General features: G+C 32.4%; 6 protein-coding genes and 1 long non-coding RNA gene across 11 annotated transcripts; 3 read left to right on the top strand and 4 right to left on the bottom strand.

The window, feature by feature from the left end:
• The first annotated feature begins 4,447 nt into the window (after window positions 1-4,447).
• LOC133693257 (zinc finger protein GAI-ASSOCIATED FACTOR 1-like) lies at window positions 4,448-7,620 on the top strand. Of its 2 annotated transcripts, none has more exons than XM_062114439.1 (4): window positions 4,448-5,151; window positions 5,235-5,634; window positions 5,726-5,988; window positions 6,464-7,620. In XM_062114439.1, exons 1-4 carry the CDS (start codon window positions 5,010-5,012, stop codon window positions 7,252-7,254), a joined length of 1,596 nt encoding a protein of 531 aa, XP_061970423.1. In that variant the 5' UTR covers window positions 4,448-5,009; the 3' UTR covers window positions 7,255-7,620. The 2 variants fall into 2 exon arrangements, with proteins under 2 accessions (XP_061970423.1, XP_061970424.1); XM_062114440.1 differs by having other exon boundaries at window positions 4,449-5,151; window positions 5,238-5,634.
• Window positions 7,621-11,615: 3,995 nt separating this feature from the next.
• LOC133694431 (uncharacterized) lies at window positions 11,616-12,606 on the bottom strand. The gene is made up of 2 exons (XM_062115931.1): window positions 12,286-12,606; window positions 11,616-12,182 (listed from the first exon to the last, which is right to left on the bottom strand). Exons 1-2 carry the CDS (start codon window positions 12,604-12,606, stop codon window positions 11,616-11,618), a joined length of 888 nt encoding a protein of 295 aa, XP_061971915.1.
• A 14,351-nt stretch (window positions 12,607-26,957) lies between these two features.
• On the top strand, window positions 26,958-30,349 carry LOC133693492 (probable protein phosphatase 2C 80). 2 transcript variants are annotated; one of them, XM_062114713.1, is made up of 6 exons: window positions 26,958-27,143; window positions 27,236-27,848; window positions 28,112-28,418; window positions 29,195-29,344; window positions 29,878-30,191; window positions 30,240-30,349. In XM_062114713.1, exons 2-5 carry the CDS (start codon window positions 27,349-27,351, stop codon window positions 30,172-30,174), a joined length of 1,254 nt encoding a protein of 417 aa, XP_061970697.1. In that variant the 5' UTR covers window positions 26,958-27,143; window positions 27,236-27,348; the 3' UTR covers window positions 30,175-30,191; window positions 30,240-30,349. The 2 variants fall into 2 exon arrangements, with proteins under 2 accessions (XP_061970697.1, XP_061970696.1); XM_062114712.1 differs by having other exon boundaries at window positions 28,094-28,418.
• Window positions 30,350-42,517: 12,168 nt separating this feature from the next.
• On the top strand, window positions 42,518-44,780 carry LOC133693483 (scarecrow-like protein 15). Its single transcript, XM_062114704.1, has one exon. It carries the CDS (start codon window positions 42,882-42,884, stop codon window positions 44,526-44,528), a length of 1,647 nt encoding a protein of 548 aa, XP_061970688.1. The 5' UTR covers window positions 42,518-42,881; the 3' UTR covers window positions 44,529-44,780.
• A 4,434-nt stretch (window positions 44,781-49,214) lies between these two features.
• Window positions 49,215-50,490, bottom strand: LOC133694289 (uncharacterized). The gene is made up of 2 exons (XR_009842263.1): window positions 50,026-50,490; window positions 49,215-49,705 (listed from the first exon to the last, which is right to left on the bottom strand). It is a non-coding gene; the product is annotated as an uncharacterized LOC133694289 (long non-coding RNA).
• A 1,761-nt stretch (window positions 50,491-52,251) lies between these two features.
• Window positions 52,252-58,020, bottom strand: LOC133695486 (G-box-binding factor 1-like). 3 transcript variants are annotated; one of them, XM_062117502.1, is made up of 13 exons: window positions 57,726-58,020; window positions 56,210-56,264; window positions 55,294-55,434; window positions 55,145-55,192; window positions 54,973-55,062; window positions 54,794-54,883; window positions 54,490-54,647; window positions 54,340-54,397; window positions 54,053-54,101; window positions 53,763-53,971; window positions 53,434-53,511; window positions 52,737-52,862; window positions 52,252-52,600 (listed from the first exon to the last, which is right to left on the bottom strand). In XM_062117502.1, exons 3-13 carry the CDS (start codon window positions 55,351-55,353, stop codon window positions 52,499-52,501), a joined length of 1,068 nt encoding a protein of 355 aa, XP_061973486.1. In that variant the 5' UTR covers window positions 55,354-55,434; window positions 56,210-56,264; window positions 57,726-58,020; the 3' UTR covers window positions 52,252-52,498. The 3 variants fall into 3 exon arrangements, with proteins under 3 accessions (XP_061973486.1, XP_061973485.1, XP_061973487.1); XM_062117501.1 differs by lacking the exon at window positions 56,210-56,264; XM_062117503.1 differs by lacking the exons at window positions 56,210-56,264; window positions 57,726-58,020 and adding an exon at window positions 55,667-56,188.
• Window positions 58,021-67,161: 9,141 nt separating this feature from the next.
• Window positions 67,162-69,277, bottom strand: LOC133693594 (homeobox-leucine zipper protein ATHB-40-like). The gene is made up of 3 exons (XM_062114838.1): window positions 69,085-69,277; window positions 68,667-68,971; window positions 67,162-67,389 (listed from the first exon to the last, which is right to left on the bottom strand). The coding sequence occupies exons 1-3, from the start codon at window positions 69,164-69,166 to the stop codon at window positions 67,162-67,164; spliced, it is 615 nt and encodes a 204-aa protein (XP_061970822.1). The 5' UTR covers window positions 69,167-69,277.
• Window positions 69,278-71,691: the final 2,414 nt, after the last annotated feature.

The following is a 71,691-nucleotide window of genomic DNA, read 5'->3' as shown; positions in this document are numbered from 1 at the left end:
TGTTAAAGATTCGATTTTTTCTATTATTTTTTTTTGGTTTTCTCTGTTTAATCGGTTTTTCAGTTTTTTTGGTCACCTCTATTGTCTGGTTTGTGATTTGTATTTAATGAGTTTCGGTTTGAATGTTCATCGTGTTCTTGGTGTTTGATATGTTTTCGTCAAAAAAATATATTTTTGTGTTTTTTTTAGTTTTGATATGTTTTTAGTTTAATTGTTTGTTTTGCTTTAGTTTTTCAGGTCAAACTATGTTTTGGTTCGGTTCAGGGTTGAACCAATGTTTTTTAGTCAACTCGATTGGTTTTGTTTGGGGTTAGGTACTAAAACTTTGTTTTGGCTAATTACTTTTTTTTTTTATTGAAGAATTTTTGGCCTAAGGTGTTGTTGTTTGGAAAACACACCCTTTTGACAGTTTTGTTTTGAATCAAAATGATTTTTTTGTCAAATAGGCCCCAAGTAAATTCCTAAAAATTCTAAAAAAAATTCAATGACCAATTTAAAATTATTTGTGGGCCCCTCACATATTTTTACCTTAATTATATTTAATATATTGAAGTTGTAGATTTACACTGTAAAATATTGATTTGATATTCAAAATATATTTGAATATAAAAACAATGTATTTGAGCCACATTTTGACCATACAATGTAGCTTACCTTGCACTAGGGGTGTTAATCATTTTCTAGCCATAATCAATTTTTTACCCTAGAATTTCATATAAAACTAGTGATTCTAAACCAAATAATTAGATGATGACTTCTTAATCCTGAAGTCCACCTACGTCACACGCTTACTTGCTATAAAAACAAAGCCAAATAAAATATTAATTGACTTAATTTGATCTAATTAGTTAATTTTTAATTTTTTTTTATTGGAACCAATGATTAATAACACTAGTTATAGCTTAGACTACAATTTATGTTTTGATTGCCTATGAGATCCAATCAAGCATGAAGGACAAGAATGCCGAATCTACAAAAGGCCCTAGTGTTGTCACATTCCAGCTCAAATAGAATGCTGAATCTTATCTCACTCTAATGGTTGCTTCATGAAGCAAGAAACCCTTTCGCGTGTGTACTCGTATTATATCCTCATTGGTTTCTTCTCGCGACCAGGATAAGCTTTAGCTTTCCTTAAAAAAAATTTATACTGTTTATTTTTGTATTTTTAAATTGTTTTTTAAATTTTTTAAAAGTATTTTTTTAAAAAATTAAATATTTTAATATATTTTTAAATAAAAAATAAAAAAGTCGACTTATACTTTCGAGGTTAAATTTTATCCTCAAGGCCAAACAATTAAATAAAATAAAAGAAGGCAACGTGTCTTCTTAAAACAAGAGTAAGAAAGGGAGTTGGAAATCAAGCACGTGTCAAAAGCGTGTTGGCCAAAATACAAAAAATAAATCAAAACAAAGAAAAAAAGTCCTTTGACTTTTAATAAATTTTTAAAGTACCACGACATTGACACTTCACAAGTTCTCTCTACCCCACACACCATCATGTCCAACATTCACAAAACGAACTCGAACACTTCATAAAACGACAAATCACCTGCGTGTCTGAGAACGACATGTCTGCGGTAATTCTCCTCCTGTAATTATAAACTTGGACAATGCAGCTTCAATAGAAGCATCCTGACTAATTGTTTGATTATATTATATTATTTTATTAATGTTCCTTTTTATTTTTTATATTCATTCCTTTGAATTTATTAATTGCATTTTATTTATATTAACCTATAACATTAATGTTTCACTGTTCACATTAAAAAAAGCTAAATTTATAACAAATTTGTGTCATATCATAACTGATTGAAGCATGTGGGGCACATGTTTTTTTTATTTTTATTTTGACGGACATCTTGTTGCCAATCATATTTTTTTCAGAAAAATAAAGCAGGACAAGCACTGGCACATTTTTTTTTTCTTGATTTTTTCTAGGTTTTTTTTTATACCCTATAAAAAAATTATCATTCACTTACTATTTAATTTTGACATGATTTTTAAATATTATAATAAATTTTTATTTGAATTTTAATAATTTTTTTTCAAATATTATATATTTGATATGAAAATATTAATAGTAATAACAAATTATTCAAGAAATTCGTTTCAAATTAGTATTTTATTATTAAATTTATTTTAAACATAATTTTATCATATTTATAATATTTTTAGCTGTAAATCACAAAATATAAAAATACTATTTTGATGTTTTTTTTTGTTAACTTACTTTAATAATTATAAAATATATTTTTTCAATAAATACAATTATTCCAATTAAAAATATTGTATTTTTTAAGATAAACAAAAAATATGTGAATAAAAAAAATTTATCTTAAAGAAGCAAAAATTTCAACCGATAGTATCTTCGGAATTAATAATCATGCCAAAGAATTTCACGAGTCCTAGGTATTTGTTTATGTTAAAAAAGGTTTTGGTCCCTGCAATGGAGCACAAACATACAAACTAGTTAACACTGAGAAACATACAAACTAGTTAATACTAATAAATTTAATAAATGTGTGTTTTATATTGTGATATATGATATTTTTTAAAAATATTTTTTAATTAAAAATAAATTAAATTAATGTTTTTTTAATATCAACCCGATTAAAATCATCTCAACACACTTAAAAAATATTAATTTAATATATTTTTAAGTAAAAAATATTTTTAAAAAACATATTATAAAGCAAAAACAAAAACCCAATAAGCCAAGAATATGCGATTTCCAATCTCAGATAATTTTTTTACCGTTAGCTATTTTCAAATTATTTTAAAATTTTTGTTTCAACATAATTTTTTTCATAATTTTTTTTAAATGATAAATTTAAAGTGAATGGTTGAATCAAATCTTACAGAGATATATCTAAAATTTAGATTGGAATACCATTGCAATAACCTCCCTTAATGAGGTTTTGAGACGAGTTTAAAGGGTATTTAATATTAAGTTTTAATTTGTTTTTTTTTGTTAAAATTTGATTTATTTTTTAAATATTTTTAAATTGTTTTAAAATACTAATATTAAAAATAGTGTTTTTTAGAACAATATTAAAAATAAACAATTTGAAAACGTTGACATGAGAATTGAGATACCTTGTAGTAGAAAACGATTAAGCCTAGAAAAAGTTGTTAAAAATATTTTTTTAACAAGACATAAGAAATATAATATAAACTTGAATTGTAAAATCTTTATATATTAATAATTTTAATCAAGAAATTAAATTATATGAAAATATAATAAAATAAGTTAACAATATTATAATAAGTGAGTGGTCTAAATAAAATGAGAGAAATAGATAATATGAATTAGTAAATTAATAACATAAAAAAATAAAAAGTCTCAGAATAAAAATTTTTCAATGCAGAGAAATCACTAAAGGGTAGAAAGCATACAAAAACTTAGTGTTAGACCTCTTTTAGGTTACAAGCTAATGAGTTTAAATTAGTAATTAATTAATATAAATTCACTAATGAAATAAACACCTAAACAATATCTAATGCGTTAGGAAAAAATTAAATTAAAAATAATTATTTAAAATCAAATAAATAGAATATAATATAATAATAATAAAAAGTCTTCACGTTAAATTTCTTCATGTAACCTGAATCTTTAATTTTTGCATATTCTTGGTAAATTTGAGTCATGTGTCATTCTTTTTTGTTTGGATGAATTTTTTGGGCCTACGATATATGGTTGGAAAATTTCAGATGTTTAGTTTCTATCACAATTTTAATCGAAGCAAAATTGCATCGGTAACTCCAGATAGATCCCAAACAGTACACGAAGATCTTATTTGACATATTTGATAATTTTAGTTTATTGACTTTGACCTTCTAAAATATTATGTTCCCTAACTTCATTTGACATGAAAATTTAGCACAATATATTTTCATGTATCTAATATTTTCTTGTAAAATTTCAGCTTTATCCAATATATGATTTGAAAGATATACTCAATCTCGCAAAACTAGTCGGCAAACATTTTAAGATCAAATTTGGACCTGACTTGGTTCATATTATCAATTTAGTAAACTCGTAAATCAGACTGAGTTTACCGATTTGACCGATTTTGCACGAGTAAAGTATAATTTTACTAGTTTTGAGTTTTTAGTCTGATTTAACACGTTAGATGCATGTTGACTCGTAAAATCACAAGATCTTAAGAGTTAATTCGCGATTTTAACAACAATATCTTGAGGAGTGTAGCTCAATTGATTAGACTCTAGGTTTGTTCCCTAGAGGTTATTAATTCGAGTCCCACAAATCTCAGGGCTACTGAAAATTTATATAGTTGTTATCTTTAGGGTTCGTCAGATTAGTTGAGATGAGCACAACTGAACTAAATATTCACATTAATTAAAAATAACAAAAAATAGTTAATTAAATAAGATTAGTGAACACTAGCCAAATTCACTTAACCCATGTTTTTTTTAGGCGTCTCTTTCTGTCAAAATCTTTTTTTCTCATCTCTGAAAAGTGAAGGAGCTAAAGTAAAGACCAAATACTTTATCATCTCCAAAATCTCTCTCTCTCTAAAGCTTTCACACGAAATCTCCTTCTCTGTTGTTTTCTATAGCAGCCTTAAAACACCTTTCATTTCTGATCTTCGTTTAGTTTTCAGTGTTCGAGATTCAACTTTGACCATTAGATCATAGATCATCAGTCGGCCGGTTGCTTTGGTTTCTGTGGTGTTTTTTTATTTAAATGTTGTAAACTAACTTGTTTTACAGTGGTGCTCTGGGTTTAATCATTGAGTTCTTCGGTTATTGTGAGATTTTAGTCAGATAAGGGACTCTCGGTAGAGATGTTAGGTAAGTTAAAAAACACCCAACAAGAAAAAAGAGTTCCATTGACTGGTAGCTGAGAGAGAGAGAGAGAAAAAAAAGAAAAACCAAACCCTAGAAAGTAGAAAAAGAGAAACTTGTCTCTCTTTCAAATTCTTAACGAGTTATAAATGCTATAGATTTTTGCCTTCGTGTTTTTTCAGGGGTTTCAAGTAGGAATCATGCCTATTGATTTAGATAATTCCCCAGCTGCTTCTGGTGAAGCTAGTGTCTCTTCCTCTGGTTACCAACCACCACAACAACAAACACCGTCCAAGGCAGTTGCTATCGCCAAGAAAAAACGCAACCTCCCTGGAATGCCAGGTAAAGAAAAGAGCTTGAAGCTTTATCAGTTTTGGGTTAATTAAAGTTAATTGATTTCTGTTTTTTTTTTTTTTAATTTCTAGTAGATCCAGAAGCAGAGGTGATAGCCTTATCGCCAAAGACCCTTTTAGCTACAAATCGATTTGTATGTGAAATATGCAACAAAGGGTTTCAAAGAGACCAAAACTTGCAACTTCATCGACGAGGACATAACCTACCATGGAAATTAAGGCAAAGATCAAGTAAAGAAGTGAGGAAGAGAGTTTATGTATGTCCAGAACCAACTTGTGTACACCATGATCCATCAAGAGCTCTTGGCGATCTTACAGGAATAAAGAAGCATTTTTGCAGAAAACATGGGGAAAAGAAGTGGAAATGCGATAAATGTTCGAAGAAGTATGCTGTTCAGTCTGACTGGAAGGCTCACTCAAAGATTTGTGGTACTAGAGAGTATAAATGTGATTGTGGTACCCTGTTTTCAAGGTAATATTGGCATCAAATCTTTGTTCTTGATGTGATTTTTGGTGGGTTTGTTTGGATTTTGAAGTTTTGTTGTTTTGGTTGGTTTATGAAGGAGGGATAGCTTTATTACACACAGAGCATTTTGTGATGCATTGGCGGACGAGAGTGCTAGAGCTCAAACTCAGACTCCGAACCCAAACCCAAATCATAATCCGGAATCTGACCCGAAAGTGCAAGTTGATGCATCTCCACCACCAGCACCGCTACCACCACCAGTGGCCCCAGATTTAGGTCCCGGTCTGAGTCAGGCTCCACCAGGGCTAGCTCAGTCAACTGGGATGACACCATCTCCAGTCTTGGCAATTCAGAGTCCAGGTAAAAAAATTTGGAGCTAAATTTGTAAACTTTCAAATATTCTGTAACTTTTGTCGGTTTTGGAGTTTTGTCTTAATCAAAAGAAAATCCTTGTGTTGTTTGTTGTCATCTCTCTTTGTCGTTCTTTAGATCTTGGAGTTTAGTTGTTTTTTGTCTTCTACTGATGTTTGTTGTTATGTTAAGTTAAATGGCACTGAATAGATTTGTAGCGCTAAGAAAGGAAGAAAAATAAGGTATTGAAAATAATTTTGAGATTCAGCTTGTGCAATCTCTGGCAAAGAACTCAAGTGATTCAAAAGCTAAAAAGGAAAGAGATTTGGGTTTAGTTTAGATAAAGGGAACAATTATTGATTCTTTGCCTTCTCTTCTAAAGTTCTTCATAAAGAAAGGCTTTACTTTCCATGTTTGTATGTAAGTGCCCCCCATTTAATGTCTTCTTTATTTCCTTTAATCTTTTCAATTTGACATCATACAGAGTTACCAGATAATCCTACACAAATTATAGAAGAAGCACTGGCACGGGCACCTATGCCGGCCACAGTAACTGCTGGGTTCAATGGAAGCTGCAGCAGTAGCACTAGCTCAAGCAGCAATGGCAGCAGCACCAGTAGCGTGTTTGCTAGTTTATTTGCTTCCTCAACTGCTTCAGGAAGCTTGCAGACACCTCAGACTCCTGCTTTTACTGATCTAATCCATGCAATGGCCCATCCCAATCGCCCAACAGACCTTGCTCCATCATCTTCAGCTGAACCTATTTCTCTGTGTCTCTCCACTAATCATGGGTCATCAATTTTTGGCACCGCAGGGCAAGAACGTAGGCAATATGCACCACCACCACAGCCAGCTATATCCGCTACTGCACTGTTACAGAAAGCTGCTCAAATGGGAGCTGCCGCTACAAATGCATCATTGCTTCGTGGGCTTGGGATTGTGTCATCTTCTCCATCATCTGCCCAGCAAGACAACACGCAATGGGGTCATAGGCAAATGGAGCCTGAAAATGCCTCACTTGCTGCAGGGCTTGGACTTGCCCTGCCTTGTGATGGAGGTTCTGGATTGAATGAATTGATGATGGGAACTCCTTCCATATTTGGCCCGAAGCATGCAACTCTTGATTTTCTTGAACTTGGGATGGCTGCTGGTGGGAGCCCTAGTGGTGGTCTATCAGCACTCATTACATCTATTGGTGGTGGTCTTGATGTGGCTGCAGGAGCAGCTTCTTTTGGAGGTGGAGAGTTTTCTGGCAAAGACATGGGAAGGAGCTGATGACATTTTAAAGCAAGGAACTATACTTCTCCATTTTACTTGGGGAATTTAGTTGCATTTGTACAGAGTTTTGTCCCAGGGCAACTGATTTTTCTCGGGGAAGGATGAAAAGATAAAATCTTGCGGAAGACATTGCTCTAATGGAGGCGAGGATCAACCCCCATTTAATTGTTTTGCTGCCTTGGTTGTAGATATTTGGCCAAGAATTAAGGGACCCCCTTGGCTTCCTGATTAATGTAATTTAAGGCGGGGGTTGAAAATTTGAACCGTAGCTTTGTTTTTAGCAGTAAACTTGGGGATACATTTCTCCATCCACTACTCTAATTTATTGCTTGAAAACATAATAAAACAGATGCAATTTCAAAATTTGATTAGCAGCTGCGCACTTGGAAGGATGAGCGGTACGAATTTGTGGCTGCGACGTGGAATTAGTCATCTTGCTGCCGATGATGAAAATAGCTTAGGATATATTTTGTAGTTGTGTTGTGTTAAGATCTTGCTTCTGTATATGAAAATAAATCTTGTCGCTAATGGTTAAGGAGATGATTTGTATTTGCGAGGGTATTTTGATAGGGCATTTTGAAAGAACGAGTAAAGTGGGTGATAAATTGCAACCCATAGCATAAATCCCTTGAGAAGAGAGGGAAAACAAGATGATCATGAGCAACTATCGAACTGTCGGGATAACTTTTAATGAAGTTTTAAATATTTAAATACAGCTTATTTCCATTGCTAGACTTGTGCTTTTTGGTAAAGTCTTTCGAATTGAGCTGATTTTCTAATTTTGGTGGCAATCTTTTCTCTTCTTTTTTCTCTTCAGTGATCTGATTCATTGCATGGTTAATCCTAGGATTTCAAGCACTAAAAGCCAATACACAGGCCAACAAATAGATACCTGACAAGAAGAGACTTCAGCTAAACTAGTTACACCTGCATGAACATCACATGATAGAAACCAAAAGCCCATCTGGTATTAGGGCGTGTTTGGTATTGTGGTAGTTTTTGTGGTTGTGGTGTAAAAAAAGCAGTTTAATAAAAAGTACTTTTTGTGAGGTTGATTTTAAAAAAAACTGGTGTTTAGTTAAAACTGTGGTTGAAGTTGTGGTTTTCAAAAAAGCAGTTTCTTGTGTTTGGTTAAAATATTGTGGTTGAAATTATGGTAGAAAAAAAAACAATTTTGTGTTTGGTAAAATTGTGGTTAAAAAAAAATATGTTCTTGTTTTTTGTTAATATGCTTTGTATTTTATATTTGATTTGAATTAATTAAAATGACATAGATAAACGCATATATATAATTCCAAAACATAGGTGTTTTGTAATTATGATTACATAACAAAATGGAAAATCCTCATACATTAATGTACTCCTTTATTGTTCCATTAAACTATTTGCAATTCCATCGCGTATAAAATCCATACGTGAAGGCCTCTGTGAGCCTTGAACGGCCGAAGCCTGAACAATATCAGGTAAAAAGTCATCTGGAATTAAATTGGGGTTGTGATCATACTCGGAAAAAACTGCATCATCTTGCGAACTCCTTCTAATATAGTTATGTAGTGCCATTGATGTAACTACAATCTCAACTTGTGTCTTGTATGGATAAGCAGGCATGTTTTGCAAAATTTTCCACCTCTGTTTCCATACCCCAAAAGAACGTTCGATCACATTACGTAGCGATGAGTGTGCACGATTAAACACTTCTTTCCGACCACTTGGTTGTCCACGACGCCTAAATTCTTGGAAGTGATACCTCTCGCCTTTATAGGGACCCAAATATCCATACTCGTTTGGATATCCAGCATCAACCAAATAGTATTTGTCTGCAAAAAATAACATGTAATTTTAAACAAAACTGGAAAAAAATTATATTCCTTCAATTACCAAATCTTCAATTTAGTCAAAATCACAACCTTCCGGAGGTTTTGGAAATTTGATATTGCTACTGTCAATAGCCTCAAGAAAAATACGCGTATCGTGTGCACTGCCTTCCCATCCTGCCCACACGAACATGAATTGCATGTCGAAACTACAAGCAGCCATGACATTTTGTGTTGGTACACCTTTTCGTCCAATAAATGGAATTTGATTTGCAGATGGTATGCAGGCACGAACATGTGTTCCATCAATTGCACCGACACAATTCTACATGCCACAAAAACATTTATAATACTCATAAACATTTATAACATATTTCATACTCCTCTGAACAACTTAATTAAACTAGTTAATTATAAAAAAAAATTCATCTTACCTTGAAATGTGGCATAAATCTTGGATTCATAGCAATTTCTCTTGGTGTGCTCGTAAATTGTGGATCTACTGGTTTTATGACTTCCACAGCAAACAAACGTAATGATTTAAGCACTTCTTTAAAACATCTACTAATAGTTTCACCTGAATGCTGGAATCTTTCCTGCACTTGTCTATTTGACGCCCCAACTGCTATTGTAAATAAAAACATTGCCACCTTTTCAATAACGCTCATTCTTCTTGACGGTTTTAAGCCATGGTGCGTTTCTAATTCGGTGCACAAACTCAACAAAGTGGTTGCGTCCATCCTGAACATGTTAACACTTCGTTTTCAATGATCTCTTAAAACCTCCGACAACCAACGCATCCCTGTGTTATAGGAAACCATACATAGTTCTTTATACATATAATTAATATAATACGTGTTTATAGCTCCAGCTATGCATATAATTAATTTTTTCCTATCAAAATGCCTCCTTATAATAAATGCTTCGTCACCATCACTATCATCGTCAACGTCGTCGTCATCATCATCGTCATTACTGTCGTCGGAGTCGTTTCCATTACTATCATCTCCGGCACCATCAACTGAAGCACCACTACCTTCACAACTAGGATAATTAATTTGGTCTACAATGCGGTTCATTACATTATCATAATTACCATCGAAATCTTCATTAAATATGTCATTAAATCGTGGATCATCCATAACTTCAATTACATGTAAACAAGAAAAAACTTATATTTTGTTAATAAAAAACTTTAAATAATTAAATATCATTCAATAAAAAAACTATCAAAGAGTTGGTGCGACATAAGTTTTTTCCATACCTGTAAAGCCAACAAAAAAGGAGTATTCTACTTGCTTGTATAAAATGCAGCTGAGAGGTTTGAGAAGCTTGTTATGAAGAAAGCTACTTCAGTGAAAAATATGATGCAAACATTCCTCTTTATATAGAAAAATTTCAATGCTCTTTACGTCTATTTTATAATTTTTTAGCTTTCAACATAAGTACATTCACATGTATGTATATGCTGTAAAAGTAGCATATAATGTTACTTTTACAGCTCATATATGTACACCATCCTGACATGTAGTCTTTCACACCAGAGTTAAAATTAATAAAAACAGAGTTAAAAGTTAAAAACCAGCAGCAAGACCAAGCTTTCAGAAAAGGAAGAAACACCAACAACATTAGTCCCATCAGACCTCACGGCAACAAAGAAAAAAACATCAACAGTAACTGCAAAAGGGGTTTCTTTTCAGACATCACAAGCTCACAGTAGCTACCCCAATGGAACAAAATACTGTCAAGTAAAGAATCACCAACAGCATGTCAATGTCACAGTAGCTAATCCAATGGAAAAAATTACAGTCAAGGAAAGAATCACCAGCAGCATGTCAATCTCACAGTAGCTAATCCAATGGAACAAATTACAGCTAAGGAAAGAAACACAGCAGCATGTATTATTAGTCCCATCAGACCTTACGGCAGCAAAGAAAAAAACAGCAACAGTAAACTGTAAAAGGGGTTTATTTTCAGACATCACAAGCTCACAATAGCTACCCAATGGAAAAAATGCAGCCAAGGAAAGAAACACCAGCAGCATGTATTATTATTCCCATCAAACCTCACGGCAGCAAAGAAAAAAATACAGGGAACAAAACAGTGAAGGTAAATTAACAACCAATTCCATTAAAGGGTCAACCATTTAACATTAACCATTGAACATTGTAATTCCTAGATAAAATACAACATTACAACCAACAATTTCTCATACAAGTCTATTAACTCCCGAAAAGCAGTTTAATAAATATAACAGTACATAAATTACCGCAAATGGATATGCTTATATGTCGTTACATGAAATGTGGAATAATATAATGTCTCGGACAAACTTCGGCAAATGGAAACTACTCTTTTAAAAACCGGCATCCCATTACTCTGCAACAAAAAAATAAACATGTATAAATATCCAAAGCACTTGAACATAGTTAATTGATTAACAATTAAGAAACTTAAAGCATACCATGTCAGCTAAGCACGTTTAGTTCGTGCATACATTCGTTGTAACCATCTCAACTTCTGTTGCTTATCACCCATACTGGCTCACATTTCTCTTTTCCTTCTTAAACTGAGATACTCCATAGCGAAGTCATGAAACTCATCTTCAATTGAAACTCCAGGAATTGAGTGCAGCTCATCCATCACCTCGCGAATACTACAACCTTCGCGATCCATATTCAAAGAAGTCGAATCACTCTTAGTCGACATACTCTCAAGTAGATGATTGCACCTTGACAGCAGCTCAACACCAATTCCAGCTGTTTTCTTCTTTCTACCTCGCACATCATAATGATCCCGTTCTTTTCTTTTGCCACCGCTTGTTGTGTTGCTGCTATTAGACATATTTATCCCTCCAACCATTCGAGCCATGTCAGTCTGGAAATCTGGAATCACATCTTCCTCCGAATCACCACTGCCCTCTTCCAAACCATCATGAGCAATGTCGGCATTGCTTGTACCAGGATCGACATCACTACCAGCAGGTACACCTGATGAAGGAGCCCATGCATACGCTCTAGTTGCAACAATATTGGAATACATTCGGTCAAATTTATTCTTCAAAGATGGCTCAATACCGACATGTCTGAATTTTTTGGCTCCTCTAATTTCCTGCATATAAATTAAATCAAGTAATGAAGGATCAAACTACTAAAATTTTGGGGTTGGAATTTGACAACAATAAAAGAAATTGTTAGGATGACAAGGAATGTACCTGAATTTTTTGTTTCCACCACTCATCTCTAGCTGCAATTGTGCCTAACTCACTATTCCAGCCAACACCAGTTTCAGAAACCAGCTTATTCCATATCCTCCAATCCTTTTTGCATCCATCCCATTTGTTTTTCAACTGTGTTTTAGTGAATGCATGGCCAGTTTGTTCTTTGAATGATGTTATAAGAAATTTCCACCCCGTTTTATCGAAATGAGTATTAGGTCTCATTCCTATATCAATTGCCTTAATGCATATATCACAAAATATATGCAACATTTCCTTTGTCCAAGCAGCCTTATCAAAAGATTCAAGACCTTCCATGATATCTTTTAACATATTTAACAAAAGTTTGAAATCAATAACTGATATGAATTACAAAAAAACAGCAACAGTAAACCGTGGACTTAAACACTAATAAAACACTCAATGTTCAGCATTTACAAAAGCTGTGTGGTTAGCAACAAACATTAACCATGCATGTATTTGAATGAGAATGTTCATGTTAATTTGTAATGAAAACTAATTGCAACCCATTAATTTCAACTGTTCAGAAAACTAAGTTTCAGCCATGAGATAATTTTTGAATTATCAAGCAACACTTCATTGCCATCATGCTGTTTGGAAGCTAAAAATAGAGGGAAAAAAACAAATAGAACATAATTTATTTCTACATTCAAAGAAACCCAGCTTTCTTTCACAACATGCAAACATAAAAAAAAGAAACTCAAAATTCTGATTTTGACTGCACAAGTAGAAATAAACATAATCCTACACGACATGCTAACAGGGCACTCATTACGATTACAATAAACACACGCACAGTAAAGGCATCAACAGTTGCTCAAACAGAAACAATATCAATGTGCATAGCAAACATATCAGACCATGCAGAGCAACACATAAATGAAATTTCAAAGCATGACATTGTTTCCAGTAAGCAAATAATCCAGCAGCACCACTGTCAGCTGGTAGTAGACATAAAAAACGAAAACAGAACAAAGAACAGCAGACAAGCAGTATATGGAAGCAATTAAACTCTTTTAAATTCAAAACAAATGACGAAGGCACAATAAACAGAAGACAATCAGCAACAGCTATGGAATTTGTCAATTGCAGAACACACAGTAATTGATCATGCAGGTACACAGACATGCAATTTTTCATCTAAAAAATTGAAAATGTAGATGGAGATAAGGCAGGAACTTACCTCAGTCTATCTCTTTAGGTGTCCAAACCAGCACGGTTCTGCAGCTTTGTCCTGCAAACAGATACAATGGAGACCCAGAAGATAAAATAGATTTTGAGCTACAATTACTATAAAATTAACATGAGTAACACAGTACACAGAAGCATCACAGAAATGCAGGTTTTCAAGTAGAAAAAAATTAAAAACACATGCAAAGTAGAGGACAAGCAGAAAAAGCAATGAAATTTGCTATAAATTAAAAAAATTTGATGAAGGCACAGTAAATAGAACACAAGCAGCAACAACAATGAAATTTGTAGATCAATTCAACAATTGCAGTGTTAATAGTAATAGAACATGCAACATCATAGACATGCAATGTTTCATATACAAAAAACAGAAATGAAGATGGAGATAAGGCAGGAACTGACCTCAGTCTCTGTCTTTGTTCTACAAACCACCACGGTGCTGCAGCTTTGTTTTGCAAAAACAAAAACAATAGAGACCCATTACATAAATTAGATTTTGAGCAACATGTGAAACAAAATTGACAAAGGGAACGCACAGTACTTACTGGTATCTCACTCGTGGAACTTTCCCAGCACGAATCTCTTGAGGGTTTTCTGTAATTGTAACAGTGGAGGGACATATCGGTAAAGGTTTGTGTTTTCGATCTTCGTTGGGAAAGAATGGACAGAGGGGAAGAAGCTTGCTCCGGCGTTGGTGGTTTCTTAGGGCAAAATAGAAATGGGGCTGTAGCAAGAGAAAAGAGAGGAGAACAGTTTAGGGAAGGAAATTGGGGTTTTAGTTCATCAATTACATAGATTTGCAACCGAAACAAGAAAAAAATTTGTGAGGTTGTGAGGACCGTAATTGACAGTGGTTACCGGGCAAAGTTTCAGTGGTGAGAGAGAGGTGAAACGCATGGAGGACTAGTTTAGGGAAATGTTGAAACTAGGCGTTATTGATCTACAACAACCTTCCACCATCAATTTGTTGGGTTTTTTTTTGTGACCGTTGGGAAATTGAGAACGAGGGACAGAGGACAGTTGGGAAAGTAAGGGGTTGTTCTTGAAAGTAATTGTAAAATTATCGGTGATGAGAGAGAGGAGAAACGCATGAAAAGCAATGTGTAATTGCTTTTCACTTTTTACAATTGAATCGTAGTTTTCATTGGGACCCACATACAAATAACCTGTGGTTCGTGGTTAACCAAACATATATAACACTATTTTTTTTTCAACCACAGCCACACCAGCATATCCAAACACCATCTTATTACACAAATAAGCACAAAATTCAGATTTGGGATTATTTTGTACTTTTTTTTCATGGCATCGAGAGAAGCTATTTAGAAAAAGACAAATTAATAATATGGCTTTTTAATATATATATATATATATATATATATATATATATATATATATATATATATATATATATATATATATATATATGCACTTAAAAAAAAACAAACAATTTAGTAACCAAATGATACAATTCTAATCAAAACCTCTTTTTTTTGCATAAAAATATATGAAACAAACTTTTAGCTCTTTTAACCAATATGTCAAAATAGCTCTTTTGATATATATATATATATATATATATATATATATATATGCACTTAAAAAAAAACAAACAATTTAGTAACCAAATGATACAATTCTAATCAAAACCTCTTTTTTTTGCATAAAAATATATTAAACAAACTTTTAGCTCTTTTAACCAATATGTCAAAATAGCTCTTTTGATCAATATTTAGGAATAGCTCTAAAACTTAGAGCAACTTCAAATGATGTGCTAAATGAAAAGCTAAAAATAAAAATAAAATATTATTTTGGATCTTTTATACTTGTTTTATATGCTTCAAAGGAAGTGTTAAATAAAATGTTAAAATACATTTTCTTCTTTAAAAATATTATTTCTATATATCTCTTAAAAAAGCCAAAACCAATAAAGTGAGGTCAACAAAAAAATAAACCAATTAAATAGAAAAAAATGACTTCAAACTCATTGAAGAAAAAATAAAGTACTTATTTCTCCCACTTTAATAAAATTGACTTTTCAAATAGCTTTTTTTCATTGGAGTATACATAATAATAAAAACTATATTTACACTATTCAAAATGCTATTTTATCAATTTAGCTCTTCAAAATAGCATCTCTTTTCGGATATCTATTTTGGCTCTTCAATATAGCTTTTCTATTGGAGCTATAAAAATAAGGAATGAAAACAAAAAGTTTTTGTCTTATCCTTTTAGCTTTTATTTTAGCTATTTTCTTTAAGATGCTCTTAGTTGATTAAGTGTCATCAAATCAAGATTAGAGACCGAATTTATTTATTAACATTCCACAATACATAGCAGGATAACCTTGTTGTAGTTATTAAACTTGTTATAGTGGGTTGATTTGGTGATTTGTCGACTCAAAACCTGATCTAGGTCAAGTCTTCTTGCGAACTAAGATGCACATTAACCTGATCAAACTCAAGTTACCTAACAGGTCAATTTGTAACTCATTTTGGGTTTGATCTTGTTAACCCAAAACCAAGATTTTAGGCCGAGTTAGATATCAAATTAATCCAATAATTATAGCTTTAATTAGAAAGTAATAGAGCGTAAGATTCTTAAATTGTTCAAAAGTTCACCAAATTAGAAAATCTTTGTGCTTGGATGCACAAACTTGTCTTATCTATTACTCTAGGTTTAAATTCGAGTTCTATCAGTCAAATCTTTTTTTCTTACTTTAAAAGAAAATTTATCATTAAACTAAACATTTATATATAATTGGTGTTTACGGATATCTTTTTTTGGGTTTATAGTTAGAGATTTTTTATTCTAAGAGTCTTAGTTTGATGAAATGTTGTTCCCTCAACTCATCCAAAATATTTTCAGAGAAAAATCTGCATCTTTTTTGGATTTAGGCTTTGTGTAGATAAAAAAGATTATTAGTTATTTAAATTTTTTGGTTAAACACATCATAACTTCTTCAAGTCTAGTAAAATTGCCAAGATTTTCTCATAAGATTAGGCATGATAATGAGTATTCATGGATCATGTTTCTTTATATCCATATCTAGCCTGTTACTCATCGGGTAAAAAAATTAACTATTCATATCTTATTCATCGAGTTTTAGGTATATATATATATATATTGTTCGACAATTTAATACACACACATATAAAAGTATGTATGACATGGAATGTAGCGTGGATAAAAGTTAGGGTTCTCAAGCCCTAAGGTTACAAACCTACGTTATAGAGAAATTTAGAGAAAACTCTCTAATATTTTATTAAAAGTCTGAATAATCTACATCTCAAAATAAACTAGACATCCGTGTTTATATTAGTCCTAAAATCCTTTACATAAAATGATTCATAATTAAAACTAAAATTCTTTATAAAAAATGATTCATAATTAAAACTTACCTAACTAATATAATTCATCTAACATTAGAATTCCTAAATAGTAAAATACTAATTAAATTAAAAGTCCTAATCTAAGTACAAAACAAGTAATTAAAATAGAAAAATTGCAACTTCAAGCTTTATATCATATGCTTATGGGTTTTTTCGTGAGCTTTTTTTATGCTTGGCCTTATCTATCTTTTATAAATGTAATTGTAACACATTGCATGTCATTCATCTTTACTTGTGAAAGACTCGACCTCGAGTCACCTTCAAGCTCTGGATACAAAGGCTAATTATTATAGAAAGGATAAATGTCTAGCACATTAAAAGTTTTGGAAATACTCATATTATTAGATATATCGATAACATAAGCATTGTTAGTAATTTTTTTAATGATGGTGTAAGGACAATATTTCTTCACCCGTAGCTTGCTATACGACCCCACCAAAAATCTTTCTTTGTGAAGGACCACTTTAGCATGATGATGTCTATCAGTAGCTTCCTTGTATTCGGTATTGGTCTTCATCAACTTTTGCTTAATATCCTATATAGTAGCTTGCGCATCCATTTTTATTTTCTCGGCAACAATACTACACCCAACACCCTTTTGAACTGTTATAAGATCTAGCACATGCTTAGGGCACTATAGATAAACAATCTCAAATGGTGATTTACTCATGGCACTGTGTCTAGCATTGTTGTATGAAGATTCTACTTTTACAAGGTCATAATCCTACTATTTCAGTTTGCCACCACAAATGTTTCTTATCAGGTTTCTAATTGTTCTATTCATTGACTCTATTTGTCTATTTGTTTGTGGATGTGTTGTGCTATTGAACAATAATAAAAAGTCATACAGTTTCCACAATGTACATCAAAAGTAATTAAAAAACTTATTGCCCTGATCAGAAGTGATGGTCTTTGGCACCTCATGTAAATGAACCAACTCTCAAGAGAAAAGTTAAGCAATAACATACACATCATTTATATTTTTACATAGAATAAAATACATCATCTTTAAGAACCTGTCAACTATAATAAATATAAAATCCACTCCTTTTTATATACAAGGTAATTCCAATATAAAATCCATATAAAAGTCCTCGTATATTTCTTTAGGAATAAACAAAACCATATATAGACTTGTATTCTATGCTTATCCCTTGATATTTTGACAAATATAATATTTTTGCACAAACTTACCAAATAAATATAATATTTCTGGTCAAACTTACCAATATTATGTTTTCAAGTGAGGCTAATGATACATGTCAATTCTAGCATTAAAAATCTTTTGTAGCCCTGAGTGACTAGTCAAACCTCCTTCATGCAAGTTCCAAATCATCTTTTCCTATAATGAAGATCAAGAAATACAAAACTAATTACTCTTTATAAAAAAATCCATCACGAATAAGAAAGTCATCAACATGCATATTATGACACTTCTTCCACACCTCACCAAAATCCTTATCATATTCATACAACTCTTTTAAATGCTCTGATACCAATTGATGTGGCAAATAACATAGGTAGAAGCTAGGGTTCCCAAGCTCTAAGGTTATAAACCTAAACTATAGAGAAATTTAGAGAAAAATTTCTATTATTTATAAAATCTGAATCCTTAGAGTAACTAGCAAAATTGTTATTCTACTCAAAGCATTAACTTTATTCTGAACTATAGCCTTATACAGAATTTTGATTAGGAATTGTTATAGATTAGGGACCCATCTTACATGCATGTTATTACTTATTCTTCTTTAATTATATAAATATTTTAGCGCCTCATGATCGGAATATAACATAAAACCCTTATCAATCATATAATGCTCTCACTTTTAAAAAGTTTCAAAAAATAACAAAAAACTGTTTATCTTTTGTGAACCACTTCAACCTAACATCACTTAACTTCTCACTAAAAAATGACACAGGTCTCTTCTCTTGGGATAGAACTCCACTTATCCCGATACCACAAGCATCATATTCTACCTCATATAATTTTTCAAAATTTAAGAGTGTCAAAACTAAAGTATTGCTTGCTTTTTATTTGATAAAAGCAAAGCCTTTTTATGCCTTTTCTCCTTGTTCAAATATCTTTTTTTTTCCATGCATTTAGTAATTGGTGCCATAATATTACTGAAATTTCATATGAATCACTGATAGAAAATAGTTAACCCATGAAAATCGTGGACATCACTAATTATTTTAGGGGTTGGCCAATCTCTAATGGCCTGGACCTTCTCCTCATTGACATGTATGTCATCTGTAAACAATAAAGCCTAAAAATAATAGCTTATCAGTCATAAAACTACACTTTTTTATATTCACATATAATTTATTTTCTAGTAGCACCTCAATCACCTTCCTTAAATGTCTTACATGATCAATCTCAAATCTACTATAAATAAGGATATCATTATAATAAACAACCATAAATTTATTTATAAAAGGACATAAAATCTAATTCATCACCCTCGTGAAAGTGTTTGGTGCATTAGACAACTCAAAAGGCATAACCAGCTACTTATACAATCTTTTATTTATCTTAAAAGTTGTCTTTCACTCATCATTTGGCCGAATCTGAATTTGATGGTAACCACTTCTCAAGTCAATCTTTGTAAATATTGATGCCATGTAACTAATCAAGAATGTCATCTAATCGAGAAATAAAAAAAATTATCCCACAATTATTTTATTGATGACATGACTATCCACACATATACAACAACTGTCATCCTTATTTGAAGCCAACAATGTTAGAGCTGCATAAAAACTGAGACTTTCTTGAATTTGACCATTTCTCAACAACTCTTCTACCTTATTTTTTAATATCTCACCCTTTTTATGACTCATTCAATAATATGGTAGGTTTAAAAGGCTAGCTCTCAACACCAAATCAATCTGATGTTGAATGTCTCTAATCGGTGGCAATTTGTCTAGCAATTCATCAAGTAAAATCTCCTCAAACTCAATAAGGTTTAATTACTTCAAGAATGTTTTCTATTTTCTTTCTTATTTGTTCATCCACTAACATCTTCACAACTAATGCATGAATCTGCCTAATTTCTCATATCTCTACTTGCATCTCAAGTTTTAAACTGGTTATTATAAGAAAAGTCTTACATTCCACTTTAGAAGCTTTAGGGTTAGATTCTTCCTTCAAATGTATAAGAGTGTAGTTCATACTATTCTTCATAATCTTGTGTAAATTATCTCTACCTAGGTATTTAACATCCACATCATATTGTCAAGGCCTACCAAATATCAAACTACATGCATTCATATCTACCACATCATAATACAAATCATCCCTATACTTTCCAATAGAAAAGGTACTTTACAATATAAGCTTACCTTTATCTCTCTTACTAACTTAATTCACTCAATCTTGTGCTCTTATGATTCTCTTTAAATTTTATATTTGGTATAAAAACCCTTAACCCCCACGTACATGGATATCAAAACAATGCCAACATCAACCAAACTAACATCATTAGTCCCATGATTAATCAATTCCTTGCTAATATCAACTACTTGGATATCATTAGTGGGAAACTAATCAATTTGATATCGATACCAGTTATACTCATAAATATCATTAGTCCCACACATATAGATGACTAATCAACTCAATGTCGTATCTAGGTTCCAAATTTTACATATATTTTATAATTTCTAAATATAGTTATTTCATATCTCATCCACATATGCAACACATTCATGTTTGAAAAACATATTTCTCATGCTTATCCAGTTATTCCAAACCAATTTAGCTGGACTTAAAACTTATTTCCATCCATCCATAACAAATCTAACATTTAAATCTACTAATCCTAAACAATGTCATTGCTATAATAATGTCTTTACGCATTATCATCATATCTTTTGACTCCAATATTTTTCATGTGTGACATCACTGTATGGTATTGTTTATTAATATAATTTCACTTAGTACAATGACCTATTTCTTTTCTTTTCTTCAACATGTGTTTTCGGTAAAACAAAAAAGGGTAATCACTCCTTTTCATTTCTTTCCTCTCTAACACTTTCCTAATTACATTTGGCTTTCAAGCCTTGATTATCAATTAAAACACATCCATTTATCTACACTATCTAAGTTCCATCTTTTTTTTCTATTTACCAGAACAATAAACAAATCCATAATTATGAAATTCTCTTTAGTATTTCATCACAACTCATCACATAAAAGTTCTTTTAGCTACTTTTGAACTATTAACTAACAAAACATAATTTAGTCATATTCCCCCTCTTAAATTCCCATTTGACTGAATAGCCTTCCATAATGGACCATGGATTTTCTCAATTCAAATAAACATTTTAGACCTTCATTCGAATTTAATGTACATTAGTTTCTCATTTTCACCCAAGCTCTTCACATTTTTACTCTTGGTTGAATTTGACCCATCCATACAAATGGAATTCCTTCTTAATTTCTTTACCATGATTCATCATATTCAATTATATTTAACCCATATTCAAACAACTAACATATTTATATAAAATTGCTTACAAATCTGTAGAAATTTATATCAACTACTCAACTTCCTTAGGCAAGCACATGGTCGACCTTACTCCTATCAAGAACATGAAGTTTTCCTTTTCATTTCTTTAATATTTTGAGTTACTCCTACTATATTCCATCATAATTACATTAATTATACTAATTTTACATTTCCTCCAATTCCCATCCAAGAACCCTAAAATAAAATTTGTGAGTTTTAATAGAATTTTAGTTAGTTTTCACTCTAACTTTTTAAATCAAGTTTATAACACCTTACCTGTTGAAATTATGAGCTTTGAATGCTTTCCTATTGAATTTTTATCAACACTCCTTCTTCATCCTTTAATTTCCTTCCCATCTCTCTCTAAACCCTTACTTTCTTTCACATGATCCTCTCCCTTGAATGCTTAGATTAGGTGTAATTTCTCCTAAAACCTACCTACCCCACACTACTCTTTTATTTTCTTAAGAGAATCTCACCATTTTTTAAAGAGAAATAAGCAGAAAAATGAAGCGCTTTCTCCTTTTAATGGTTGATGGAATGAATAGTAACCATGAAGGAAAAATATCTATTTATTAACCATAATGCCATTACTATAAGTATATGACTAATTTATGTATTTTTACCTGGCAATTTGTACTCTCAAAAGGTTTTTTTTTATACTTTAATTGACCTAAAATATTAATCCAAGGTAGAACAATATGTCAGGAGACTCATTATAAAATCTTAGTCCGATCCAACGGTTGGATTGAAAGTTATGCATGATAGCGTAAAACTAATCAATAGGTGTTTTATGCATAAAATCTAAATTTTCTTGTTCAATCCTTGCATGAATTGTATTAATTATTACACTAAATCCTTCGTATCATTTTGTATTTCAAAATATATTTATTTTGATTTTTTCTTTATTCTTTTATCCGCCAAAACTCATTACCAATTTCGTCGAAGTTGTGAATTTTAACCCAAAATTTATAAATCTCTTTTCAACTTCCTCAGTTCCTTTAAATTTATTTTTGGAGATCATCATCTCCATTACCTATCATATTTATTTATTATTAGTATTATTTCTCTTCATCCTGAGTTCCCTTTAATTGCTAACGGTCTTACTATCTTCGTCTTGATGTTCATACGGGGGTTTACAAAATCTATCAAACTTATCACTATTTCTAGCCATTTCATTCATTAGATTGTTGGCTTTAACCCTTTCATAAACCTTACAACATGCTGATTCTTCGTCTCCTGGAGCCTGATATGTTTTGACAGTCTTTGAAATTCAGCAATATACCCATTAATAGATTTATCACCTTGTGTAAAATCTTGATATTGTTGAAACAAATACTAGTCGTAATCAAGAGAAAGGGATCTCTCATGCAACAACTATCTCATATATATCCATGACATAAAAGGTTGTCTCTCTTCTCTTAATCGTGTTTATGTCTGATGTTTTCACTCGGAAAAAGCTTCACCCTTTAGGTTATATGCGACTAGGTTGACCTTCTTCTCTTCTAAGAAACCTGAGTACTCCTTAACCTTATCATATATAGTGACCCAATCAAGGAATTTCTTTATGTTCATATCTCTATTGAGTACATGGATTTCTATTTTGATACAAATATCATATGTTTTTTGTGGTGGTTTGTTTTGGAATGCTAAGGCCCTATGACCTCCATCAAATTTAACTCCACCAGCACCCTCCACTTAGATAATTAGTTAACTAAGTGGATCTTCATGAATTTAGGGTTAGGTATGCCTCGAGATAAGTCTCTAGACAAATTCCTCTCTTATTCACGATCCATATTTGCATCTATTAACCGAATTAGACTTGCTATGGCTTGTTCTAATTAATCCATTATATATACCTGAGCTTGCACTAAACAATCTAGTTTCCGCTCCTAAGCTTACATAACACCCCTGAGGGCTTTCACTCGTGCATCGCAGAGTGGGTTACTGCCATCTCCATCCATCAAAGAGATCAACTTTCTCTGACACCAATTGACATGATGTATAAAAGCTTGTGTTCGCATGCCCTAAGGTAACAGACCTAAGCCATAGAAAAATTTAAAGACAACTCTCTAGTATTTTATTAAAAGTCTAAAAAGCCTGCGTCTCAAAATAAACTAGACATCTTTATTTATATTAGTCCTAAAATTCTTTATATGAAAGGATTTCTAATTAAAACTAAAATCCTTTATAGAAAAGGATTCATAATTAAAACTTACCTAACCAATAAAATTCATCTAGTATTAGAATTCATAAATAGTAAAATACTAATTAAATTAAAAGCCTAAGCTAAGTAGAAATAAATAATTTAAATCTAAATTAACTACAAAAATAATTAAAATAGAAAAATAGCAACTTGAGGTTTCATATACAATGCTCCTGAGCTTTTATGCAGATTTCTTCCCAGACTTGACCTTATCTATTTGATTCATAAATATAATTGTAACACGTGTCAATGTATATATATTAAGATATGTATAGATTTGTATCAAGTTTAAGGTTGGATTTTACAATATACATATTGTATTGTATTGTTTGCCATGAGATTTCTAATGAAGGTGATGCTTGATCGTTGATCCAACTTTGACAATTAATTTACAGATATTAACATGGATATGAAATGTTGTAGGTTCTCACATGTTAAGTCGCCAATGATGCTTCTTGCTTTAATATTTGCTGGATAGGACAACATTAAATCCAGCTATCGTTTTGTCCCTTTGTTATTGGCCCTTTCCTTTGAAAGATGGTTGCGCTTATCAAAATACTATGGATTGATTAGCTTGGTGATTTGGTGTCCCTTAAAGAATCTATGTTCTGTGAACACGACCACCATAAATTAAAATTACCTCTTCAATCTTAGCAAGAATTTGGTTCTTAAATAGTTAATAACTAGTTTATTTCCAGTTTATTTCCTGCAATATGTTTGACTAAAAAAACACTTAAAAAAAATATTTGTAGATTTTTTTATATATTGTCATTGAGTCCAATCCAATAAATCAAACTTGAAAACTCTTGACTCGACTCATTACTAAGTCTAGCTTTTAAATTTAAATCATATAAAAGTTATTTTGACGTGATTCAACTAATTTGACAAATTCAAACTAAAAAAAATCAAATGACAAAAAACAAAGATCAAACATGCAGGTTCAAAGATAATCTGAATGACTAATATAGAGCAGTTTGACTTAAAAAAATAAAGATAATATCTTTTTTTATATATATATTAAGATAGTCAAATTCTAAAAAATTAGATGACATATTATTTAATTTTTTTTTAAATGACTTAGGTGCAAATGCTTGGGCTTGAAGACCTACTTTCCTAAGCTTTGTTTCAAAGGTCTAGGCATGTTCGACATTCAGGTTAATCTCGCAAATTTAGGCTAGTTTTTTTCCCTTTTTTTTATATACTATTTTCTTTGCTTTAGTATTTTGATTTTTTATAGGTTTTTTAAGTGTTTTTTTTCTTATTTTATGTTTTATATGTTTTTTTTATAAATAATGTTTTTGGTGATTCGAGGAACATTTTAATAAAAAAGAAATATGATATATAAGAGAAAATGTGAATATATAAAGAATAAGAAGTTTAAAACATTTTTTTTGAAAAAAAAACAATTATTGATTCTATATTTGAATTGCTAAAAAGGACTTATTTTTTGTTTCCTAAAAAAAAAACTATAACAAAATACACAATCCGATAATATATATGTACAACCAAATTACTAATTAAATATACATTTAAATTGTTAAAATATAATTATTTTTTAAAAATTAATTTTAAAATATATTAATCAATATATTAACTACTGTATGAGCAAAATATTGATTAAGGCATCACCTAATTAATTTATATACTACAATGACTAATTAAATAGTTTCAAGGAATTATAAATATTAAGTAATAAATAAATCTTATAACCATATTAATTCATATATAAAAAAAAAATTTCACCCAATTGCTATTTGTATAATATATTATGATATTTAATGAATAATTAATTTCATCTTGTTTTCATTGACAAGCCTAGCTTGAACTTTGTTCTTCCCCTTTTCCTTCAATTTCATCTTTAGCATTGTTTTTTTTTAATTAATTTTTTTAATTTTATTATTTAATATTTATTTGATTTTAAATTGTTTTTTATATTTATTTATTTATATATCATACAACTAAATTTTTAAAAAATGTTTAGCTTGAACTTTGTTTTTACCCTTTCCTCCCATTTCATCTTTAACATTGTTTTTTTATTAAATTTTGTTTTTTTTAATTATATCATTCAATATTTATTTGATTTTAAATTAATTTTTATATTTATTTATTTATTATTTAACTAAATTTTAAAAAAATGTTATTGAACCTTGGAGTTAATTACCTAAATCATGAATTTAGATTAATCTAATATGTTGTCATCTTAATATTTATTTTTAAATATAGTCTTATAAAATTTTTAAGTTAAAATATATTTTGGTTCAACCCACAATATAGTGCGGGAGGTAACATAGCACCAACTTAACATGGAGTTGTGGCTTACATGTCCTCTTCTAAGTTAGTATTTGATATTATGGTAGCAGTTATGTTTAAAATTTGTTTTTACTCGGAAATATATTAAAATAATATTTTTTTTATTTTTAAAAATTTATTTTTGATATAAGCACTTTAAAAAGATTAAAAAATATAAAAAAATTAATTTTAAACAAAAATAATTTTAATTTTTTGTGAAATGGCCAAGTTATGTTCCTAAACACTACCTAAACATGTGTGTTTGAGATTATAGTACAATATATTTTTTAAAATATCTTTTCACTTGAAAATTTATCAAAATAATTTTTTTTTATTTTTATATTATCACATCAAAACTATAAAAAATATTAATTTAATTTTTTTTTAAAATTAAAAATATTTTAAAAAAAGACTCAAGCATTCTGAAAAATACGCTATATATACTGAACCAACAACCTACCACCTCTTAACATGTCACAACTATGCCATTTCATGGTCCATAGGTGTTATTGTCTAGGTGGTTCTTTTACAAACAACCCGTTAATTCAAGCAAAATCTCAATCCCACTGCACATATGATAATGATATGCAATCATGAAATTAAAACCTAATTATAATGATATTTCCCAAAATACCCTCTAATAAAACCTGTTTGTCTAAGCTTTTTTACCTGTTTTTCAAATTAAAAAGATTAGATTTAATTTAAAAAAAAACAAGTAGAAAAGCTTAGACAAATAAAACCTAAATTACATAAAATTTGTAGTTTGGTACTATGCTTAAAGATACGCTACCAGAATTTATTATGAAAAAAGTAATATTTCATAACTTAAATGTTTATGTATAGAACATGTAAAATTCTAGAAATATAAAAGCATTTCCAATTGATTTATTAAATCTTATGAGAAAATAAAATTAAAGAAACTAATAAAAGAATAAATCACAGGGGCACTTTGGTAAGAAATCAAGCTTAGCCATAATCAACTGGGGCATAGAAGCTTTGGAAAGAACCAAAGAATAATCCATTTGGCTTTATTTTCCCCTCTCTGCCTCCACGTTTTCTCTATTTGGACACAAGCAAAGCCTAGGCACACACGAGAGAGAGACGGAGAGAGTGGGGGGGGGGGGGGGCTCCGACGAGAAAGACCACCCAGATACCTTCTTCGGAGCTTCCATTATCTAACCACAAAACAAAAGTTTCAGTCTTTTAGGTTTTCTCACCATCAATCTCTCTAAAAATCCGAAAAAGGTATGTTTACTTGACATTAAAATTTCTATTTTTGTTTCATTTATATCTCTATATTCTAACGTAAAAATTCCAAATTTGAAAACCCATTTCAGGTTCTTGAGAAGTATTTGTTGTTACAGCAGGACTTGTTCATATTTTATATTGGACGTAATGAAATTTATTGTTTTGGCTAAAAGAGTGACTGAATTTCGGTTAAGAGGATAAGATGCCATCTGGGGTTCTTTTGAAACTGAATTTTGGATTAAGGAGAGCGATTGTTGGTAGAAATTCGATTCCTTTGGTGTCGAAGACTAGCCAATTTTCATCAAGGAGATCTCTTGTTAGGAGTTCAATGGCTGCTTCCAGTTCTAAAGCTGTCTTTGGTGATGTTCATATTGATGACATGATTGCCACTTGTGGGAATGGATTGGAGTTTTCAAAACCCAGTGCTGCTTTTTTCTCTGATAGAAGTCGTTCTAGTTGTCTAAAAGCGAGTGTTAAAATGAGAAATAGGGAGTTGCCAAATAGTCGTTTGGTGTGTGGAAACTTTATGCTTGATGCAATGAGAGGGAACGGTAAGGCAAATAATTTAGTTGTTGGAACATTGTTGAAGAAATTGTATTCTTCGTCTTCTGTGTGTTTCTCTGCTGGGGCTGCTCAAGATGTGTTATTTGATGGGAATTCTCGCGAGGAACAGCTGGTGGACTCCACTGTGGTATCTGGCCAGTACGTGCTCTTATCTTCTGTTTGTTTCAATTATTTTTCTTCTTTGCTAACTCATTTTAGAGTTATAATTTCATTGAAGTCAATCACAAGATTGTGGTACAAATGTTCTTGGTTTCCCGTTATTCTCAATTGGTTTGGCAGTAGTGAAACAAGGGTTTGGGACACTGTACACAATCTTGCAAATGAAATTAGGATTAAAAAAGGAGCCATTTTACAATCACTTATTTGCCCAATATTGACTTCAGGAATACTGTTGATGACAGAAACTTGAAGCTGCTCTCTGGATCATGTTACTTGCCACATCCTGATAAGGAGGAGACTGGTGGGGAAGATGCTCACTTCATATGTGAAGATGAACAAGCTATAGGTGTAGCAGATGGTGTAGGAGGCTGGGCAGATGTAGGAGTCAATGCAGGGGAATTTTCTCGTGAACTTATGTCTCATTCAGTTAGTGCAATTCAAGAGGAACCCAATGGTTCCTTTGACCCAGCCAGGGTGTTGGAGAAGGCTCACGCAAAAACAAAAGCTCAGGGTTCTTCAACGGCCTGCATCATTACCCTTAATAGTGAGGTATGTTCTTCTTTAACAGGTGAAATTACACCCAGCTGCTTTCCTAATATTATAATTGATGGAATGTTGTGGTAGGAATTACGTATTGAATATTTTTAACACATTCTAATGAGCTCGGCTATATGCATATGGTGCTTTGGCTATTGTTTTCAGTCAGAATCAGTGGTTCAATCTTCAAGGCACTTATATTCCTTACTTTTTCCTTGAAGAATGAAAATTTCATCCATCAAACTAGTGTAATGGAGATGGATGGTCCATTTCTGTGTTTGATAACATGAAATCTCAAAAAGTGGTAGCATTTTTGAAGTTCAAGGGTTTTAATTTCTACTATGGTATTTCAATTTCATACTCTTTCTGATAACTAAAATCCTTTTAAGACAATACAATCACTTAATTCTATATCTAGTAGATAAAAAGCAAAGGCCTCCCTTGTTTCATGAAGTCATCATAAACAAAGTCTGTGTACCTTCCAATCTCTTTATTCTGGGTAGAATGTTGATTGACCCTAGACTGAAGATATTTGGCTGTTGGAACTTAGCAAAATTCTAGCTCTTGTGGATTGGAATGCACAGAAATATCTTACTGCAAGCATATCCTCTCTTTGACTGGTCAACTTCTGGTGAAGATTGTTACTAGACTTGCCTTTTATATTTCTGTGCCTGTATTTTATTATTTTTGATTTTTAATTGCTTCGTCAATGATTGCTTTATTAAGTACTTACCAAGTGAAAGTTACTACTCAAGACTGCGTGGTCTTATATGGACTTCTTCCCTCAGGGAATACGTGCTATTAATCTGGGAGACAGTGGATTCATGGTGGTGAGAGATGGATGTACTATCTTTCGATCCCCAGTGCAGCAGCATGGCTTCAATTTTACATATCAACTGGAAAGTGGCAATGGAGGTGATCTACCCAGCTCTGGGCAGGTCAGTTAACGCACTCTAATCTCTCTCTCTCTCTCTCTCTCTTTTTTGCATTTCTGTTTTGTCTGTGCGTGTTTGTAAGCTTTTTACTGTATTGTAGCATGCTTTCATGTGTAACATATTTCTATATGTTTGCAATACAAACAAATCTTTCCTGGGTTTGCTATTATCAGTTTCTAACTAAATTGATCTTAAATATTGTTTGTTCATATGCTGCCACATCACAACCTTTTATAATAGCTAAATCCATGTTATGAATTTAACTCCCCCTCAGCTTTGAAGTCTCATTCTCATCAACAAGGCAAATGAGTCAGTTAAGATTAATCTATTTTGAGCTTCAGCAATTTGCAAGTTTTGAATGCAAAGTACTCTTTCCCAAAGTCTGATTGACATGTGATGTAGTATGGCACCAGGTTTTTTTTCTCTCCAAAATTATTAGATGCTGATTTGAGTTTAATTCAAAGAGTAACCCGTGTGAAATTTGAACAACAATGACTGTCCTGACCCGAGCATCCTTCTGGGATTAATGGCCTCAGGTTTTTACAATTCCTGTTGCTCCTGGTGATGTCATTATAGCTGGGACAGATGGATTATTTGACAACTTATATAACAATGAGGTTGCTGCTGTTGTGGTGCATGCTATAAGAACTGGCTTAGGGCCTGAAGCAGCTGCTCAGAAGATTGCAGCTTTGGCACGCCAGCGAGCAGTGGATAGGAACCAGCAGACACCGTTTTCCACTGCAGCTCAAGATGCTGGGTACCGATACTATGGTGGCAAACTCGATGACATCACTGTCATTGTGTCATATATAACGAACTCCGCCAATATGTGATTCTGTCTTCTCCTACAGGCGACATGGCTACACTGTGTTCATTGACGTGGCTGTCTTCTCCTACGTGGCTACACTGTGTTCATTGGCGTGGCTCGAATGCTATTAGTTCTGAGTTTTTGATGAGAAACCATGTTGAGGAAGTTCTTTATAATGGCGCTCTATGTTCCTTTTACCACCTCAGTTTTGATGAATGCAGCTTTGCATTTCCCTTTTCTTCCTTATTGTCCCATGAATATTTTATAAATGATCGAAAGGTTCTTAGAAACTCTTGAAGGATGCTTATAGCATCCAGCCATACTCACATCAGGTTTTTTCAGAAACAAGTCATCTCTATATACCAAAATTGTTTATGAATTACTGTCGCAAATGACTGAGCTTGGAATTTTTGGTCAACTGTCTCCATTTTGGTGCAGGCACCAGCCTAGCTTCTGTTTACAGATCAATTTGTAACGATTATGATATAATTCCCCTGCCTTCTGACATGAAAGTTTCGATCAACTGGGCGATGCAATCAACGCCCTAAACCTTTCAGCCACTAGGAAGAAACATGATTATGATACTGTTTAGTTGGTTTTCGCTAAATTTAATTTTTCTTTTCTTAAATCAATTTTTTTAACATTTAAAAATTATTTTAACATGTTAATATTAAAAATAAATTTTTTAAAAATATTATTTTAATATTTTTTTAAATAAAAAATACTTTAAAAAATTAACCCTATCACACTCCCTGTCATCTTTTTTATACTTATTTCCGGAACTTTGATGCAAAACAGAGACTGAATTTAAAAGCATAAAAACACGACACTGCATACATTGAAGGGGCGTTTATTTGCTTTGACAAGGAAAATGCTTGGAAACTAGCCAAATTAGAGCTTCCATACTTTCCTTAAAGCTCTTCTTCCTTTCCCTTTATCTTTTTAAACCGGGGGTTTACATACTCCTTATATTTTTAAAATTTCACCCCCAAAACTTAAATTCATACCTATTTCTAAGAAAAATTCTAGGCATTTCTTCCTTATTTCAGACTTCCTCTCCCAAGTTTCTTCATCAACTTGAGAACTCCGTAAAACTTTTACCATAGGAATTTTCTTGTTCCTAAGTTCCTTCTTATCGTGATCTAGCACCCTCACGAGTTTTACTTCTAATGTCAAGTCTTCCTTAATCTCTATAGGGACTTGGGTAGCACTCGGGATTGATTTATTTCCGCTTTCCATAACATCAAAACATGGAAAAAATTATGAATTTTATCTAAATTTGAGGGCAAAACCAATTGATATGCTACAAACTCGATTCTCTTGACTGCTTCAAATGAACCAATGTATCTCGAACCCAATTTTCCTTTCACGCCAAAACATAACTAGTGTTTCCTTGAAGCAACCTTAAAATACACTCGATTTCTCATCTCAAATTCAAGAGGTCTTCTTCTCATATTTGCATAACTCTTTTAACTATCCTACACTACTTTCATCCTGCTTTTTATAATCTTCACTTTCTCTGAGGTGATTTGAACCAATTTGGACCCCATCAATTTTTTATCTCCTACTTCTTCCCAACATACAGGGGTTCGATACTTCCTACCATACAAGACTTCATATAGAGCCATTCCTATAATAGCCTACTAACTATTATTATAAGTAAACTCCACCAGTGGAAGATGATCTTCCTAGTTGCCCCCAAAGTCCAATATACAATCTCTTAATAAGTCTTCCAGGGAATTGTTCTTTCTGATTGTCCATCAGTTAAAGGATGAAAAGTTGTGCTTAGATTCAATCACTTCCTTGTAACATGTTGAATACTTGGCCACAATCAAGATGTGAATCTAGGATCTTGATCTGATACTATCGATACTAGTACCTCGTGTAACCTCACTTCTTTTAAATTTAATTTAGCCAATTTATCAACTGAATCTGCCATCTTTATATGCAAAAAAAGAACAAATTTAGTCAATCTATTATTACCCAGATAGCATCATTACATCTCTTCCCTCTAGGAAAACCAAAGATGAAGTCTATAATGATGTCTTTCCACTTCCATTTGGGTATTAATAATGACTATAATGGCCATGCTGGCTTTTGATGTTCCACTTTTACATGTTGACATATATTACATTTAGTCACATGCTCCGCTATTTTTCTCTTCATATTCAGCCACTAATAGAATTCCTTCAAGTCTTTGTACATCTTAGTACTTCTAAGGTGCACAACAAACCTCAATTCATGGGCTTCTTTTAATATTTCATTCTTTAGTGTCTTATATTTTGGCACATATATGCACTTTCCCATTACATTCATCCAATCCTCTATAATTTGAAATGGAGTTTCAACTCCCAACTTCATCTTATTCTTCACCTTTTTCATTTTAACATAACCTTGTTAGGCCTTTAGTACTTTGTCTTTAAACACAAATCATACTTTTCTAGGCTAATAAGGATCCTTTAGGCTCAATTTCCAATTGAGTATCAATTTTCTTTAACTCCTTCACGTTTCCTTTATTCCATTCCCTTGATTCTTCTATCACAACCTTTTTTTTCCAGCTAAGGGTATTTGCAACAACATTTACCCTTCAGAATAATTATCTATAATACAATTATAATCTTTAATCAATTCTACCCATATCCTCTGCCTCATATTCAACTTCTTCTAAGTCATCAAATATTTCAAACTCTTATAATTAGTGTAAATGTATACCCGAGATCTATATAAGTAATGTTTATATACCCGTAATGCAAATACCACAACAACTAGTTTGATATCATGAACTAGATAATTTACTTTGTGCAACTTTAATTTCCTTGATGTATAAGCTATAACCTTCCCATATTACATTAAGAAACATCCCAATCCCTTATTTGATGCATAATTGTAATTCACATACCCATCATACCCCGAGGGAAGTGTCAACATCATAGCGATGGTGAGTCTTTTTTTAGTCCCTGAAAGCTTTCCTCATACTCCTCGGACTAGTCGTATTTAGATTCCTTGTGTGTAAATCGAGTAAGAGAAATTGCTATTATAGAAAACTCTTCAATAAATCTACTATAATACCTTGCAAATTTGAGGAAGCTATGAATTTATGTTATACTCGTAGGATTATTCCAATTCAAAATAATTTTCACTTTCTTTAGATCTATAAATATGCCTTCCCTTGAAATACCATGTCCTAAAAAACCACCTTGTTTAGCTAAAATTTACACTTGCTAAACTTAGCATATAATTGGTGATCTCTCAAAGTCTATAATGCATGCCTCAAATGTTCTTCACGTTCTAAGTAGGAATTATAATACACTAACATATCGTTAATGAACACCATCACAAACTTATCTGAATATGGCAAAAAAAAGCTTGTTCATAAAATCCATGAATATCGCTGGAGTATTTATCAGTCCAAATGGCATTACCAGAAATTCAAAATGTCCATAGCGAGTCTTGAATGTAGTCTTCTAAATATATTATTCCTTAATCCTCAACTGGTAGTATCCCAGCTTTAAGTCTATCTTTGAAAACACCTTAGCACATTTCAATTGATCAAATGAGTCATCTATCCTTAGCAATAAATGCTTATTCTTCATTGCCGCCCTATTTAGCTACTTATAGTCAATGTAAAGTTTAAGAGTGCCATCTTTCTTCTTTACAAACAATATCGGGCTTTCTTAAGGTGAATTAGTTGGGTGTTTTAACCCTATTATCTAACAATTCTTGTAGTTGAATCTTCAATTCAGCTAACTCTATAGGAGCCATTCGATATGGTGACTGTGCTACTGGGGCAATACTAGGTAATATATCAATAGAGACTTCTACTTCTCTTTTTAGAGGCAATCCTAGTAGCTTCTCCAAAAACTCCCTCATTATAGGGACATTTGATAGTTCAATATTATCCTTCCATGAGTGTATTACATAGGCAAAATATGCTATACATCCCTTTCTTATTAATTTTCTAGTGATCATAACTGAAATTATAGAATTTGGTATAACATTTCTTTCACCTCTAAAAATCACCCTCTCACCATTTGGTCCATGTAGAATCATTATTTTTGCAAAACAATCTAGTTATGCTTTATACATGCCTCACCAATCCATACCCAGGATGACATCAAAGTCATGCAACTCCAAAAGTATTAGGTCTGCATTCATTTCACATCCCTTAACATCAACTTTAATTCCCCTATACAAATGATCAATAGAGAACCTTTTTTCTACCTTTCATGAATTTTCATATAATTTTATTTGCTATAAAAGAGTGTGCAGCCCCAAGGTCAAATAAAACATAAACAGACATGGAATTTAACTGTAATGTACCTGCCACGACAGTAGGGGTAGCTCTAGCATCTTCCTGTGTCATGGAACACTTTGCTTTTTGTCATATCACCTGAAGCCAATTACTGCTTGATATTCATAATTCGTTTTTCAATGGGACACTTTACGAAGAAGTTTATAGAAAGCAACCTCTAGGTTTTGTTTATTCTACTCTTTCCTCTCATGTATGTTGGCTACATAAGTCTTTATATGAATTAAAACAAGCCCTTTGAGCTTGCTATACTTAACTGAGTGATTATCTCTCTCCATTGGTTTTTATAATTCCAAGGTTGATATCTTTTTATTCATTTTATTTATGGGTAATGACATCTTTTATCTCCTTATTTATGTTGATGACATTTTATTTACTAGTATTAGTTCAGTCTTGCTTAACCGATTAATTAAATTACTGAGCTTAGAGTTCAAGCTTTGGGATTTAGGTGCTGCTCATTACTTCTTAGGGATTGAAGTTCAACTTACTAGTATGGGTATCATGCTACGACAACATAAGTATACACTTGATATTCATTGTAGATGAGGTATGTCATCCTGCAAACCTATTGATGATACTTCTGCTTCTTCCTCTAAGTTAGATATGATGACTAATGATTTGTTTTATGATCCTATATAGTTCCGTCAAATTGCTGGTGCTCTTTAATATCTCACTTTTACGAGACTGAATATCTATTATGTTATGAACAAGGTATGTTAGACTATGCATGCTCTTACTGATGCACATTGGGTTGTCGTTAGATGTATTTTGTGTTATCTGAAGGGTATGACTTCTTATGATTTATATATTACTCGTAGTTCTTCTTTCTCTCTTCATGGTTTTACTAATACTAATAAGGCTAGTAATGCTGATGATCATAAGTCAATCGGTGTTTATCTTGTGTATTGTGACACTACACCTATCTCTTGGAAGTTGGTAAAACAACGAATGATTGTTTGCTTTCTACTGGAGTTGAATATAAGACTTAGTTGACATGACTGCTGAAGTTTTATGGCTTTTTTATATGTTGTCAGATCTATGAATTACTCCTACTTTTGTGTTTATTATTTGGTGACAATTTGGGTGCTACTTATGTGTCCTCGAATCTCATATTTCATGCTCATGCTATTGCTCATCTTCAGTTCAAACTTTGTGTAGAGTTTCCACCCTCAGCTTAATAGGGTGTATTATAGGAAGTGCTGAATTATAGGGTGTATATTATAGCAATTATAGCTTATTATGTACTGCACTAGCTACTTATATAAATAAAAAAAGAATGGTTACCTTATTTTTTAAGCCTTCTTATTCTCAATTATGAAGAGAGTCTTCTAATGTTTTCTAACCCTCAAATGATTACAACGCTTAAAAATTCTTTGCAAAGTGGATGATTTCGAGTCGATCATTTCATTAATTCAAGTGTTATAAAAACAATATCAAGAAATAACTTTCCCTGCAGACCATATAACACTGTGATTTTAACTAGACTGTGCGGTTCTTTATGGGCTCCATAATAACAATGAAATTAAAAACAAAAACTAGCAAGGGCCACGTATAATGTGAAGGGAATCACATGAAAACATGAATAATTTTTGTCATGATAAAAATAATAACTGAATCATATGGTATTTTTCAAAGCAAAACCAACATCTCCTAAGGATCCTTCCTATGTATAAAAGGACATGTTAAGGATTGTTGCTTGTAAAATAGAAGATATAAGATCGGCCATTACCATACATGCCCTTTTGAATGACCCTCCACTACTACATTTCTTAGCCTTTTTCTATTTTAATGAGTGTACATAGACTATTTTTTTTCATGAATGGTTATAAATTGTAATATCAAACCCTAATTTTGTATGCTACAAGCTGCCCTTTTTTATATCGATTGTGTGTTCCGTGTGCTCAAGAGCCTTAATACCTAGGTATTTGACTTGAACCTTTTTATAAAATACTTATAATTAGTATAATTAAATGTTAATCACGAGTTCAGGAAAAACATTAATGAAACATTTAAGGATGATAAAGAATGTTGCCTCGTATTGGAATTTATTGTACTACTAAGGAATTGTTTGATTTTGTTGTATTGTATAATATACTTTTAGTAAATTGTCATTTTCAAATTACTATTAATATGTTTTTTTATTTATTTACATGGGGTGTCCGGGCCAGCTTGCGCGCACCATGACTATTCCTCACGGCCCACTGGACATCCTGCAAGCTCAGGGGCAGGTTAGGCACCGCGAGGGTGACAGACGTGTACATAGAGGGTCGAACCCGGGACGGGGGCGGAACAAGTCGCACGGTTGACCACATCAGCTAGGCCCTCAAGTGCACTATTAATATGTTTTGAACTTCGTAGAAATGTCAGAAGTATACTTTATATGATTTCGGTACGTGCAAAAGGTTTGTCTGGGATTTGAGTATTGGAAAATTCTATAAAGAAAAAGAAAAAAAATATTCAACGCCGTTTTAGATTGTAACTTGTTATTTGACACGAAATTCGTCGCAGGGCTGATAATTGTTTTCAACCAAAAAAAAATGCAGCTCCTCCAACACGTTTTTAGATAGTAAATGCAAAAAAATTAAAGGATAAAATTAAAAATAAATATATTTAATTTAAAAATTAATAAAAATAGACTTGATTTAATCAGAATTAACTTATCAAATCGATGATTGAGGTTATATACTCCCACTGAATTTAATATATTTTTGTTTCTAAAATTATATTTCATTTAATTAGATGCCAACCAAGTGCATAAGATTTTTTTATATATATCAAACATGTTTTTTTTAAAAAAAAACATAGGAACGTGTGGGATTGAAATAAAAAAAAGTTACTTTATGATTTTTTTAAAGTTTCATAAAAAAGAGTCTTTTTTCAAGTCAAATAAAAAAAGACCTTTAAAAAACAAATAAATGATGAAATGATGTATTTTGTTTGTAATTTTAAGGGGTTAAAAACATATTAAATTAAAAAATAACAAAAATAAATATGTTAGGCGCATGGACCTACCCATTAGGCTTACTTATAAAAAGGTCTAGCTCATGCGCTAGACCTTTTATTTTGTTAATCGTAAGGGGAAGATAATGCATCGTCTGCCATGTTTTTTTAAAATATTAAAGGGCAGACAACATGTTGTCAACCATTTTAAAAAAATAAATTATAAATGACTCATCATCTGCTAGCTTAGTTTTCAAAAACCAAGGGTCGTTGGAAAATCAGGCTCTGTGTAGTTTTTGCTTAAAAATTTATTTTTCAACACTTTTTTTTTACTCAAAACACCTAAAAAACACCATAGACACCATGATAAACCCATACATAGGTTCCAAAAACCCAAGAAACCACACAAAAACTCGAAATCAACCTGAAATAAAGAAAATTCATAAGCTCAATTATATATTGTTTTAGGTAATTTGAAGGTGAAAAAACACCTAAATGAAGCTCCCTTCACTAAATAAAACATTTTGACACTAAGATCGACTATTTTGGTGGCTAGAATCGGTGTTAATGATGATTTTCTCTCAACAACGCTGGAATCTAGTGACTTTCTCTCTCATCTCTTCAACCAAAGACTCATAAATAAAAAAAATGAAGTTTTGAATTAAAATTGATTTCTTAAAAAGAATCTAGGAATTAGAGGGACCCAATATTTATAATTCAAAAAGTATGAGGACTATAATGAACATTTCACAAAAGTTCGATAAAGCCAATTGTTTCTTTCTCATTTTTTACTTTGATCCTTGTATTTTAATCTTACAATTTCCTAACAAATAAACTTAATTTGATTATTAATTTGGTCAAATAAGAGGAAAATCAAAATAAAAAAGTTATGAAAAAGTTAAAGAATGAAAAACAATTACACTATGGTAGTCAACAATGTAATGAATCTTAATCTATAATGGTGCGGGGAACAATATTTTACCCATATTTTTTACCGCGTTGTTAATTAAGCTTATAATGGATTCTTTTTTAAATTAGATGGAACAATGTTGGTTTAATTCCCACCAAATAAAAATTCGCAACATATATAATTCCACAAATTAAAAAAGAACAATGACTAGATATTTTAAATGCACTATACGGATGTAGAGATGTATTCATTAGAAGAAATTTTTTTAATTTTAATTGACATGTAAACAAATTAAGAGATAATCCTAATCGCTCATAAGCTTAAATGCAATAAGACAATCAACTATTAATTTCTCCGACCTTTCTTCCTCCCTTTTGTGTACGAGGAATAAATCATAGGATTAAAACTGTTGCTAGCTGGTATGTTCTTTTCAGTTGTAATCCCACTTCCACTACTATCCCTCCTTTGTCCTCTTTCTCGGTGTCTTCCATTAACCAGCAAAGAAGTCTATAATTTTGCTGCAATTTTTTTTTTATATTAGATTATTTAGGGATATCTTTGAATCACACGCCAAAAATATTTATTTCCAAATGGGGCTTATTTTCGTATTAATTCTGTGCGTTTTTAAAAATAAATTCAGATATTAAGATTAAAATATGAATTCAAGAAAACAAGCATACCCTCGTCCACCATTTCTCTAACTCTTGAGGTTTATTATAGCCATTTGCACTTCATTCTCTTTTGCCGCTTTTAATTGATGAATTAATTTGTAAGAGAATAGCCAAAACGCACAGTATAAGAGGGAGCAGCATTGGATCCCTTAGAAATGTTTCCATCAAAGAAGTAAACAGAAATCTAATTAAAGAGGCACACAGTAAGCTTTGATTACGACACGACTGCCTACATCACACACAAAGCTAAAATCTAAAACATCTTTTTGCATCGCTTGGTGGGCATGCGAATGCAAAGCTTACCGAAAACCCTCTCTCTTGTTGCCTTCTAAAAGGTGTAGATCATGGTGGTTTCTCTCTTTTCCTTCCCTTCTTTCTTCTATGGTTTGTGAAAATGGACGGATGGATTCATTGTTTTCATCAATCAATCAATCAATCAAAGATAAATCACAACACCACTAACTTACATATGAGAACATATTCTCTTCTTTTTAGTTTCTTTTTCTTTACTTTTTCTTTACTTTCTCTCTTTCTCTTGGCCGCCAAACCCCTATAAATCCTACGTGGGCATGGTTTCTACGCGCTCCTGACTCTCCATGTACCCGAAAGAATTTAAGAAAAGCCTCCAACCCTCGATCCATGCATGGGCATATCCGACAAAAAGCCGCCAAGTGGGGTCCTACAAAGTCAGCCGGAGCCAATAAGATCAGATATCATGTCCACATTGGACCCCACTTGAGGGGTCATATCTTCGTCAAACAAGAATCCCACAAACTTTTGTGTTTACTTTTCTTCTCATCTACTCCTATGGTGTGAACATTTGCTGAGATATTCTTTAGAAGCACGTTTGTGTTTGCTCTTGATCTCTGGTGAAGTTGCCAGAAAAAAAAAAAAATCTTTGGTGCCATTGCATCGTATCTTTGTAGGATCTTCCCAGCGCTTGATTACAGTCTTTAAAATCTTTTATTTCGTTTCACCAAAATAAATAAATAAATAAATCTTGTGCTTCAAGGGTTTCCCCCCGCTTTATGGAGTGCATGAGATAGAAAATTTGATATTTTATGCATGATCAACATAGGGTCCAATTAATAACATGTATTTGGTTTAATTAATAAGTAAGGAATTTCTCGAGGCATGGAGAGAGATGCTCATCCAATATATGATTTTTTTGTGATTAATTAAGAACTAAACTGAAATATTTGTTAATAATAAGATTATTATTAGGTGTTAAACACTATACTTCCAAAGCCAATGATAAATAGAATAAATTAGTCAAGATTGGTGTATAAATATAAATTAATAGAGCATTTTGTATGCAATTGTTGGAAAAAAGAGAGAGTTGACTTAATTCATGTACAAGAAAACTTAGTACTCTATTAAGAAATTGAACAACTCACTAGCTAATAAAAAACAAATGGAGACATGTAAGTAGTAAGCACCATTTTTTGGAGAAAAAAAAACCTAGCATCAAGATTTTAAGGTTCGATTTCTAAATACTTGTACATGGAAGAACGGGGATGAGCTCAAATTGGAGACTTGCTCCTATGAAACACCCAAGTACAGAGCATCAGGCTACAATCTGTGGTGGTGGGATGAGACTGTGCTATTAAGAATCGAGCTGTAAATATCATCAGCAAGAATTATTGAATTTATTTACTTTTTTTTCTCAAATATTTCAAATTTGAGGTGTCCCTTTTTGGGCATGTTGGGAACTACAAAATATATATGTTTTGTTCGATAAATTATTCCATTCAATTATTTGGACGGTTAAAAAGTATGGTTTGCTATGTACAGGAAAGATGCATTGTCAATTTATTTTTTTTAAAGTCTTAAACTACTTTATAATGCTTTCTTTTTCCAAGATGATGTGATAATGAGAGGCTGGTGGCTATCTGTTTAATGGCTTTTGTGGGGACAACTAAGTTATGGATCTTTAACGCCCTCAATTTGACCTCTTGGACAAAGTTATGCTATCCTTTTGCTTTTCTTTTTTAAACATCGAATGTAATTTGATCAATCGTTCAATTATATACTTATATTATCCAGCAATAAATAGATTTCGCTAGATTTTTCCTGTTAAAATGTTTTCATGAGTTGAAGTCACCTCCACTATCTGAACAATATTAACTAAAAAACTATATCGAGTGGACCTAAACACTTTTAAGCACTACCAAAAATTGGTAAATATAAATGGATACATCATCATAATATTTTTGATAGTAGATTGCAGTGATTTTTTTCAATTGAATATGTCCTTGTAATATTCATCGATAAACACCATTAACATAAATATTCTATTAGTATATACTGAAAAAATTATAATGAAGAAAAAAAAATAAAAAAAAAAACTAAAAAGTACGATACCGTATCATTTTTACAGACAAAATTATCAACATATTTAAGTTAAGAGATATAATTTCTAACAATTACAAGCTTAAAAATAAAGTTAATATACACAGATAACTTTCATTGTTATTTCCTAGCTATTATATACTTGATTGTTGGCACATTTGTGGCTTATGAGATCTTCACCATAATTCAAGGAGTCATCTTTTATAGATTTTTTTTTTGTTTATTAATAGTTCTTAATTTTTTCTTAATTTTTTTTTACATGCATGATTTTTTAAATTTACATAATATTTTTATGTATAAAAACACTTTCAAGAAATCAGTATACACAATATTATTTGTAAAAAAAAACATTTGACCTGGAAAGAATCGTTCATTAACTTGTGTAATCTAACCAAGGTTACGGTAAGTGTAAATTGGATAGAATTAAACAGCAAAAGGTACAAATTGAATAAATCTTTCAACAAGGGGATAAAATTAAATAATTGATTCAAACACGAGGATAAAATAAGGGTTTTGCTTTGTTTTCTTTTCCCTCTTTTCTCCATTCCCCTCGATTTATTTAGGAAGCTATAGGAAGTAGTGTTTTTCTAGAGATCCAGTTGGAAGTTTTTGGATGAAAAGGATTTCAATCCATTTCAAAGTCTAAAGTAGACCCTGAACTGTTCAAGTCTTTACACTTTATGTCTACAAAGTAGGCATTGTTAAAACTTTGTTTGCACCCAGTAAAACTTGCAAGATGCTCTATATGCATTCTCCTATGATGTAGAAGGCATTATTTCTCTTTTCCCTTTCTGGACATGCATGAAGCTCGAAATTTGAAGTCTTGTATCATGGAGCTGGAGAAAGTGACTGTAGTCAAAATAGCCATCCAACTGATTTACTGATCACTGCTATGCCCTCACTAGCTAGGCAGATCACAAGAAAGAAACTAAAGTAAAATTATTGAAGACGAAGTTATGCTATTGAGATAGGCAACCTGTTTGCAAGTGGCAACTTGCCACTTTTTTTTTTACCATGCTTGAGTTCTACAAATACAAACAAAGAAATCAATTCACCATTAGTGTTTGCAACTGAATTAATATAATTTTTCCATATCATTTATTGGATTAGAAACTTAGTTAATTATCAGCTCCACATCATTTACCAGAACCAAAACAATTGAACTCTGCAAGATGGCTTTGACCATAACTAAGTAGGGCTAAAACTATCAAAACTACTGCAAGAACAATACCAGAACGGCTGAGCTAGGAAAATAAACTGCGAATCCTGAAAAAGGCTAAAGGCAAAGTAGTGACTTGAGTTACAAGCTTCAAAGAGATAAAAAAGGATTGGTCTCAAGTCTAGCATGTCATGGCCACACATGTCTCTCATGGATAACCATGCCTTCACATCCCATACCCCCTCCATGCATACAAGCAAAGATAAAAAGCCAGTCATCATAACCACCAAAAGCCCCCTCTCCCTTGCCATTTCCCACTTTCTAAAGCACTCGAAACAAATTATAGAGGGTTTCAAACACAGAGGGGCTACATACCTTCGTGCTCTTAGCTATGAAAGTTCCAGCTCCCTCACCACAAAACAGCAGCAGCAGCAACAACCAGTCTCAAAACCCGAAACCAGTTTCTTGCGACAACACCAACAATAACAGCAGGAACATCAGCTTTAACCCCAGCAATCGAAACTTGTGCTACGAACCCACATCGGTTCTTGACTTGCGTAGAAGTCCAAGTCCTGCACGAGCTGGCAAACCGGCCTCTGCAACCGATCCTATCGAGTGGGAAGATCATGTCTTGCAAACTTTGGATTGGGATTCTATTATGAGAGAGTTGGACTTCCATGATGATTCTGCTCCTGCTCTCATCAAGAATTTTCCACAATTCGGTCCTTGCAGTGAGCCTCAAATCCAAAGTCATAACCTTCCTGAGTTCACTGCATCTCAACAGATTGATGCTACTCAGTTTCTTAACTCTGAGTTTAATGATATGTACATCAATTCTATCCCAACTCACAATTTGACTTCTCTTGATTTGTCCCATAGTTTTCATAACAATATTGGAAATTGGAATGCTGGTTCTGATTTCATTCAAGAGCTTATCAAAGCAGCAGACTGTTTTGACTCAAACGAGCTACAACTTGCGCAAGTGATATTGGAACGGCTCAATCATCGCCATCAATCACCAAACGGTAAACCACTCCAAAGAGCCGCTTTTTTCTTCAAAGAAGCTCTCCAGTCTCTCCTTACAACTGGATCAACACGACCACAAACTAATCCTGTAGTCCCTTCATGGTCTAATACTGTCCAAACTATTAAGGCTTACAAGGCCTTCTTTAGCATCTCTCCAATCCCCATGTTCACTGACTTCACCACCAACCAAGCTATTCTTGATTCCCTTAATGGAAATTCAGTGTTTCTTCATGTCATAGATTTTGATATTGGATTTGGCTGCCACTATGCTTCTTTGATGAGAGAACTTGTAGACAAAGCAGACTCATGCAATAAGATCACAACTCCGCTTCTTCGAATCACTGCGGTTGTAACAGAAGATTCTGTGATTGGGACCAAATTGATCAAAGAAAGACTCTCACAATTCGCCCATGAACTCAAGATCAGATTCCATGTTGAGTTTGTGCTTTTCCCTACCTTCGAAATGTTGTCTTTCAAAGCAATCAAGTTTTTTGAAGGAGAGAAAATTGCTGTTCTCTTATCCCCAACAATATTTCGCCATCTTGGTTCAACAAATAATGTTACTATGTTTGTTAATGATTTCCGCCGAGTTTCGCCAAGTGTAGTCATATTTGTGGACAGTGAAGGGTGGACAGAATCTGGAGCTAGATTGTCATTCAGGAGGAACTTTGTCAATTGTCTCGAATTTTATTCAATGATGTTTGAGTCCCTGGATGCGGCCGTGATTACAGCTGGTGGCGATTGGGCGAGGAAAATTGAGATGTGCCTGCTGAAACCGAAGATTTTGGCGGCAGTTGAGGGGTGCGGAAGGCGAATGGTGTCTCCATGGAGGGAGGTATTTGCTGGGGCAGGAATGAGGCCAGTGCAGTTGAGTCAGTTTGCTGATTTTCAAGCTGAGTGTTTGCTGGGAAAGGTGCAAGTGAGAGGTTTCTATGTGGCAAAACGGCAGGCTGAGTTGGTTCTTTGCTGGCGTGATAGGCCACTTATTGCTACATCCGCTTGGAAGTGTTAGAAACAAATGATATCTTGTTATCTTAGAAGTTAATTAGGTTGTTTTTGGGATGTAATGACGAATCTAATTACCTTTTTACTTTCGGCAGTTATCAGTTGGTGTCTTGCTAGAAAGAAAGAAAGGGGGCTGAGTATCTTTTGTCACTCTCTATGTCTCTCTTTCGTGTAACCTGCACAGAACTTTTGCCTGTTATCAAAAGATTTGGGGAAATATAAATTAAAAAGGATAATAACCCCAATTAGGGAATCATAATCTGCCATCCTCTTCCAAAGATTTTTTCTTTTCTGCATGGGTTCTGTCAAGATTATTTTGACGTTAACAGTCTTATAAATATGAAGTTACTGTCCAAATTATTTAAATGTTTTTGCAATCCTTCCAAGTAGCTGTGAATGACAGGAAACTTAATCTAATCACACTTCCAGACACGTAATCAAATTATCCATTATCAAAATTCTTGCAGGAAACTGATCTGAAAGAGAAAGCACAGCAGCAAGTAAAATACAGCGAGAAAACTAGCTAGGAAAGATAATTAGAATGTGGAGACAGACAAGTTCTCCATGGCCCAAAATACCTAACGGAATTGTGCAATCCAAAGCTGCAAGTGTCTTAGCAACATGCAGCAGAAAATCTCCAGGCCTCAATGGCTGACTAAATCAAAAAGACAGCAGTACTTGTATAATACCAACGACAAGCCATCCACTGCAATCAAATGGCACTGTAGAAACAGAAAAAAATTCTACCAGTCATTTTTTTATTTTATTTATATATACATATATAAAAAAAACATGAAAAATAAATGGATCTTTATATATTTAAAGATGTCTTGTTATAAATATAAAATTTTATAAATAAAAATTAACCAATAAAATAATGACATGTACTATTGAGGAAGGACTTGAGAGACCCTACAAATCTCAATAAATAAAGGGCTTCACCCTAAACAGAATGGAGGATTCTTACGGGAGATACAAAATCTTCTTCTAGACAAGCTCTTCAATTAAAAAATCTCTCTCAAAAGCTCTCAAACTTTCTTTATTTATACTTAAAATCTACAAATAATAAAACTTTGTTGGATCAAGCTTAAATGCCTCACAAGAGTTTTTCAACAATACTTTAAACATGAATCAAAAGTATTCTTCAAAGCATTAGATTATCAAATCTTGCTCTGCAATACTCGTTTAAATTCGTGTTCTTGCAAAACACAAATATTGACTCAATATCACAAATAATACAAGTCACTATAAATAAAATTTAATAGAAGAATCAGAGAATTATTTTATTTTTTTGTAAGAATATTTTAAATAGATATTGTAACAAAGGGCGGAGGAGTATAGGAGGCTAAGGTGGGTTGTAGCCTTTGTTGGATCAAGCTTAAATGCCTCACAAGAGTTTTTCAACAATACTTTAAACATGAATCAAAAGTATTCTTCAGAGCATCAGATTACCAAATCTTGCTCTGCAATACTCGTTTAAATTCGTGTTCTTGCAAAACACAAATATTGACTCAATATCACAAATAATACAAGTCACTATAAATAAAATTTAATAGAAGAATCAGAGAATTATTTTATTTTTTTGTAAGAATATTTTAAATAGATATTGTAACAAAGGGCGGAGGAGTATAGGAGGCTAAGGTGGGTTGTAGCCTTTGTTGGATCAAGCTTAAATGCCTCACAAGAGTTTTTCAACAATACTTTAAACATGAATCAAAAGTATTCTTCAGAGCATCAGATTACCAAATCTTGCTCTGCAATACTCGTTTAAATTCGTGTTCTTGCAAAACACAAATATTGACTCAATATCACAAATAATACAAGTCACTATAAATAAAATTTAATAGAAGAATCAGAGAATTATTTTATTTTTTTGTAAGAATATTTTAAATAGATATTGTAACAAAGGGCGGAGGAGTATAGGAGGCTAAGGTGGGTTGTAGCCCAGGTTTAAAATTTTTTTATTAAAAAACTCAATACTCTCCCTGCATGACCTTTACATCATATCTGTGAAGGAAATTAAGGGTCGCTTGAACCGTTTGTCTTCTGCCTACGTTGGTGATATGGTAATGGCCATTGTCAAGAAGGGGAAGCCTGATCTCAGGAAGAAGGTTATGCCTGCTGTCATTGTTAGGTAGCGTAAGCCTTGGCGCCGAAAGGATGGTGTTTTCATGTATTTTGAAGATAATGCTAGTGTCATTGTGAACCCCAAAGGAGAAATGAAAGGCTCAGCAATTACCGGTCCAATTGGAAAGGAGTGTGCTGATCTTTGGCCTAGGATCACAAGTGCAGCTAATGCTAAAAGCTTTAATTTGTCTGTTCCTTTTCTTTGGGAATCATACTGTCCTTAAGTCCTATATGTTTTTGTAGGGTTAATTTTAGTTGTGTTTTTATTATTTTGACTAAATTTTATTTGGAGTTTTATATACAGTAATGAACTCTATGGATTTTATGCAAGAAAAAAAATATTTTCGGGGCTTCGCCCCGAACCCTAGCAAGGAACGCGCTATTTCCTACAAATGCATATGCTAATAAAGACTTTTCCTTTTGTTTTTTTTATTTTTTTGTAAAAACCCACTCCTTACAAAAGATTTTATCTTCTATCATTTATTAAAAACCGCTATTTTACCTTTATTAATACTTGAGAAGCACCATGGGATTTAAAAATTTCTTCTTCTCAACAACATCGGGTTTTTGCTGAGGTTTTGAAGTGGAATTTAAATAGAGAATCACAAGAGTGCAAAACCATTAACAATAATAGTTTATAGCCCAAGATAAAAAAAAATTCCTAGCTCAGCCCCTGATTGTAACCATTCATATATTTTAATAAAATCAAATATTTGTATATGTTTTCTTGCTTAATTTTCAAGTATTCAAAATTGTCTATAAATTTCTGGCGACTCCACTATAAACATCTCTACCTTTCGCCTCTTTCTTTTAAGAAAATGTTTTCAACAACCTCTCAATGAAAACTAGAAAGAATATGATCATTGTTGTCGCTTCCAAAAGCAACAAGACTGTTGATTCTAGTTGCCAACACACTTTTGAAGGTTCTTCAGCACCATCTTTGAAAAACAAATCCATCGTTAAATTGTATGCATAAACTAAGTCAAGTCTTGAGCCAAAATTAATGTGGTATGTAAAGGGGGCACAGGGGCTTGTTGTTTCAAGGCTAAAACTACAAGTAACTCCATAAAATTCAAGTGGGTGTGTGGGTTTTTCTTCGGCACTTAAGGTGACTACTTTGGCAATTCACCCCTAGAGACTTCTCCGTGTTAATTGTCGCACGCATGTGTCATCGTGATGATAATCTTTGTAGGTTAAGACTTTGGTGATGTGGAGAAAGAATAAGAAATTCTTGTCCTTTTAAGTTTAAAGTCATCACCTAATATTGTATTTACTAGGAACCCTAATTGGTCTTTAGAGTCTAGAAAGGGGATCAATTATTTATAAGAAGGACAATATCACCCCTAGTACATTCTATATAAGATGCATTGCATTACTTATTTGTCTGATTATTATTAAAGTTTTGTTGTGATTTTCTAACCATTAGTTTGTCTATTGGTTAAAGCAAGTTCACCTTACTAGGGTGGATTATGGCTTAACCCTGCTAAGATGGATCATGACTTTATAGGTCAAGTCTAGCCATTCTAAAATCAAAATATATTATTTTACATTTGTTTCTTTTATTTTTTAGAATACATCTTACGTATAAGTTCATAATTCTTGATATTAAAAATCAAAAAATAGTTTTTGATATTTTTAAAATTAACCTTGTCATCATAGCTTTAATAAATGTGTTATTAAATCCATGATGCATCCAAATTATAAAACTATTTTTTGATTTTTTTTTGGCATGCTAAATCCTGCATTTTCTCATTTTTTTTGTTGTTTTTGTCCAAACTTGATTTTCTTTTTGGAGAAACTTGATTATATGTAATTTAAAACATAAATGTATTTTTTTCTAAAGAAGGATTTTTTTAATTTTTTTAAACAAAAAAACCAGTTTATTTAATGCCGAAAAACATCTTATGTATAAGTTCAAAATTCAAAATATTAAATTCAAAAGGGTAAAATGATATAAAATATCCATAATTAATTGCAAGATGTTTCTTTATAAATCTAAAAGATAATTAAAATTAAACTAGGATCTATTTTGCAAAATACTAAAAACAATAAACATAAATTAAAGGTCGTAAAAAATATGTTAGGGTGTGTTTGCCAAACACGATTTTAGTTAAATAACACAAGTTTAAAACCCAACACAAATACCAAATTAAATCAAAATATAAAATTTATTAATGCAATAATTAAACTCATCAAACTAACAAACAACATGAATGTTTTACCTTGCTTTTATAATGTGTAGGTGACTAGTGGTAGCAACAGTTTGTAGCAAAAAATATATAGTAGAAATACTTGTAGAGACAAATGAAAGATGATTTTGGTGTTTTGATAGAGGGATTAGAGAGGATTTTAGGTGATTTAGAGGTTGTTTTTTTAGGATTTTTTTAGTTCTAGAGTTTTTTTCTCTTAGAAGCTGTGACCATGAAAAATAATAGTTGTGCTTATACATTGTAATTACGATTTAGAATCATGGTTTTCTTATAAAATTACGATTTAAAATAGCAATTTTTATTTCAATCATTATTTTAAATAATGATTTTTGTAACAACTACGATCAGAATAGTAATTATATAAAAACTACGTCATTTTCATAAAACGTTTAAAAGTGTCATTTCCTCTTAACTTTTTTGAAACTATGCTAGTTTTCAAAAAAAAAAAATCGAAATTTGAGGATTTTCAGCCACATTCTCTTCTAATTCTGCTCTCTTCTCCTCATCTTGGACGTCACTCTGATCTTCATCTTCCTCATCCTCATCTTCATAGCGACCTCCCGAAGCACTAAAAGAAAATGATGGTATAGTTTCTAACATCAAGCACTTTGATCTCCCGGAGACTTTCCTGGTTTGGTTCGGATTGTAGTATCGCTCATCGTTGTGGAAGTTTGTTTATGCTTTGGTGGTGAATTGGGCTGTGCTTGAATGTGGTGTTAATATCATGGTGGTGAATATTGTTGCTGCTGTTGTTAGGGCTGTCGGAGAAAGATGAGAGCAGGGATCCAAGAACTGGTGTTGAAGAGCTCCTTAGCAACATGGTTGCTTGTGACATGTAGCCCTTTAGCTGTTAAAACCAAGGGTGTAAGATTCCGTGAATAGATCAAGAAAAAAACAAAACTCACATGGAAGATAAGATTTCAAAGGCTCAGAACCAAAGCCAGAGGCCTCAGCTAGTAAGCTAGCCATGCTTAAATGTCCATCCCCCAGAAGACAAAACTCAATAAAAACTGCTTTACAGTTGAGAAAATGCCCTGAAAGTAGCGTGTCGTGTAGGGTGTGTTGGCTTTACAAGCCATGGTGTCTATGGACACGGGACAAAGTTAAATCAAGCCAAACTACATCCTTGAGCAAGAGCATCACAAGCAAAATGAGAAAGCACTGTACCCTTTTGAGATGCCATCACGCAAAAGCGAAGCAGTCCCTTGAGCTTGAACACCTCGTATGAGAGTAGTCGAAGAGAAAGAAGCTAGCTAGCCCAGAAGGATGACAAAGACTAGATGAACAAAACTATCTAGAACTTCGTCAACAACCTGCATTTATAGCATGGTACAGAGGGGGGGAGGGAGGAAAAGGTATTTGACATGATAGATTATTCATGTGGTGGAGAAATCTTTGATGCTGTGAGATGGGGCTGGCATGGAAAAATATCAACTCGTTTTTCTTGTACAAGTTGTTAAAGCAAGTCCATTCATTCTAGAGGGCAGGACACATGGAAAGTTCTCGTCTTTGAACTTGAAAATTAGGAGGCAGATGCCTCTTTGGATGCCACCACCGTATTTGAAAAGTCGACATTGCTTTTTCTTGTATAGATCATTGCTACGAAACACGAACCAGGCCTGTGATCGACTCGAAATCTAAACAGGTTTGAAATAAAAAAATAAGGTGGGAAATTGACCCGATTAAAAATTGAATTTGACTCTTGATCACTGATTTTTTAAAAAAAATAAAATGGTCAAAAACCATATTTTAAGGTTTCTTTCTTAAAAAATAAAAAATTTTAACTTGTTTGATTTCGTCCCGAGTCGGGTTTTAATCATAGACAAATTTGTCTTAAGTTTAATAAAAAAGAAAAGATATGATAGATAATTGAGCTATTGCCATTTTTATGATATATTAAATTATTTATTTTTAATTTACAGTAGTTTTACAAGCCTTTATTTTAAAAACTTTAGAACCTGTTTTGAAAAACTATATAGTCTATTGATTGAAATAGATGAATTATTCATCCTAAAATTAAAAAAAATCAATTATTAATAAATTATCAAATCAATTATTCAAGATTTACGGACTAGTAGTATTACTATTATAATAAATTTACATTTCAAATTTATTATTTAAAAATAAAAAAATTTAATAATTTAAATTTATAATATGATGAAATTATTAGCAACCTACATCCTCATGTTAGCAACAACCATACGAGTCTATGAAGAAACTGTTTGGGAATACGGTGCAAACCGCGTTCTCAAAAAATTTAATTTTTTTTACTAAAATTTAATATGATTTGTATCTTTTGGATCGTTTTGATGTGTTGATGTCAAAAATAATTTTTTAAAAATAAAAAAATATCATTGATATGTATTTTGGTACGAAAAATTATTTAAAAAGTAACTGCTACTACACTGCCAAACATTCTCAAAGTGAAAAGGAATCCACAAATTATGGAGTTTTAAGGGTGAATTATAAGCTAAAGGTAAATTTTGCCATTACAATGGAAGGGTTAGGGATCAGTCATGAACATAGTTTTAAAACCCGGCCCGGCCAGCCGGGTCGACCCGGGACCCGGCCGATCCAGGCCAGGTCTAAGTAAAAAACAGCTAGGGATTTGGCCCGGTGAAACCCGGTCGACCTGGAGGATTAACCTGGATAAACCCGGATAAGACCCGACCTTATTTTCTTTGGCAACTGTCTTGCTCTTCGTCTCTCCTTCCATGGCAATTGGGGAAAAACAAGTGAAATTGAAGGGCTAATATTACCAATAGCAGCCTCCTTTTCCTTTTCTCAATCAAATTTTGTTTTTTTTTTTTTGCTGATGACCCTTTTAGTTTCTCTCCTATCTCTTCTTCAAACCCTTCTCCTTCCCCTCAATCTTCTTCGTCTTCTTCTTCTGTACAATCTCATCCATCCACTTTGCCTCAATCAACAGCGACGGGTAATCTAGAGCTCCTTGGAATGGTCACCCACGAACAACACTGCTGAGTTTGATCCTGAAGCTTTAGAGAGAGGTGCTAAGGTTTTAAGAGAGTAATCCTCTTTCTCTCATGCTAAAAAGGTTGAAACTTTTCAAGGTATCCTCAAATACAACCTGTAAAGGTACCTTTACTTTTTTGTGTTTTTGATGGTGGGATTCATGAAAAATTTATGGAAATGATTTTCAGGTTTGCTTGTTTACAAATACAGTCTGTAAGGGTGCTAGCAAAAAAAAATACACGAAACCAATAAACTTTTCGTTGGTTTTGCTGGGTTTTTGAATTGGAATTGGATTTTCTTTATTGAGTTTTTTTGCTAGGTTATTAATTGGGGGCATTTTTGTAAAATTTCTTATCATATTTTTTTGGTCTTGAACAAGAAATGACAGGGATGGGGTACAATTATACAATTCATGGGATATGACAGGCAAAATTAATTACGTTTTGCTTTAACGAGGAGTTGAAATATAATAGGTTTGTTTTTTGGTTGACCCAGGTCAATCCAAATCAACCCATTTGATCCGTGACCCGATCATTAAACCAAATCGATCACCGAATCGAGTTATGAAAACCAAAGGTCCTCTACTCGACTAATGGTAATCATGATATCCGGGAGGAGTTCGAGAAAGTACTCTTCCGGATGCCAATTCATGCCTCAGTCTTTACTGTTAACTGTCTCCCTCACCACCGTGAGACTTTGGATCTGAAACGGGGTTGGTTTGTTCAAGGTTAGCTACTGCTTCTGGTCCATACAACCGAGTCAACTCCTCCTGTTATGACACCAAACCCGCATTTGTTAAATGAGTGATGTCATGTAACCATCAACTTTTGGCAAGAAGAACGATCAAACTTTAATGAATACGAAGAATGGAGTTTCAAATAAAAAGGCCAGGGACTAAAATAAACCTTAATGAAATCGTTTTCGGATTTAAGCTTGTTGCATTCTTCGGAGAGGCTCTGCAATTCATCTCTAAGATTGCAATTGTCATTGCTCAAATTCTCTACCCTGACTTGTAACTCTTCACACTCTGCCTGGTTAAGATGAAGAGTCAAAGCAATAGATATCAGCTTTTAATAGGAGATTAACAGCAGCAAACCTTAGGATAAAATTCAACAGCAAATGTTCCCATCAGAATCATCCTCATCACCGATATGAAAAGCAAGAGTATGTTGAACAACCTAAAGAAGCTTTCCTTTTATTTAAAAGAAAGATGGCAAGCAAACTCTAAATTGGACCTTGAACTTCAAAAGGCAAGGTGATGCTCTTAAGGATCACGGGGTCAGGTTAGAGCTTTCAGACAGTGTAAGAAAGTTCTGAAACAGTTGAAGTTGTTAAACTCTTTTTTTTAGGCCAGCGACAAGTAGTGAAATTATTTCGGGACATGAGAAGTGTACAACTTAAGGCTGTTGAGGATTAGAGAATCATCCTTCGCTAGAAAAATACGAGTTTTGTAAAGAATATTTTAAATAACCTGTTTTACCACTCCACCTATCACAGTCGTAAAATAAGGAAGTAGGAGATGAGCATCTGGTTTGGAACTAACAATGGTGAAGAAATAAGCAAACATTCAAAGACAAGAAAAGGTGCAAACTACAGCAGTACCTGTTTACGTAACCTTGACCTTCTGGCTGACTCTCTATTAGATTGTTTCCTCTTCTGTCTTTTCAATTCACGTTCATCCTGTCAGAACCCAAATCTATAATTCAGTGGAAGGAAAAGGAATCCAGATAGCCTAACAGCTGCATTAACAAACAGAAATGTCTCCCATAAATAACATCCTTTCTTCATCGTTCTCAAAAACAAATTGAAAGGTCAAACCTTTGATTAGACCATAACAACAGAATTAATTTCATTGTTAAAAACTGAATTTTAATACATGGTTTTAAACAAATGCTCAAGAATGATGCAACAAATAACTGCAGGGTTCATACTTGAATCCACTGTTCAGGCATTCCAGCAGGAACAACACCGGATGAGGCACCGGATGGATTTGGTCTCATTTTTGTAGCTCCAGAAGAATCTGGAGATGCATTCCATAAGTCCATCCCAATGTTTAGATTAGTTGCGGGCATAGACACCACAGGCTTCCCAGGCACAGAAGTTTGGATATTTGCTCCGGCTGAGTTACTTTGTGCATTGGCTGTGAAGAAAGTCATCTTGTTTAGCAAGCTATTACAGCAAACAAACAAGAACAGATAGAGACAAGGAAGAGAAATGTCACCATCTGCAAGCATCTGGTTGAAGCTTCCTTTCTTGTTTGCAGCATTTTCCTATAATATTTAGGCAGGTTTTCATTAAATAGAATATAAATCACACTTTCCATTGGCCGGGTTAACATAGAAAACTGCAATTCCAAAAATATTCAGGGCATCTGAATTTCTACAGCATGAACAAGCTGAAAAACCAGTTTCTGGGATAGGTCACAAATGCTTCAACAAGATCCTAGTCATTTGCACTAAACAATAAGAGCACACAGAAAGCAAATAATAGGAGTGCACAGAAATATACCTGCTGGTTAGTATTCTCATCACTGGCATCAGATGAGCCATCTGTACCACTTTCAGCACTGTTCAGATAGCATATAGGTCAATATCACAAGAATTCAATGTATATGCATTTCAAAAGGAAAAATTACCAATAAACTTGAGCTTAACTGACCTTTGGGAGGCACCATCATTTCCTGAATCTGAAATAGCCTTTCCACTCTCTCCAGCTTTTCCTCCTGAAGTTCCCTTAGCTTTTTTAGCTGAAGCACGGTCCTTTCCGTCAGGGACCTTTCCTTCCAACTCTGTATTTGCCGGTGCTGAATTTGGTGTCTGCAAGGAAGTTAATGAATATGAAACATCAGAGGACCAAATAACTGGTAGGAATTATAGGATCCTAAGATAGGGCATTTGGCCATGGTAGTAAAAGGGAATATCAACACAAGAAAAAATCTTGTATCAGAAACACTCATTATTACCAGGGCCATGTTTGGATGGGCATACACTCCCCCTGCAGGATATAAAGCTGGGTATGGAACCGGGGTTCCATAAGGTGGGATTAAAGGATGCTGAAAATTGTCAATGGAAAAGAAAATAAGTAACTTCTCTGTCAGATGAGTGGAACTGATGCTTTTCTCAAACAATAGGAGATATCCACCTGGCTTCCCCAAATATAGGGATGAGGCGTCGGTGAGGCAACTGTTGAGGCAAAAAAGGGAGGTGGGGTAGCTCCAGCACCATAATAGGCCTAAAAAAGTAGCCAAGTTATGAGCATTTAATGCTAGTACTGCAGATATAAAAATCAATATATGAATTTGATAAGCATAAACCTGCACAGAATTTGACCAATCAGGATATGAAGGCGTTGCGGGTATTTCCTGTAAACATAATGAAGAGGGATTGGTATGCTTGTCAGAATGTGAATCTCTGTACATTTGCGTGTGCATTTGTGTTTGTGAGCATGAGAGAGAAAGAGAACCTGATTTGAAGATGCTGGTTTGGAAGGCTTAGCAGGTGTGCTTTCTTCCCTTGTCCCCATTTAGATCAATTCAGTAAATACCACCAACTTCAACAAATTATGTTTGGATCTATCTTATCCAGAGCAATGCTCATAAAGCACCTGCTAACATCATACTAGATTACAAAACATATCATGAATTACATGCAATCATTATGAAATCAATTCTCATTACCATACATGGAAGCAATTATCATTGTGTTAAACATTAACAGGCGTACAGCCAAAGTCACCACTGCATTGACACCAATGTGCAAAAAGTATAGCAATAGTCTCTAATGAATTGGAACTAGCCATGCATCCTTAGCTAAAATGCTTATAGCTAGCTCACTACCTCTCTTGGGGTTAAGAAGACATTGTCATCACTTGTTGCAATTAAAAAATCCTGCTATCAATCACTTCCCACATATCACGACATTTTGGTAGGAAAAAAAATTACTGCTCACAAGATTCACCCTCGAACATGGGATGAAGACGGTGACCATGCTGCAAAACAAGCATTGAGGAAGAAATGGAGAGAACTAAAAAAAAATAGAAAACTTTAATATACTTAATACTTAACAACTCAACAGAGCCATAGTCCCAACCATGCATACATGGACATGCTCACAAGCCTTTGTAGGTGAGGTTCCCATTCAAATCAACAATGTCTCTTGGTCACTATAGTGACCATTCAACCCATGTCAATGCTCACAAATGACCTTCACAACCCAGAATAATGCAATAGAGTCTCATAGTAATCTCATAAATCCCTAGACAATCTGGACCAGGGCTCAACTACGAAATACATTCTAAAGCAACCCTGCTCCATTCCTATTGGCCATGGTTATTTCACTTGTAGTCAACCTGTAAACAATCAGTCTTCAATCTACATTACCATTTATGATTTATCTCTCCATCCACCAGCGACATCCCGTTGCTTAAGTCCAATACTTCAAAAAAGATATTCAAAACAACAGTAAAGAATTATTTAAAGATCCATCGGCAGGCAAAAAAGGAACCATCATTACTGGAAATATTAGTTTACATTATGCCCAATTTTTTAACAGATTAGTGAGTGCTTTGTAAGAAAAAATGCAGCACTTGAAGTTTCCAAAAAAGTAATCATTCACTTCAATATTGCAGGTGTGTCCCTGCTATTCTAAGCTTCACCAACATCAAACTGGTTACCATTTTTGCTCATCCAACAGGCATCAGTCATTACATCAATCAAACTTGGCCAAAAAGCAATTAAACGTTTCCAAGGAAATTACACTACATTAAGCTCCTCCATACATTACTTACGACAGGAGATTATAAGCTCTCCATAGCACATTATATGATCTTTGAAGGAGATATGGGAAATATTTAAACTTTCACCAATTTCAAGAATGCACCAAGCACCGAAATGGAGTTTCTTATAGTCAGGTTAAATTGTAAAAACACCCCCTACAAAAGCCCTCGTTCATTTATACCCTTTAATTATATGCTAAAATTAGTGTCAATCATCAATGTTCTCAAGAACATCCTTCTCCAAATCATTGTAGTCACATAGATTTATTGTACTCTCTCAATATATATAAAAGAAAATTGATATATCAATCAACAGTCTCTCCCAAAATTACATGAGCAAACAGCCACTTATTTATGATTCCTTCACTTCATTTGTCATTTGTTTCTGTAGGTGAATCTATTACGATGGCTTATTAGGGGAAAATAGCATTTTTCTATCCAGAATGATCCCCACTCTCCCATACGACCTAACTGTTATCTTGACATGACTAAAATCCAAAGAGTCATCTTCCCTCTTGCTATAAATAAACAAAATGCATAAAATCCATTTCAGCCATTTGTCAATAGCTTCCTGTATTTTCTCATTCTGTCAAGGCTAGTTAGTATTAGATCTTTACGACTCTGATCTTAGTTAAATAAAGCTATCATAGATAAGTTTCTTTAAATAGACCAGCAGCAAGCATCACAAACATGCCCTAACTTACACTGAATCTCTCTAAAATGTTCTCTAATGACTAGAATATACCCTTATCTATTACACACATAGCCTAAAATTTCAAGCTCGAAGCATAAATATTCAAAGTACAAACTAAAATAAAGCTTTAATAAGTACAATAAAAGAAAGTAAAGCAGAACTAGCTAGTTCCTAACAATAGCAACCTTAAAACTGAAAACAAAAAAGACCCAGTTCATTAAAACATAAGCAAAACACAAAACAAATTCAAAGAACAAAGCTTTATCATAAATAGCACACAAAAAAAGAGGAAAGGAAACAAACCCCACTAATACATGCCATAAAATAGAACTACATAGATCCCATAACATGATAAATCAAACCACACAAAAACAGAAGCTAGTACATGCACAGAAAAAGAATGAAATTTGGAGGGAGAGAGAGGCACCTGGTTTCATGGCTTGAAGAGAGAGGGAGAAAAAAGAGTGAGGTGGAAGTCCAAGTTGGATAGAAAAACCTCCTGTTCTAGTAAAAAAACTTCCCTTTCTATTTTCTTCTCTTTTCTTTTCTCTAAACGATAAACGGCTGAGATCAAGTCAGAGAAATATTTAATCAGAAAGAGAGTCAAACAGAAGAATAAGCAAAGATCCTCTTGCGCTGTGGTTTATCAGTTTCCCTTGTCGTTGGGTCTCTCCAAAATACAGGTGAAGGAGTTTGCTGTTAGAACCTTCAGCAGTTTTTAGGATTTTTATGGAGAAAGACATGCGGGTGATGATGTGGGGTTAATGGTATATTGGATCCCCTTACTATCTATTACCTTTTGATTTGGTCCTTAAACTATTCTTAATTTCAAATCATTCCTCTATTTTCTATTTCTTGAACTTATATTTTGGTCCTAAAAGATGAAACATGTCTTGTATTACATGATAGACTCTAATATTTCATAATTTCTAAACTTCCATTCCACCCTCCCAAAGTATAATGTGAAATAGATAAACAATGCAATCTTAAGTTTCAAGAGTTAAACATCATCTACTTAAAAGGCATCTATTTCTATATTTATTGAATTTTTTTTTTTACCTTTATAAGAAATGTTATATATTATGTTGATGTGCTATATTCTGTTGTTAAGTTAAACAAGATAATATTATATGGTGTTTGAAAGTATGGTGGCGGTTGTTTTTTAAAGTGTTTTTTATTACAAAATATATTAAAATAATATTTTTTTATTTTTAAAAAATTAATTTTGACATCAGCACATCAAAGATAATTTGAAAACATAAAAAATATATTAATTTAAAGCAAAAAAATTAAAACTTTTCAAAAAATTTCAAAACATCAATATATTAAAATAATCTTAAAACATTAAAAACATATTAATTTAAAAAAAAATAAAAATTTTAAAAAATTTTAAAAACATCTTTTAACCGCAGTGCCAAACACTGTAGAGTGTTTGGTAAAGCTTCTACTTCTATTTACAAATGTTTTCTAAAAATACATACATTTAGCTTGAAATATTAAATTAATAAATTTTTAGTATTTGTGATAATTTTAATATGTTTAATATAAAAACTATTTTAATATATTCTTAATTAAAAAATTATTTTATTGTGCAATCTCAAGGTGAGGCTAGGGTTCGGACAAGATGACACGTGAGAGAAAGAGGAATCCAGCTGTCCACGTTTTACTGGATTAGGCGTTCTTATTATTTATGATGGATGGACTTTGATATGGATGACTCGTCAGTGACAAAGACACACTCTCCTATGAATGGATAACGCAAATAATCTAATAATTTACAAAGTGGAAAAAAACTAATACTATCCTACCATTAAGAACTTAATTAACATTAACTACATAGTTAGTTAGGTAATTAAGAACAGCTAACATACAACATTAAAAATCACAACATGCTGCCGTCCCAACTCTATTTACTTGCTTTGCAGTCTGGACATGAGCTGTGATCTTATCTTGTGTTTTTCTTTCGGGTTATGTGAGGAGCCCTTCTTACGGTAAAAATATTTGTTATGCTTTATTCTTGCATTCCTTTGACTTTCCTTGATTTGATTTTATGGCACCTACAGGGGAAAAAAAATATATAAAGTTATCAATTAATTTTGTTATTTCTCTTTGCAGCTCTAATATAAATCTCTCCAGCTGGTTAAAAACAAAAATAAAGATATAAATGACAAGTAGAATTTTCATATAAAAAAATTGAAGCAAAATACCAATTAATTCATCTTTCATTAAACAAAATAAGGTAATTAGATATCGACAACTCAAATTTAAAATCTATTTTTATTTTATTATGAGATGTTTGTTAAGAATTTGATGAGTTTTTTTATAATTTTACTACTTTTGCTCCTTTTTTTTTCCAGATCTGCTAGTTCTAACAATTGTTTTTTGAATTCTTGTTATAGTGATTTTTTTCTCTAATTAATTAGATATATTTTATTAGTTTGTTCTGATTATGCGTTGATTTTTTTTATGTTTTGTTTTTAGCAAAGCCAAAAAAATTATCAATCTTTTCTCACAATATATGTTTTGATTTTAGATTGAACCATGAACAAAATAAGAAGAATTGATTTTTTTAAAAAAAAGAAAAATATTGATAACTCACAACCTAGTGAACCAACTCCAATGTTTAATGTTGAAGTTATGGTTGAGCAGCCTCAATGTGCTTCAGTTTACAAAGAACCTGCGTTGATTAGTGAGTAGCCTCTTACTAGAATCAACATTGCTCATTTAATTAAAGATCTAAACAATCATCCTCAAATTTAGGAATACCTGGTTAAGCAACAAGATGAGATTCGAAAGGCATATATTAATTTAGGGTCATATCAACCTTTGATGTCTGAATATCCGCTGACTAGTAAAAAGCATCCTCGTCGATTTCAGTCTTATTGGTTCAAAAGTTATTTGTGGCTTGAATATTTAGAGAAAAATACTGCATTTTGTTTCTTTTATTATTTATTTCCAAGTAAACCATCTGGAAAGCTAGGATCAGACACATTTATTGTTAAAGGATTTAATTGTTGGAAGAAAGTTAATGATGGGGAACGGTGTACTTTTATAACTCATATAAGAAAAGGTCTGAAATCAGCTCATAGATTTGCTATTAGGTGCTTGGAAAATTTGAAAAACCAGTCATGTCGTATTGAGAAGGTAGTTAAGAGGCATATTACTCAAGAAATTCTAAATAATTGATTGCGTATTAATGTTTCAATAGATATTGTTCGTTGGCTCACATTTCAAGCATGTGCTTTTAGAGGGCATGATGAACGTCCAAAATAAAACAATCGAGGTAATTTTCTTAAAATGATGGAACTTTTAGCATCATACAATGAACAAGTAGGTGCTCTAGTTTTGGGTAATGCTCCATAAAATGCTAAATACACCTCACATCAAATTCAACAAGAAATTTTGCATATCTTTACTAGAAATGTTCAATCTTCAATTCGTTATGAGATTGGTGATGCAAGATTTTGTTTAATTGTTGATGAAGCTCGAAATGAATCAAGAAGAGAGCAAATAACCCTTGTTATTAGGTTTGTTGATAGAAGTGGATTCATACCAGAACGATTTTTGGATATAGTTCATGTCAAAGATATAATTGCTTCAACTCTTAAGAAAGAAATTTCCTTTGTTTTATCTCATCACAATCTTGATGTTCAAAATATTAAGGGCCAAGGGTATGATGATGCTAGTAATATGCGTGGAGAGTGAAATGAATTGCAATCTTTATTCATTAATGATTGCCCTTATGTATATTATATACACTGCTTAGCTCATCAATTACAATTGGTTCTTATTGCTGCAGCTAGAGAAATATCTGATATTCACACTTTCTTTCAAAATTTGATTTTTGTTATTAACATTGTTAGTGCTTCTTGCAAGCATAATGATGAATTACGGGCATTTCAAGCAGTTACAATTGAACATTTTGATATTGGTGAGATTGAAACTAGTAAAGGAGTTAATCAAGTAGGTGGTTTGCAACGACTTGGAGATAGTAAATGGAGTTCGCACTTCAAATCAATTTACAGTTTGATAAAAATGTATGGGGCAACTTGCTTGGTTTTTGAAAACATCGTTTTAGATGGATCTACTTATTCTTAACATGGTGATGTGACCTTTTCATTTAAGTTGTAATGTCATTTGATTTTGTATTTATCTTCTATATAATGAAGAATGTTATATGAATTATTGATGTGCTTTGTCAAGCTTCACAACAGAAATCTAAAGACATTTTAAATATTATGCATTTGGTGACTACCACAAAGACTTTAATTCAGAAGTTCAGAGATGATGGTTAGGAAACTCTTTTAGAATAAGTGACATCATTTTGTAAGCATCAAAACATTGAAGTTCCTGATATGGATGCTTGTTTTTCTAGTGTGGGACGATCTCGCCGTAAACAAAAATCAGTAACAGTTGAACATCACTACTAAGTTGATATATTTATAGCTATCATTGATCAACAATTGCAAGAGCTAAATAATAGATTTAATGAGCAGGCGATCAAGCTTCTTAAGTTGAGCATAACTTTAGATCCTAAAAATAACTATAAATTATTCAGTGTTGAAGATACATGCTTACTTGTTGACAGGTTCTATCCTGAAGACTTTTCTAACCAAGAAAAAACTCATTTGAGATTTTAGTTGCAGCATTATGAGCTTGATATACCCAATCATCCAAAGTTAAAAAATCAACAATTTATCGATTACTGATTTATGTTAAGGATTGGTAGAAAGAGAAAAATTAACAATTTATCCACTTATTGACAGGTTGATTCAGCTTATTTTTACTTTTCATGTTTCGACAACAACTACTGAGCGAGCTTTTTCAGCGATGAAAATTGTTAAAACAAGACTTCGCAATTGGATGGAGGATGATTTTCTTGCAAATTATTTGATTATCTATATAGGAAAAGAAATTGCTGAAAGATTCACAATTGATATGATAATCGATGATTTTTATTCTGTGAAAGAACGACGAGCACAATTAAAATAAATCTGTAAACATTATTCTTTATTATTTTTTATTTTATTTTAAAGTTTTATAAAACATAAATAATGCATCGCTTTAACTAATTTTTCTTATATATTTTATATGTTTATATTTGATAGGTACAGAGACCAACTAAATTAAAGTGATGCATACATTATGAAGATAAAATTAACTTCATAGTTTTGACTCAATTTGGTATTGCTCTAAACCTCTTACCTTATACAAAAATCATCATATGTTTGTAGTAAGTTATTTGAATAAAACTAAATCATGCAGTTTTTTTTTATTACAATTTATGTACAATAAATTAAAAAAATTATATCTTGTTATATTAGTTTTGACCCCCTATCAAATAATCTTAGCTCCACCCCTGTATACAAACTTCTCACATACCTTATGCACATAAATTCTACGCCTTTTTCTATGCTTTCTCCTCTATAAAAGCAAATTTTTTTTTTCTAGCCATTCACGTATCGTCATAAAATTTTTTCATCAATAACATGCATGACATAACAACAATGACATGACACATTAATTAAGAGTTATCATGGCGAGCCAAACTAATGTTTTTGCTAATGATACAATATCTTTTGCATGACAAAATTTCAAGGCTTGGTGTATAAATGCACCTAGACAAGCAAAGTTAAAAGGGGCTAGGAAATCCCATAACACAACCACTAAGCAAACTTTAGCAAAAAAAGTAATCCAAAGCTAGCAAAGGCCAACCAAGGTCATGAAAACCAAACGAAGCCCTTAAAACTCATATCAGATACGCACTCCCTAACACTCATTTTATTTTTATTTTTTTTGGTATGTTTTTTTCTCTACACACATACTAACTTAAGCATCAGAGAGTCTCATGTTCGTCATGAGACTTATTTTTACAGGAACCTTTTAATAGCTTGATTTTACCAGACAAGGAAATTGTTTTTATGTGAAGTTTTTTTTCATAACTTTATCAGTGGCGCCGTTTGTGGGAAACAAAACAAAAAGTTAGCTCATTATATTTCACTTTTCATAAAAAAAAATTGCTCATGACTAATAAAACTCATGGAGAGTAATTGGTCTCTCCACCATAGGGACTCTATTTCCTCTAGATCTCTAATAACTCTCTCAATAAGTGCAAGTGCTCAACAACGTTATTCTAGCCATATAGAAACAACTTCGCACTCTTTCATTTCATCAACAAGAAAGTTAACAAACAACTCCATTACATGCACCAGGTGCATAAAGACAACTTCAGGTCCATAAAAGAACAAGACAAAACTACATGTCAGGTAGGTAGAATACTCCAAATGAGTTCGCACTTTTCAACAGACCCTGGTCACAAACATGATTATCTCCATCAATCTTCTTTCTAGTCTCTTACTCATTCACATACTCTCCGTTATGAAAATAAAACTTAAACACAATGTCCACGAGACTTCACCAACTCTTAAACACCATTCCTAAAGTATGGAAGAATCTTCACTTTGACACAAAAATGTTACACAATCACCTCTCTAAGCATTTTATCACTGTGAAGGTCAACCTAGATAATTATAATGGTCTCATAAATCCTAGGAAGCACATAAAAAATGTTAGAAATATTCTGGAATCGGTGATAACAAAGAATGATGCCATGTGCAAGATTTTCCTTACAATGTTTTGTGGATCTCTTAAGGCATGGTATCATGGCTTTGATCATGGCTTCATCCTATGTTCTTATAATCTTTTTGTGGAGCTCATCTCTTATTTCAACACTAATATTCTAACTAAAAAAAGCACAACTAAACTCTTTACTATTACACAATGAAAGAATAAAAGTATGATTGCATATCTTTGAAGATTTAACAAGGAAATGTTAAGCATGAAAAATATGCTTGAGTCTATCTCTACTAGAGTTCTAATCAGTGGAGTCTATAACTACTTATTATAGAAATTTTTGTACACTTTCCATGACAAAACACTTATTAACATGAAACAAATGATGGAAAACCATGTTCAAGTAGAGGAAGCCAATGTGACTAGGTGGGGTCACCATCATTTTTAAAGAGTAGAATCTTCACAATATCACCAGTCTCCTATCAGAGTATAAAAAATGAACACCAAATGACACTTTCATGATCACTAGATATTTTTTGAACTTTTAACTACACTCACCTTTTATGTTCTTCTAAGCTAGACATTAAACAACTATCATTGTTTTCATCTCCTTTTCAGTTCTAAAAGATGTTTGTGATGACTGACAAAGTCTTTATGCTCCTCATCACTAGGATTGAATGATTTTTTTTTTCCTTGGGTGGTACTTATGCCAATAATTGTTGGTTGGTCTTTTAGGTCTAAAGGTTTTGGTTTATCACTAAGCTATTACTTGCTCAGCATTACCTTTCAAGTCTTTATATTTTGAAAGAGTTATATGATAGATACGACATCTATACATATCACTACGAGTCATATCTTAGGCTTATAAAATCATCTGTTTGACTTTCGCGTGGTCTATGTACTTTTTTCTAGTATTAACATCCATGATCAAAGCTATTTGTATTGTGATTGATCAACTTTGATGTTTTAGAGCTCTCTATTTCTAGTAAGTCCATCAAGCTTGGAGATATCAAGTTTCATTTCTTAAAAAAAAAAGTTAAAATAAGATTCTTAAACCTATTAAATACAAGAACTTAACTCATAATTTTGAGGTAGGATCAACTTTTTATTTATCCCAGTGGCCGAATCTAAACCCAAAACAATTGAATCGTAGCTATTTGACTCGACCCAAGTCTACCTGAATGCCAGATCAAGTAAAGAAAGGTTCTCCTTTTCTAAAACTCTTTCAATGCCTTAGCAGAAGAAAAGAAAAAAAAGCCATATGCTATTCCGAATTTCCGATCCTTCCAAACCATGAAGGCAACCGTACGATGAAAGGCCTACGATGTAGTTGGTGTGCCTGCTAGATAAACAGGCTACTGGATGTGATGTCCATGCGGGCCTCTGGAGAACAAGGCTTTCCAGATTTAAGGACAATATGGCCGACAGAGACTGTAACATGGTTGCCATCCAGTTCCCACATTCTGATAATAAACCCAACAACAACTACATTCGAGATAAGGACAATCCAGAAGTGGTCTTATCCTGTTACCTAACTTACCCTTTCACATGAAGTTTATTGCTTTTTGTCCCTTTTTGATAGCATAGATTTGAGCTACGTGTGATCAAAATGTGTTTGGGATTAAGGAAAAAAAAATTTCATTGGATTGATGTTTTTTATGATTGATGTTGTTTAAGGTGTTTTCAAATAATGATATCAAAACTATTAAAAAAAATCTTTTAAAAAATATTAATTGATGATTTATTAGTGCAAACATTATGATTATAACACTAAAAACAAGTAAAAGAGATTTGCCACTGTTCACAATAATAAAATAACCAAGTCACTGTTCATGGTATTTTTTCGTCCTTCAATTTTTTTTGTCATTATTCTTTTCTCCATTTTTTTTCCTCATACTTTAAAAATGTTTTAATGTATGGTTTTTAGTTCTTAATTTACATTATCACGCGTGTTATGAAAAGAATTATTTTAAAGCTGTATAAAGATTGCTGTTATGGAATAAAATTGTAGGGTTCGGTTTTAAAAATTAAAGAATTTGATTTGATTTGATTTTTAGTTTTTAGGCTAATTAAAGTTTTTTTCATTGGAAATTAGGTTATTTAGGTTCTAACAATGTTTTTTTTTTTTTTGTGTTTTAAGCTTTTTTAAAAGTAGAAATTAGCTTTTTAGAATTCAACCCAAGTTTTTTGATCAACTTTGTATTAGCGAACAACATTTTGTTTGCTCATTCAAATAAAACTTTATCTATATCATCTTAATAAATAAAAAATTAGTCATGCATACGTGACCTTGTAAGGCTAGGCATGCCTAGACATGGTATACCGATGATGTTTTTAAAAGAATATTTAAAAAAAAATATTTTTTGATAAATAAAAATAATGATATTTAAATAATTATTCATTTATGCAATTAAAAAAAATTAGTGTTTAGTGGTGTTATTTGCAATTTTTTAATGATTATGTATGAAACTATATTAATAATTTTTCAAAAAACAAATGTGTATGAATACAGGATGAAAAAAAAAATTATATTTTATTATTTTTGTAATTATTAATTTCTTATATTTTTGACAGATTAATTATTATTTTATTTTTAATACAATGGCATATAAATTATCGAACCATTATTATTTTCTTATCTAAAAATACTTCAAAATCATGGTCAAGGTAGAAAATAAATAAGTTAAAAACCAAAAGGGAGCTATGGCCAAGGAAAAGGATGGTTTTTCTTCTGAATTTAAATCATTTAAACTTATATATATGAATATTTATTTTAAGTTTTTATTCAAATAACCATATTTTTAATCAAAAAAATTATGATTTCATCAGGATAAAAAAATATATGAACAAAAAGAATTGACCGGTTTTTGCTCCAGAACTTAAACCATTTAAATTCTTATAATTAATATTTATTTTTATTTATATAAAATAAAATAAAATATAGGTTATGAAAAAACCAGTATTTTTTAAAAACATTTTCACTATCATTGATAGTAAAAAAACCTGCACTCTAAGAAATAAATTGGGATGTGGTGTGTTGATGACTTTTGCTTCTTGTTGATCGGTGGTTCCTGCTTGTTTGGTTCTGCGCTTGTCTCAGAACATCTAGCATGAAACACGCACACAAACATGAGAACAGCTACTGTTTCCAGGCAAACTATTTAATTAATACTGGCATGCATTTCCAATTTCTAGCTAGACAAAGACACCTCCTGGTAGACTTGACGAAGAAGATTTTTACATTAGATTGTTGCTTAATCACTATCTATATCCTAAAATAGGTTAGCCAGTCACATATACTGATTAATCCATTCCATTCCGGGAATGTAATTGTTTTCTGGTGGCATGTAGAAAGCATCTTCACATCCTTCCAGTACTGCAAATTCTCCCAGAAATGGGGGCTCCATGGCCATTGACAGGGATGAACTGGGACTGTTGGTGGAAACCCTATCAGCACGGTCTGATAGCCTTTGGATCTCCTTTTCTGTTCTTGAGAGTTGTTCCTTGAGCTTTAAAACCTGCAATTAATGAACCCGATATCATTAATTATGTAAAAAACACTGAAAATTGGAATATTTTGACATGTTTTGATGAAGGTATATTTGTTCCATCAGTCTAGCTTGGACAATGGCGTGCCACTTGCTCGTGGAGCAGTGGGTTTGAAGGGCCCGCCCCAATACTATTTAGCTTTAAACAACGTTGTACGAACTCAGGAACCACCTTGTAGAATTTTGTTGTAAGAAATGGCAATATTCTGTTCATTCTCAAAGTTTTGGTTCACTTTTATGATGATTTTCCCTCTGAATCCTAATCCATTAGGCTGACTTTCCTCGAGCCTAGTGCCCATGTACGTTCGAGAATGGACGGTGTGCTTGGCATTGTTACCAGACTACAGTTTCATTAATTTTTTTTCTATTTTAAATTAATTTTTTAAATGTTTTCTGATCTCCTTTTCAATTGAACTTAATATTATTTCTGTTTTTCTTGAGAGTCAGTAATGAAAGTCATAAATCTTGGAATTAAGAAACACTGTCTTATTGTTAAAGAGAAAAAAATAATTAGATGTTACATGTTGATCAGTAAGAAAGTAAAAGTTATTTTCTTTTTATCATATTATATATGATATCATATCATTAATTAAACCAAAGAAAGTAGAGGTACGTGGCAACAAGAGAATATCATTCAAGGTTATTATATTATTATAATTGTTTACTTTCTGTTAATTAGATATATACTCGAATTAGAAAAAAAAATTAAATCCCATAAAAATCCTGCCCTCCTTTTATCCCAGAAACGAACCAAACCAGAAGGAAAACAAAACAACAAAAAAAAGTATGCCAAAGAGAAGAAGACATGCAAGAAACCAGTGAATTCCTAGACTAGTAGAATCTTGCGCCTGCAGGGGGGCGGAAGCATGTAAGAGAACTCAAATTGGAGTCCTGATTTTATCATTTTGCATGAAAAAAACCAACGAGGTACGTGAGTCTACTTTTATTTTATTTGGTATTAAATAAGATATATAAGCATATTTGACCTTAAACAACTGATCAATTTCATCAAGTAATTAATTAAATTGTTTCACTAAGTTGATCAGTGCTTCTTCATTGCTAATAAGATACTTAATAAAACAGTAAAATATAGCACTTGATCAAGCAATTAGCTATACTCAATTTCTTCCTTCGGTGTAAGAAAAGAAAAGGAATGGAATGATCCAAATCACTGAGCCTTGATAGACTAATAAAGTACTTGGAGACATGTTCTTAAACATACAGAGAAAGACTAGAGAGAGATTGACCTCGGATTCAAGCTGGCATTTCTCGACAACTATGCTCTCATGGGCTGTCTTCAACTTTGTGTATTCCTCCTCTAGCTTCTTGTTTTTCCACCTTGCCCTTCGGTTTTGAAACCAAACCGCAACTTGACGAGGATCAAGTCCCAAATCTGAAGCAAGCTTGTCCTTCCTCTCGGTTTCCAACTTATGTTCATCACCAAAATTCATTTCTAGGAAATTAACTTGCTCAGCACTAAGTTTCCTCTTCCTTGCGCCACTAGCACCTTCTCCTGTGTTCTTCTTTCGCCTTCTTCGTGGTTTAGATTCACCTAAACATGTCCAAGAGCACATGTTAAGGAAACACCATCAACTTATTTACAAGCTCATGATCAAAACACAAGAAATTGTGATGGCTGCTTGGTTTTCATGTATCAGTACTAACCTTGTTTTGGAACCATTTGAGTGTATAAACCGGGGTACAATTGAGATATGAGTGCTATGTGATCTTCAACCTTGTGATTCATGGTGGTTGTCCTCCTATTGGCTGTCTTCCTCTCTGTTCCTCTTATCTCACTCAAGATAATTATGATGGTGTTTTAGGTGTTGAAGGAGTGGACAGCCTAGAGAAACATGAAGGTTCATTTTATAAGGGTGGATCGAGTAGGACTTGAGTGGGTGTTTGTCAAAACAGGCTTTCTTGAAACTTAGGTGGTAAGGACTTTAATTTCCGGTAATTTCAACAATACCATTCATGCACCTTGAATAGAATATAGGTTAAGGTTATATTTGTTTTTTGTTTTTGTATTTTAAAAATATTTTAAAAAAATTAAAAATTTTATTTTTTTTATTTCAAATTAATATTTTTTTTGGTATTTTCAGATCATTTTGATGTGCTGATATAAAAAATAATTTTCTTTCAAAAAAAACATCGTTTTAATATATTTCCAAATAAAAATATTTTAAAAGACAATCATAACCACGTTTCTAAATAAACTCTAAAAAGACCCTGAAAAGGAAAGTGTGTCAACATCCCTCTAACTCCATTTCTTTTACCATTTTTTTGCTAGTAAAAATAATCGAATATGGAAGTGTGTGTGTTTATATATATATATATATATATAGTTAGAGGAAAACATGATGAATTTGAATGAGCATCTACATGAAATTAACTACGTACTCTAGCAAGATGGAAACCAGTAATAATAATAATAATAATAATAATAATACAATCACTTTATGTTCTCACAAATTTTACCAATTTTGTAAGCATATCTAAATTGGATCAAAATTTCACAACTATTCATTGACGGGCATGATCAGCCTTTAATTATTAATTGGGCATTTACCCCCTCCCTAGCTATGGCATGTACAATAATAGGTTTGTTCTAGGCTTTCCTAATTAGGTAATTAGTGAAGGATGAACAAGAGCTCACACTATCTTGTAATTTCATACGGGTTAAGATCCCAATTCCCAAACCTGACCACTGGTGTTAATAAACAATTTGGTACGATTGTGAGATGCAAGTTACTTTTGGTGTCCACTTAGGTGGTATTCTCCTCTCCCCACGTCCAACCTAACTAGCCAAGCCCCACTCCTTTAGCTTGGCTATTAGAAATTTATTTGCGTTAGGCTATGCTGTAGATCAATTCATTTTTTTTATAAATATAAAAAATATTTAGGTATTGTAAATATATTTTTAATAAAAAAAACTAAAACTATACATGGATTGATTAATTGTAATCTATTCGACTTGTCAGATTTAAAAACAACTTGAATGATCAAGAAAAATATAATTTAACTAGAAAAAATCAAGATATCATTTTTTTAAGTATTGGAGCGATAACATATTAAATCGACTCGGATCAACTCGAGTTAACCTATCAAATCTGCTACTCAGGTCATGAGACCTAAATAATCTTATAGAAAACAAATTAAAAAAAATATTAAACTCAATTTTCAATCAACCTAATGCTGTAGAATGAAATTGAAAACTAAATTCAATTAAAAAAATTGTTGAGTCAACTCAGGTTAACCTTTCAAATTTAAGTCATGAGATCGAGATAACACCATAAAAAGTATATCGAAACAAAAAGTGAAAAAAAAGACAAACATATTAACTAAAAAAAAACTCGTGACTCGAGTTATAAGACTAGAAAAACCTTATAGAACGCACACTGAAACAAATTATAAAGCTTAATTCTCAATCAATCTAATACTGAAGGATGGGATTGAAAAAAAATTAACTAAAAAAGAAAAAAAACCTAGTTAATTGGCTTAACCCGCAACCCGAGTTATAAGACTGTATAACTCTTAGAAAGTAAATAAAAAATAAATTATGAAACTAATTTCTCAATCAACACAATATTGAAAGATTAAATTGAAAATCAAATCAAATAAAAAAAAGGATAAAAACAATGATTTGAGTCAACCCGGGTTAACTTGTTAAACTCGGGTAAGAAGATCGAGATAACTCTATAGAAAAAAAATCATAACAATGAATCTCTTTCTCTTTTCTTCATCATTTTCAATGACTCTCTCATCTCTCAAACTCAATGAATAAAATGTGAGTGAAATAAAATTTTGTACCAAATTGTATACTTTTCAAACTTAAAGGATCAAAATAGAAATAGGTTAAATTCTTAAGGCTAAGAGGCATTGATACCATTTTTTTTAAAAAAGGTTTTAATTTACCAAGCTTTAGTTTTGATCCTCACATTTTTATTTCCTTCGAAAACAAAAAATTCTTTTTTCAAAATCGAGAACTAATCTAATGTCATAATATTTTTTTAACATTGCGATAATCCAAGAAAAAACAATATAAAATAAACCATCAAGCTAAATCACCAATCAATACAAAATAAAATGATGAATTTTTTTTGAAAAAGCTTGATGGTTGGACTAAAAAAAAAAAAAGGTCAAAAGAAGAATGTTTGTTTTTTTTTTTTAAAGGCTGCCACTCCATCTCATTTTTAATTTTGGTCCCCTCATTTTTTTATTATTGACATAACTTTTTTTGAGATCATGAAAAACTAAAAGAAAGGAGCACGA

The sequence above is a fragment of the Populus nigra genome, chromosome 5, assembly GCF_951802175.1.
Source record: "Populus nigra chromosome 5, ddPopNigr1.1, whole genome shotgun sequence".
Taxonomy (NCBI): domain Eukaryota; kingdom Viridiplantae; phylum Streptophyta; class Magnoliopsida; order Malpighiales; family Salicaceae; genus Populus; species Populus nigra.
The sequence above is the reverse complement of the archived record's forward strand: the minus strand, read 5'-3'. Positions and strand labels throughout refer to the sequence as shown.

Excerpts from the sequence above, each read along its gene's own strand:
- LOC133693257 (XM_062114439.1), top strand. The coding sequence starts at position 5,010 with ATGCCTATTGATTTAGATAATTCCCCAGCTGCTTCTGGTGAAGCTAGT. Across the intron at positions 5,152-5,234 it reads CAACCTCCCTGGAATGCCAG|TAGATCCAGAAGCAGAGGTG; the intron begins GTAAAGAAAAGA and ends TTTAATTTCTAG. Across the intron at positions 5,989-6,463 it reads CTTGGCAATTCAGAGTCCAG|AGTTACCAGATAATCCTACA; the intron begins GTAAAAAAATTT and ends GACATCATACAG.
- LOC133694431 (XM_062115931.1), bottom strand. The coding sequence starts at position 12,606 with ATGGAAGGTCTTGAATCTTTTGATAAGGCTGCTTGGACAAAGGAAATG. Across the intron at positions 12,183-12,285 it reads GGTGGAAACAAAAAATTCAG|GAAATTAGAGGAGCCAAAAA; the intron begins GTACATTCCTTG and ends ATTTATATGCAG.
- LOC133693492 (XM_062114712.1), top strand. The coding sequence starts at position 27,349 with ATGCCATCTGGGGTTCTTTTGAAACTGAATTTTGGATTAAGGAGAGCG. Across the intron at positions 28,419-29,194 it reads TCATTACCCTTAATAGTGAG|GGAATACGTGCTATTAATCT; the intron begins GTATGTTCTTCT and ends TTCTTCCCTCAG. Across the intron at positions 29,345-29,877 it reads ATCTACCCAGCTCTGGGCAG|GTTTTTACAATTCCTGTTGC; the intron begins GTCAGTTAACGC and ends TAATGGCCTCAG.
- LOC133693483 (XM_062114704.1), top strand. The coding sequence starts at position 42,882 with ATGAAAGTTCCAGCTCCCTCACCACAAAACAGCAGCAGCAGCAACAAC.
- LOC133695486 (XM_062117502.1), bottom strand. The coding sequence starts at position 55,353 with ATGGGGACAAGGGAAGAAAGCACACCTGCTAAGCCTTCCAAACCAGCA. Across the intron at positions 54,102-54,339 it reads ATGAGAATACTAACCAGCAG|GAAAATGCTGCAAACAAGAA; the intron begins GTATATTTCTGT and ends TAAATATTATAG. Across the intron at positions 52,863-53,433 it reads GGTCAAGGTTACGTAAACAG|GCAGAGTGTGAAGAGTTACA; the intron begins GTACTGCTGTAG and ends CATCTTAACCAG.
- LOC133693594 (XM_062114838.1), bottom strand. The coding sequence starts at position 69,166 with ATGAATCACAAGGTTGAAGATCACATAGCACTCATATCTCAATTGTAC. Across the intron at positions 68,972-69,084 it reads TCAAATGGTTCCAAAACAAG|GTGAATCTAAACCACGAAGA; the intron begins GTTAGTACTGAT and ends GGACATGTTTAG. Across the intron at positions 67,390-68,666 it reads AATGCCAGCTTGAATCCGAG|GTTTTAAAGCTCAAGGAACA; the intron begins GTCAATCTCTCT and ends CATTAATTGCAG.